This window comes from Anastrepha obliqua, chromosome 3 (genome assembly GCF_027943255.1).
Source record: "Anastrepha obliqua isolate idAnaObli1 chromosome 3, idAnaObli1_1.0, whole genome shotgun sequence".
NCBI classification, from domain to species: domain Eukaryota; kingdom Metazoa; phylum Arthropoda; class Insecta; order Diptera; family Tephritidae; genus Anastrepha; species Anastrepha obliqua.
Genome location: NC_072894.1, coordinates 34,300,725 through 34,359,707, shown reverse-complemented (window position 1 = coordinate 34,359,707; position 58,983 = coordinate 34,300,725). Strand labels below are relative to the sequence as shown.

General features: G+C 37.4%; 5 protein-coding genes, 1 non-coding gene and 1 pseudogene across 8 annotated transcripts; 3 read left to right on the top strand and 4 right to left on the bottom strand.

The window, feature by feature from the left end:
* The first annotated feature begins 8,101 nt into the window (after positions 1 to 8,101).
* LOC129242302 (uncharacterized) lies at positions 8,102 to 14,947 on the top strand. Its single transcript, XM_054878870.1, has 5 exons — positions 8,102 to 8,185; positions 11,024 to 11,165; positions 13,760 to 14,073; positions 14,139 to 14,293; positions 14,357 to 14,947. Exons 1-5 carry the CDS (start codon positions 8,174 to 8,176, stop codon positions 14,475 to 14,477), a joined length of 744 nt encoding a protein of 247 aa, XP_054734845.1. The 5' UTR covers positions 8,102 to 8,173; the 3' UTR covers positions 14,478 to 14,947.
* Positions 14,948 to 25,199: 10,252 nt separating this feature from the next.
* LOC129241915 (uncharacterized) lies at positions 25,200 to 28,751 on the top strand. Its single transcript, XM_054878466.1, has 4 exons — positions 25,200 to 25,296; positions 26,149 to 26,229; positions 28,065 to 28,342; positions 28,639 to 28,751. The coding sequence occupies exons 1-4, from the start codon at positions 25,200 to 25,202 to the stop codon at positions 28,708 to 28,710; spliced, it is 528 nt and encodes a 175-aa protein (XP_054734441.1). The 3' UTR covers positions 28,711 to 28,751.
* LOC129242301 (uncharacterized) lies at positions 28,557 to 30,400 on the bottom strand. Its single transcript, XM_054878869.1, has one exon. The coding sequence runs from the start codon at positions 30,290 to 30,292 to the stop codon at positions 28,823 to 28,825; it is 1,470 nt and encodes a 489-aa protein (XP_054734844.1). The 5' UTR covers positions 30,293 to 30,400; the 3' UTR covers positions 28,557 to 28,822.
* A 3,315-nt stretch (positions 30,401 to 33,715) lies between these two features.
* Positions 33,716 to 38,045, top strand: LOC129240969 (nuclear valosin-containing protein-like). Of its 3 annotated transcripts, none has more exons than XM_054877062.1 (11): positions 33,716 to 33,852; positions 34,003 to 34,126; positions 34,238 to 34,326; positions 34,403 to 34,574; positions 34,649 to 34,882; positions 34,937 to 35,331; positions 35,400 to 35,905; positions 35,983 to 36,877; positions 36,950 to 37,279; positions 37,378 to 37,596; positions 37,662 to 38,045. In XM_054877062.1, exons 1-11 carry the CDS (start codon positions 33,796 to 33,798, stop codon positions 37,740 to 37,742), a joined length of 3,102 nt encoding a protein of 1,033 aa, XP_054733037.1. In that variant the 5' UTR covers positions 33,716 to 33,795; the 3' UTR covers positions 37,743 to 38,045. The 3 variants fall into 3 exon arrangements, with proteins under 3 accessions (XP_054733037.1, XP_054733038.1, XP_054733036.1); XM_054877063.1 differs by having other exon boundaries at positions 34,403 to 34,577; positions 34,649 to 34,861; XM_054877061.1 differs by having other exon boundaries at positions 34,403 to 34,577.
* An 865-nt stretch (positions 38,046 to 38,910) lies between these two features.
* LOC129241090 (carboxypeptidase B) lies at positions 38,911 to 43,360 on the bottom strand. The gene is made up of 3 exons (XM_054877250.1): positions 42,272 to 43,360; positions 39,417 to 39,521; positions 38,911 to 39,325 (listed from the first exon to the last, which is right to left on the bottom strand). The coding sequence occupies exons 1-3, from the start codon at positions 43,072 to 43,074 to the stop codon at positions 38,989 to 38,991; spliced, it is 1,245 nt and encodes a 414-aa protein (XP_054733225.1). The 5' UTR covers positions 43,075 to 43,360; the 3' UTR covers positions 38,911 to 38,988.
* A 1,340-nt stretch (positions 43,361 to 44,700) lies between these two features.
* Positions 44,701 to 44,894, bottom strand: LOC129243320 (U2 spliceosomal RNA). The gene has a single exon (XR_008582295.1). It is a non-coding gene; the product is annotated as a U2 spliceosomal RNA (small nuclear RNA).
* A 230-nt stretch (positions 44,895 to 45,124) lies between these two features.
* Positions 45,125 to 45,308, bottom strand: LOC129243263 (U2 spliceosomal RNA; annotated as a pseudogene).
* Between the last annotated feature and the right edge of the window lie 13,675 nt (positions 45,309 to 58,983).

The following is a 58,983-nucleotide window of genomic DNA, read 5'->3' as shown; positions in this document are numbered from 1 at the left end:
TAGAGAAAAAATAAAAAAATTCCGAATACTTCCGTCTACAGTCTCGTCAGTTGTCATTTCAGAAAAATTGTCAATACACTGTCAAAAAGGCTTGTTTTTGTTCTTTCGAACTAAAAAAACAAATTCGAAATCGGATGGAAATTGGCGAAGTTAGGAGTGATTCTTCACATCAACCTACTGAAAAACGGTTTTATGGCCATAAAATGAGATTTTGGGGGTGTATTGGAAATTTCTCCTATACCATGTTTCTTAGTTTTACTATACCTACAAGTTGTGCTAGGTCTCCATAAAAGTATATTTTCACTGTCGCACAGTGTTATTCATATTTTAATTAAGTTTTTTTTGGAATCTATAATATTGTGTGAAATTACTTAAAATTATACTTTGAAATCGTAGGGTATGCCCAGTGTTACTGGATTTTTTTATCTATGAATTTCCATAAAACAAAAAAAAACTAATTTTCGACCAAAACACGGTTTTTAATATTATAATTTTTTAATTTTTAACATAAATAACGAAGAACGATTCATTTAGAATAAAATAAAATAAAAGAAAATATGGGTTTGTATTAAAGCACGGACAGTCTGGAAAATTTCGGCTGAGCCACATTTTTTACGTAGATGATTTGAAATTCTGCACCAGCAATTCCAAACATATAGATAAGCTCTTGAAATGTGTCGACACCTTCTCCAATGACATTAAAATGCCTATTGTACTTGATAAATGCCGAAAGATCACAATAGTTAAAAGGAAAGTGGTTTCTCGACATGTAACTGCGGAAAGTAGCGGACTCGACATAACAGAAACGCAGCCGGGAGAGGTATACAAGTACCTTGGAGTTATGCAAAGAAGCAGCATAAATACGATGCAAATGAGGAAAAATCTGATAAGAGAATTTAAAACGCACGCTGTCTGTAAAACTCAACTTAATGGGAAAAACCAAATCCACGCTAGCCTCGGAATTGTAAAATGGTCATCTACTGAAATAGAAAATCTACAACGAATAATACATACAATTATGACTAAATACAAGTCACGTCATCCAAAAAGCTCTGTCGTTCGAATGGTGCTACCTAGAAAAGCGGGCGGCAAGGAACAGATTGATGTTGGAGCACTGCATGACAAACTTATCTTAAACATAAGAGCATACTTCCAACATAAGTGCTCCCAATCCGATCTGTACATGGCTGTCCACGGCGTATATCGAAAAAACTTGTAGAGCCAACATTGCGACCAAAAATTGTCGCACTTATGGCTTAACAACAGGTCGATATTTGCCGAAACGGAGGGTATCATTTTCGCCATACAAGATGGAGTGATTCCAACAAGAAATTACATTAAATATGTAATGCGAGATCCAAATGCCACTGCAGACAGATGTCGAAGATTCTATAGTCGGAGTGACACATTAGACCACGTGCTAGCGGGACGTCTCACACTGGCAAACTCTATGTACGCAGATGTACAACTCCAATCAAAGCAAAATACCGTACTTCAGATACACCCCAGAACCTGTTCAAGAAGACTCCAACTACCTTCTATATTATGACCAAACAATTTTAACAAATGCCACAAGAGACCACAAGAGGCCAGATATTTTCCTGATTGATAAATCTCAAACGACTGGATATATAGTTGATATTGCTGTTCATCTAAATAAAAACATGCAAAAAACATATGCAGAAAAAATATTCAAATATTCTGACTTAGGCATTGATGTCAAACGCCAGTGGAAGCTAAGGAAGGTGCACATACCTACTACCAATTATCATCTCAGCCCACGGACTAGTGCATAAAAACTTAGCAGACAACGTGAAAACTCTTCGACTCCCAGAATTTTTAATTTTCGACATGCAGAAAGCAGCTTTACTCAATTCTTGTCATATAGCCCGAAACTTTTTACAGTGAACGTTTTTCTTGTTTGTAAAATTGTTAACTATTTTATATAATATTTATATACATTTATTTAATTGTAATCTTTGTACACTTTGTTATAAATCACTCCTTTCTTGGGATGCAATAAAAAAAATAAAGTAATCGAATTCAGTTGAAATCCAGCGCAAACTTAAGCTATGGAGGAAAGGATTCTCGAATTTGCTGAATACTGCCTACTGTGGCTGTTCATATTGAAAACCTACGAAATAAGTTTCTTGGCTGCTTTGAAGCTAGTAGCCTGCCAGTAGTAGTAGCTATAATTTTAGAAATGCGGATGAAGTGCTTGTCCTTGGCCGGATATGAAAACGTGAGGTTCCGATGCGATATCAACACCCGTTTATGGTGGAGACGATTTGCTTTTTGATAAATTTTAATGCTACCAAAACATTAACCTTTATTGTGCTTTACTTTCAGGTATACAAACATTTAAAGAAGTCTTGAATATTTATGATATCTTCCAAGAAATAGATAAAGATCTACTAATGTATGGTAATGATATGAGTAGGTATGCGCCTCAAAAGATGTGATATAATACTTGTAGAGTAGCTAATGGCACTGATAACCAGATTTTGTGTTTTATATGATACACTGTTGTATATTATCTCATAGGAGCAAATAATAATAATAAATAACAAAACCGCAGGATGTACAATTAATTTCAAATAAGCTTGTTTCCCATTTAATATGCACGAATATGTACAGGTTAGTTTAAAAGTATGGAAGCGAAAATAGAAGAATGTAAATTTTGAAATGGCACTCAAATTTTTTATTTAACATAATTTTTTTCCAACTTCAATACACTTATTCCAGTGATTCCCCAATAATTGTACTTGTATATGTAAAGATTTTCAGCAGTTCTGTAAAATTCACAAATTTTTGTTAAGGAATGCGGCTCTAACTTTCCGAACAGTTAACTTATGGAAGCAATTGCAAGCCTAGTCATACTAGGATCAATCAATGCACATACTAGGTTGTTCAAAAAGTTTTGCGGTTCGATATGAAAAACACAATTTTATGGTTTGATATGCACTTTTTTATTCAGTTTAGTCTCCCTGAGCATCAATACACTTGTTCCAACGAGACTTCAATTTATGAATTCCATCCCTGAAGTGAGAATTTGAAAGGGCTGTAAAATACGCTTTCACAGCTGTTATGTCCTCATTATTTGATGAAAAACGCTTTCCTCGCATGAAATTTTCTAGGTCTTAAAACAGATGGAAGTCGCTAAGGACCAAATCTGGTGAATACGCTGGATGCTAAAACAATTCGAACTTTAATTCATGGATTTTTGTTATTGTCAAATTGCTCTTGTGACACGGGCATTGCCCTGAATCTTTTTTCAAGGGGTTTTACTGGAATTTTCAGCTGGTCTAAAAGTTTAAAATAATATTCAGAATGTATTGTTTAAACAGTTTGCAAGTCACCCACAAACAAAATTCCTTTCCCATCCCAAAAAACTGATGCTAACACCTCCTTGGCCGATTTCTGGACACGAACTCGTTTGGGGGCCGAAGAACTAGGTTTACATCATTCTTTAACCTATTACTTTGATTTGGGATCATGGTGATAAGCCCGTAGTGATGAATCGTCGTACAAAATGCACTTTATCCTTTCGAAAATACTCTAAATGTTGCTGATTAGGACTACACAGTCCCCGACCTTTACGGTACGTTTTCCACCGAGATCCGAATGGGGTAAAGGGAAGGTGATTGGAAGATACGATATTGAAATCTACACTACTCTATTCGGAGCCGCTCAACTTATCTCAGTCAATTCGACTTCCTGACTATGCCAGTGTGTTCCAGGCAGAACTATTAGCGATCAGAGAAGCATGTAAATCACTAAAACTCTACAAGGAAGTTGATGCAACAGTAGCTATCAAGGTCTTAGACTCCAATTTCATTTCATCTAAACTAGTCTTACAGTGTAGAGAGGTAGAATTGCTTAGTCATTGGCTTGAAATTAATCTGATATGGGTTCCCGATCATAGAAACATTCGAGGTAATGAGATAGCGGATAAGCTAGCAAGAATCAGGGATCATGCAGCCAGACTCAACTTCTCTTTCATGCCTATCTGCAGAAGCTATCCAGCGGAAGGGGTGAAGGAAAGTCTTTTCCACTGCTTATGTGAATGCCCTTTCTTACAGCACTTTCTTGGTAGTAAAACGGTGCTGATCCGTAATTAGGATTATTTCAGTATAAATACTCAACCACTTCAACAACAACAACCCCTTAACCTTCGGGGGTATGAGTTACGCACTGGGGTGTGAGTTACGCACAAAATATTTGATGGGTTGTAGTTGGTTTATTTCTAGCATCTGGAAATATACCGATAGCTGTATTTTAGTAACGCCGATTTTACTCTTCGAATTCATGCAGTAAGTCCTCAGTAGTTGGTGCGCACCGAATTTATGCAGATCTAAAAAAGTGATCTAGCGAAATTTACTCCAGTGTGTAGTTCGTGTGCTTTTTTATGCATATACAGTCAACGTCAAGAGAAAGTGTACACTATATATTAAAAAGCCTATGGCACTATCATTGTCATCAAAATCACTTATTTCATCATCCAAATAGATAACAAAAATGTCTTCCTCATTTTCTTTTAGAGGCCAACATTTAGACCACATGGCCGTTATTGTTCTAAAAAAATCCTTATAGAAATGGAATTGAAAAACTTAAAACCTCACCTTTGACAAAACTAAGCTAAACATATATACATAGGTACATACTGTCAGCGTCAAAGGAAAGTGTGAATAGGCTCCAAGAATGATTCAAATATTAAAGGTTTGCTCACTAGTGACATTCGATTTTTGACACTCCCTTACAAAAGGTTGTATTTAAGAAGCTGAATAAAGTGGAAAATATTAAATACTTGTTGGTAAAAATGGTAGCAAAAAAGTATTTTCTTACTCAAATGGAAACTAACTGCGAACGGTTTAAAAACTAAATTTTAATTAATATTTGAATGTAAATAATAGTACAAATAGAAGTTATTAGCGGAAATTGCCTATTGCCTGCCTAATGTTAAAACAAGAAATTATTTCACTTAATCCCAGATTTTATTTTGTGAATTAGTTTTTAAATTTAAAACCGATCGCGAAGTTGCGAAGTTTCGCAAATATGAAACTATTTTGTTGCAAATAAATAAATAATTGGCACGTACAATTCTGTTAGGTGTTTGGCCGAGATCTTCTTCCTATTTGTAGCGCGGGTCTTGATGTTGTTCCACAAATGGAAGCACCTACAGTTTTTTTTATGAGAAGCCTTTTCATGCTGGTACTGTGCTTTGCTAAGCCTCCTCTGGACACTGCATCCATCCATGGGAATGTGAGCTCATTGGAAACAAGTTCCGTCAATCCCAACTTTTTTATAATGAGGTATGCAATGTTATCGATCGCGTCGGGATTATCCAATTATTCTCCCTGTCGTAACTCTTTGGTAATGCTAGCTCTTTGCAAAACATGAATTACTTCTAAATCAACACATCACTAGAAATAAAGCTTTGTGAATTATCCACTCATCGATCTTGGATTACGTCAAATACTTTGTCATGTCCTGACTTAAGCGGTATGTATTCCATGTCATACTACCATAGTCCTGAACATACCGATGAAAACTATTGAGGGATTTGTTGCTCGTAAGTATATCATTTTGAAAATGAAATGTTTTTTCTACAAATTTTACTTTTCCTCCACTTTTACTAAAAATTTCTAGAGCTAGCAACCCAGTGTCTTGCTAAGGGAGCCGATTTGTCAAGAAAGTACGAGAAAGCTGCTTACTGAGCAAACCTTTTATCATTGAATCATGGGCTCCAAGCATTCTATTATGTGACATCTTGGAATAAATTAAATTAACCAATTAATTTCATCTAGGTTAGGTTAGGTTTGGCAGCCGCTTCGCACACAGGGACAGCGATGCCACTTAGACCCCGAAATGGGTCCGTTGTGAGCTGCAGGAGCTGGGCTACATACATTTCCCCTCCCAGATTGAACCATCCTGAACTCTGGACAAAGCGTAAAAGGTTGTTGATACCCAAAGTGTATAGATTATCTATATTCGTTAAGAAGTAGGATTTTAAAAATCGGTTCCTGCTTCTGGCTAGAGCCGGGCATGTGCAAAAAAGGCGTTCAATGGTTTCCAACTCCTCTTCATTCCTACTGCTACGACAGAAATCATGCATGTAAACGCACAATCTCCTTGCGTGAAATCCTATGAGACAATGTTCTATGAGGGCCCTTACTAAGGTCCTAATTTGAAGTTAACTCAATTTTATAATATTGTTGGACAGACGTAGATTTAGCCTTGGCCATTTTTTCCTGGCAATTTTACTGGTGTTGACATTAACCCATCTTTGATTTACAGAACTGATTAGTGCATCCATAACCAGAACCAAACAAGCTGCGAGAGGTATCCCTATAAATTTATTTATGATTGGCATACAGGTACCTTTTCTTGCAAGTCGGCCAGCCCTACAATTCCCTGGTATATCTCTGTGGTCGGGAACCCAGCATAAGATAATCCGATATTGTTTAGCCATTAAGAGATTAGCCATTAAGAGATTGGCGACAATGTAAGACACTCCTTGATGTTATTTGGAATGCATCCAGAGCCCGTAGGACAGCTTGGCTGTCTGATAGAATGCAGTTATCTGTTGATGATATTCTGTTTATCTCTAACCATCTTCACCCTTCATGAATAGCGTTTATTTCCGCTTCAAAAACACTAAAGTGATCCGGTAGGTTAAAGGATTAACTGATAAAAAGCTCTTCGCAATATAAACCTGTATCCATTTTAGACCCGTTCCCAAGTAGTTGGTTTCTTCGGAAATCACAAGAGCTTCCCTCTTGAGCATAATTGGACTTAATTGAGGGTCCTAGTGAACAATATGAGTTGTGTTTTGCCTGGATTGACTCCTAGACCACACTTTCCTGCCCACCTACAAAGTATATCTAGAGTATTTCGTATTAGGTATCTTAATGTGGATACAAATAGATAGAGAGACAGAGACAGCAATAACAAAATCATCGGCGTAGCATTACCTTATGCCCCACCGATTCCAGTATTAGCAGAAGTTTATGCACAACTGCGTTCCATAAAAATGGTGAGAGGACTCCGCCTTGCGGTGTTCCTCTACTTACCAATCTCCTGAGTACCGATTCTCCTAGATTCGCTATCTATCAAGTTCGTTTCTACTCCAAGATCAGTGAGTGTTGCCTCCCCTTCAACATTATTAAAGGCTCCTTCATATCAAGAAAAGCAGCTAAAGTAAATTCCTGTTTGTGCAGGGAACTCTCTGCGCGTAAATATGGTTATGTAGAGCTGTCTCTACCGATTTTATCTAAATACTTATAAAAACAGTGTATATAAACTTTAACCCTCTTTGAGAAAAAATTAATTGGGGTAAAACTTACCCCAGAGGGTGGTTTACGTCAAAAAAAAAAATATTTATATAGGTGTGTCTTCAGAAGGTTAAATATGTGTCCAGTATGTGTCGCCATTATAATAGTGCCGGGAACAGAAATATATATTATACGTATATTATTATTTTATTTATTGCGTCAACTAGTATTTTATAAATCAGCAAACCTCACTAAAAGATATGAGTACAATTTGCCACAGTGGGGGAGTAATAAGCAATAAGAGTAATTAGAGAGAATTATTACTTCTTTTTCTTCCGCATTCGGTATAATGACAGGTAAGCTGTTGTGTTCATATATAATATATTTAAATCTGTATGTGTATGTACAAGGTGGCGCAAAATTAATGTGTGACGTGTCGTCAATCATGTTTGGACACTTGTGAACTAGACAGCTGCTGTATACCAAGCAAAGGAGCGCGTAAAGATGAAAGTAAAGATTTCCATGATACAAATCACACTTTTTTTATTTAGCAAGCAAATTATTCGAAAATGAAATTAGATGATTCATTTTACGCCACCTTGTGCATGTAAAAATTTAGTTTATCAATTGTAAATATTTTTCAGGAAAAATTGACAAAGTTGTACACAAATTTATATTCTACACATAAATGTTTATTCACCGTGGTATAAGCATAATAATTTTCTTGAATAAATACACAAACTAATAAAGATAAATGTCGAATGATGTTTTATGGATGATTTGTTAGATATAAATAGGAGGAAGTTGCCTCAATCCGCTACAGTTTCGAACAAAATAAGCGGAGCGACGATTTGCGTAAAAGCAGTTTTTAAAAAAAAAAAATATACCAATATAACAAAATGGTTGGAAAAGTGAGTCGATGAGATACTTGAGTGCATAAGTGAGAAGGGATATACTCAGCAAGAAGAGTCTGTACATATTAAGTTTGAGAGTTAGGGTAATAGTGAACCAAAAGTGAACTACTGAGCTGATTTAAAAGAACATTAAATATATTTAAATGTTTTTCTGCCTCAATTTGTGGTGTATGTTTTAATTTTTTTCGTACGAAAAAAGAGTGTTTTTGTGTGCAACTTTTTAATGACCAAAATTCAGTGCGCCAATTACAGAAGTCCCCCAAATTCACCTGATATGTATAGTAAATCTTTCCGCGCACCGCCAAGCCTACTTTTTTAATTAAAAGATCATTGCAACGCCTTGTAGGCTCAGATTGCGGCGATTCTATAGTCTGTTGAGCAACTCGAAACCGAACCTCTAAGGTTAGATTAGATTATGGTGGTAGTCGGTCCGTATGACCAGCTCACTTAAACCTTACAGGCTCGTTGCGATACCACTGTGAGAGACGGGAACCTTGTTTATTTATCTGCAAGAAACCATTTTGAGGCTCTTATGAAGCGCAGGATTGGTCTAATCCCGACGTCAGATAGTTCTGTAAGAGAATTGAAAAAGTGTTTACCTAGATAGCCTGCTCTGGTTTTTGCTAAGGCTGGACAATTGCAAAGGAAGTGCTCAACTATTTCTTCCTCTTCCTCATACCTATTACTTCTACAATATTCATGGGAGAATACTCCTAGTCTTAAGGAATGCCTGCCAAATAGCCAATGACCGGTGACACAAGCCACGACCTTCGAGATATCATCAACCGAACCTCTAGCAAGGCATGTTTTCATCTCTAGTCATAGTCAGACTGCAAGGAGAGTATCAAAACTTGCGCTGGACTGCGTACAACCTCTACAGAAATGGCTAAACAGAGCAGACTCCACCTCACTTTTGTTACAGATCATAGAATAATAGGGAGAAACAGCGAGATAAGACAAGTTGCAAGGCAAAGTACGTACAAGGTAAAACGAATTCATAGAAGTTGACTTCTGAATCGATCACAAAGCATGTATTGTTTGGGAAGCGAAGAATATATCCGCCACTGTTGGAGCACTAATAGCATTTTCATCAGCATCATTGTTGGTTGAACAACCGTAATCGGGTCTTCGCCTGATGTAGCATATGCCTCCAATTGTCTCGGTTTCGTGTCTGTATCCTCCATGCCCGAAATTCCAATAAGCCTGCGTCTTCTTCTACACCGTCAATCCATTTAAGCGGGGCTGGCTCGCAGTATGCTGATGTGATCTGCCCATCTAAATCTGTTGATCATGATTGTGATATCACATATGGGTGCGTATATAGTTTTTCGAGTTCATGATTGTAGCGTTTCCGCCAGTTGTTTTTATCGCATATCGCGCCAAAAATTTTTCGCAGAACACTGCTCTCGAAAATCTGCTGCTTCTGTTTATCTGCATCTCTGAGTCTCCACGTTGCACTAGATGCAAATTATAATTGAGCGATATAGTGAAATCTTTGTTTTTCTGTCTAGGATACGACTCTTTAGTGTTGACACAGCGAAAAATAGCAGCAGTTGGCCATAAGGATGCTGATTTGTGCAGAAATTTTGTTGTCATGATTAATGATTACTCCAAGGTACTTAAATTCCTTCACTACTTCGAAACCATAGTCACCGATTTTTAGTATTTGACCCACATTGTGCCTGACAGAGTCCGATGTAGTTGAAACTAGCGCTTTAGTTTTGGCTTCGTATATTTCTAAGCCCATACATATTGCTGCTCTCTCAATACTTGCGACAGCTTCTTTCAAACTCGGAAGCGACGTTGCGATTATGTCTATATCATCCGCGTAAGCCGCTTTGTGTTTCAGCAGAGTCCCTGATAACCTTTTTAAAGGCAATATTAAAGAGAAAACATGAGACCCCATCCCCTTGCCGAAGCCCGTTTAAGGTAGCGAACTCTCGCGACGGATTGTTCTGAACTCTTACTGCATTCCTTACATTCTGCATGGTCAAGTGTGTTAAACGTATTAATCATGTCGTATTCGTGAGACTTTTCTAAAATCTGTCTTAGTACGAAAATTTGGTCAATCGTTGATCTTCTAGCTACCAATGATGCGTTTTGCAAGCGTTTTAAGTCTAGCGCTAAGAATATCTTGCAGCAGAAAGACATGCTGATAGTCCAAGTGTGCGTTCCGCTCAAGACCCCAGTTCGGTTAAAAGTAGTCAAAGTTGGAATCAAACGTTTTCTAAAAGCCACACTTAACAAATTATTTGATATGTTATATATTTTCTCTGAAACGAAGACACTAAACAAGATATCGTGAGAAAAATCAAATGTATTCCTCGTATAATGTCTCTGTAGGCACGCCACTCCGTTAGTCACTTAGAAGACACATTACTTTTATAGAAATTAGACGATGATAAGATCGATAAGGGGCACTAATTATGCCAAAGTCTATTCGTTGATATGCAGTCGAAGGTGCTCGAATTCGAAAGACAATGTTTATGATATTCAAAGATATTCTGAAATTATCTTTCAGCTCAAGTTGACTCAAGGGTATACATTTATTCAGAATGAACGTTGGGGGTAAATTTGTATGCAATCGTTCAAGGAATTTTAATGAATAAAGTTCCACAAAAACATTTTAAGTAGAAGTCTGCGACAGCACGAAGGTTGCCGCCAAATAGGCCAGATTCGCGTCGGGACAACTATTAGTTAGTGCAGCCCATTATTACGTCATTTAAAACTATACTTCTTGTTTGTGATCATTTGGACAAATACGGAAATCAAGTTCAACAATTTTTGCAAGATTTAAAAGCTAAGGTCATATAAGCGCTTGAGTTTCTTTTGCAGGTAATCGCATTTTGTTTACTCTTTGTGGCTGTAGCTTTAGCCGCTGATCAGTGTGGGGTTTGCATGACCAACTTTGCTTTATGCATAAATGATACGAGCTACCAGCTTTGTTATGATGATACAGAATCAACAGTAACAACATGTAAGTATTGAAAACCGAAATCTAATAATTCGATGTAATTGTCGAATTATATTTATTGGGTTATCGAAAAGGTTCGCAACAAATTTTAGTATAATAACGCAAATTTATGTATTAAAAATTTTTTTCGTCAAAATACACCAAAATCGCCAAATAACGGTTAATAAAATCAAAAACAGTCAAACAGTGAAATACAATTATCTGGCAAACTAGTAGGAATTAAATGAATGAGACCCAGTTAATCGGATAACAACAATAAAAACTAAATTTTCCATTTTAGGTTAATAAAATATCTTCTTCCTCTTTTCTTTTGTCCTGTTCCTGATCTTGGGCTCAACGCTCCTAATACGCAATCGCCAAATTTTTTAATCTTGGCTCGTCTCGGTGTTTAACTAAATTTTTAATTTTCAAAATTTCGTTCCATATCCAAAATTTTTGCGATGAAACTATTTATATTTATTAAAAATATTGAAAAATTGTCTTTTAAATGAGATATTTTTTAGGATAGAGTCCCGAAGGCTTCAGAAATTGTGACTGTTAGAAGATAGGTAGAAGTGGTAGTCGGTCTCTAAATCAACTCACTTAGGCCTTTGCCGATCCACTAATATAAAAAAAATGCGAATTTAAAGAAAATAACCGCCCAAGAAAATAATAAATAATATGAGGGATTGAAAAGGATTTGTTTTCAAGTGTTAACAAAGGCACTAGATGCAAATGGCTCGAAAACCCTAAAAGGCATAGACGCTACAATTTGGATCTATTGTGCAAAGCCTGCTGAGGTACCCTATATTTTGAGGCTTTTTAAAAACTTTAGCACACTCTGGGATTTGTTGTACCATAGTTTTATGGAGGTACAGCTGTACCACCAAGGAACTCTAGGCGTTTTCTGCTTAGTGCAGGACATTTACAAAGAATGTGTAGAATTTTCAATGTCCATTTCACAGAATCGGCAGATGATGGTCTCAGAGAGACCAATTTTGTTTAAGTGATATCTCAGGCTACAGTAGCCTGTGAAGTAACCAGTTAAAAGTCTAAAGTCTACTGAGTCAAAGCGTTAGGAATTGTTTCGCTTGTCGCTGACCGATAGAGTTTCGCCAGTGTTCAACGAACTTCTTCACCTTCCACCTCCTGAGAATTTCGTTGATGTGGCCTTTTGTAAGTCCGCAGAAAGGTTCAGGACTAATTAGGGGCATGTTTGCACCTTTTTTTGCTAATTGGTCCGCTCTTTCTTTCCCTCGTGTCCAGAAACCCAACCCAATAATATTGTGTTGAAGTTCTCTAGCATTCAGGCAATCATGTACCGTTTTTGAAGTAATTGTAGTTGATAGAAGGGCTTTCAAAGCCGCGCGACTATCTGAAAGTATGTAAATGTAATATAAGTTCCTCTCATTTTTCTACGGAGACATTCCCTCACACATATCTTAATGGCATGTATTTCTGCCTGGAAGATAGTTGGGTAGAGAACTATTGGAATCGACCCATTAATTGCCGCCCGTGTTCTACCATCTTCTAATTTCGATCCATCAGTGTACCATATCTGGGAACCAGGTTTGAAGCTCATAGAAATATTTTCTCCGTACATTAATGATAATTTGGAAACCCATGAAAACCGGCCGCCGTATCCGAATGGGTTGGTGCGTGATCCCCATTCGGAATTCACTGAGAGGTCGTTGGTTCGAATCTCGGTGAAAGCAAAATTAATAAAAACTTTTTTCTAATAGCGGTCGCCCCTCGGCAGGCAATGGCAAACCTCTGAGTATATTTCTGTCATGAAAAAGCTCCTCATAAAAATATCTGCCGTTCGGAGTCGGCTTGAAACTGTAGGTCCCTCCATTTGCGGAACAACATCAAGACGCACACCATAAATAGGAGGAGGAGCTCGGCCAAACACCTAACAGAAGTGTACGCGCCAATTATTTATATTTATTTTATTATGATATTATTTGAATTTTATTGTTGAATAAATTTCGCCTTTCTTTTTGTATACTGTTTTTTTAGAATGGTTCAAAAAAGAATCTGCAATCCTGGTCCATTCCGCGTTTGTTAATTCCAAATTGATTCAAATGGATTATTGTGGGTTTAATTTTCTTGCCCAAATTTTGTTCGAAGAGCGGACAGAGATTGAGCTGCTTGCTTTATACGTACTTTGAGAGTAATGATGCGCTATAAAAATTACTCAATTTTCTCCCGTTGCAGAGTTAAGCAAATGGAAATTCGGTCCATCACATGCTTCACATACAATTATTTGTACTCCAACGGGTACCTTAGCAATTTTTTCACTTTTGATTTTCCTCAAGGATTTCATTTGTTTTTCGATTCGTTTGATTCGAAAACGTGCTTTCCGATATTTTTTTCTAGTCAGCACGTGATTTTTGTTAGACTCTTTATTTTTTATTTAAGTTAAAACGAAAAAAATACGAAATCTAAAAAATATCACTTTTCAAACACCCAATAAAGTCACCACTCACCATTGAGTTTAAGGTCATCTATTGGTAATTTGTTACCGAACTGTTTACACCACCCAATATACTCGTATATGTATGTTAGATGTAGTATATGTATATTATGTATGTATGTGTATATGTTAATATTTACAGTAAGTCCGATCGAGGACGAAGTTTATAATTGCCCGTCCGGTGAATACTGCACAAACTCTAATAATGTGTGTGAGGCCAATCCCGATGGTGTTAACATTACAGCTGTGTGTGATAGCTCAAGCGTTACGTGTGGTAGTTGTACCGGCAAGAAAAGCGGGACGCTTATTTGTGTAAGTGCGACGCAATTTGCTATATGTACAACCACCGGGGCATCTAATGCATTATCATGTAATGCAGATCAACTTTGCAGTGAGGACTTGCTTACCAAGTCCACTTTAAAGCAAGTGTGTGCGCCACAAGCAGTACTTGATTTCGTGAGTCTGAACACCGCATTATATTTTATGCTTGAAATTTAATTGATGGATTCAAATATCTATAGCTCGAGGCCAAGCAAACATGTGCTAATGATGATCTGGTAACACCAACAACAACAACTACAACACCCGTGCCACAGGATACCTTATTGACGGAATGCAGTTCAGCGAACAACACTGCCGCTTATTTTGAAATAAAAAATACCGCAAACTGCCGATCGTAAGTAATAGAACAATATGCATACGTACATATATAACAATTAAATATTATAATTACTTATAGATACATTTACTGTGAACATAGTAGCAGCGGCTACTTAGCGTTAGAGATGTTATGCAAATCGGGTCAATTTTACAGTGCAGCGCAGAAAAAATGCATTACGGCGGCAAAGTGCCCAAATTAAAGAAACCAGACGAAATAAGTCATTAAATAGCAATAAGTATGCACATTTGCATGCTTCCATAACTGTATGATTACACATTTTAACTTGGGGCGAGTTAACACCGTCGTTCAAGTAAACACATTTACTGGCCATATTTATTTCATTTCGCGCACTTTTGTTCGCTGACCACAGTCGCTCATACCAAACGGCGACGAAGCGTTCAGGAGTGGCATTTTTGAACTTTAAATAATCACGATACAATATTTGATTTGTTGTGGGGCGATGAAAGACCTAGTTATGGCTAAGGCGAATTCGATACTCGGTTAACTTCGCAATAAAAATAAGCTAACGACATGGACCTTTGTATAAACTCGCTCTTAATTGAAATAAAATATTCTTATATCCTTAATTTCAAGATTTTATTGAAGTTGTATCAGAGCATCATACTCGTATACCGATGAATCTAAAGTAAAATGCAGTTTTAAAAGAAATGATCAGAGTTTCAGTATGTCATAAAAGAACATTTTAAAGTGCCCACTTATACCATTAAGTTCAGAATAGAAACTGGTTCATCAGTTATTTCCACCAATTTATTTTAAACTAAATTTATTCAATGTAATTTTTACGATATCGTCAAAAATTAACCATTAGATGATGGTTGTAATTTCAACATTATATGCAATTCATTTAGTGTGATTTATGAAATGGGCCTAAGTTTAAAATTTAAAGAAATTATATAAACACAACTGAAAGATGGCGCGGGCGCGTTTCCGAACTACATCATAACCCGATAAATGTCAATCAAATAATAGCAGAAAGGATTTTTTATTCGTGCTAATCTAGCGATATAATTCAGTTGAGTTCTTCGGAACTACTACAATTATTGGCGACTTACTGAAGGGAAAAATCGGAGCATACAATAATGAGGAAGAGATATTCCAGCTAAGACAAAGTCATTTAAAAAATGTTGAATAAGCCGGAACTGTCGCGCAGGGGACCAGAAAAAAGCAAAAGAAAAGCATTTGATTTGCAAAAAGAACTTCCGTATCCCAAACTTTCCTTTTTGTTAGCGTATTATCCAGTTTTTCAGCAACAATTAAGAATCTTAAAAACTCGAAATGATAAAAATCGATAACCGCTTACGCGATTTTGGCCGAATTGAACAAAGCGCGGCAGTCGTTTTTTTTCTCATTCTAACTAGCGCCAATTGGACGCACTAAGTGGCACTAAGTCCTTCTCCACCTAATCTTTCCAACACAAAGGAGGCGTTTCTTTTCCTCTGCTACCACCAACTGGTACCGCATCGAATACTTTCAGAGCCGGAGGGTTTGTATCCATTCGGTCGACATGACCCAGCCAACGTAGCCGCCGGATCTTTATTCGCTGTGCGATGTCTATGTCGTCGTAAAGCTCATACAGCTCATTGTTCCAACGCATGCGATATTCGCCGTCGCCAACGTGCAAAAGTTCGAATTTCTTCCGCAGAATCTTTCTCTCAAACACTCTAAGTGACGCCTCATCGGATATGATCATCGTTCAAGCGTATGCGCCATACGTTAAGAGTGGTATGATGAGAGCCTTGTAGAGTGTTAGTTTTGTTCGTCGAGAGAGGACTTTAGTACTCAATTGTCTACTTAGTCCAAAGTATCACTTGTTGACAAGAGAATTTTCCTTCGTTTTGTCCTCGTTCACCACCAAACCCATTCGCTTTGCTTCTTTATTCAGTTTGGAAAAGGCAGAACTAAAAGCGCGGTTGTTAAGACCGATAGTTTCAATACCATCGGCTTACGCGCTCTTATAAATAACTGTGCCGGGATACCAAATTCAGACATCGCGGCATATAGGTAACTTCTTTTCGTACTGTCGCAGCTTTGAAATTGACAAAAAGATGGTGGATGCCGATTCTCCTTTCATGGCTTTTTTTCCAAGAGCCCTCTGGTCGATGATGGACTTTCCAGGTCTAAAGTCACACTGATAAGATCCAATCAGTTGGTTGATGGTGGGCTTCAGCATTTCACACAATACGCTCTCTAGAGCATTATAGGCGATATTTAGAAGACTGATCACGCGATAATTGGCCCACTTCTCATACAGGGTCACACTTCTTATGGATTAGGCAGAGCACACTCAAATTCGACAAGCATGCTTTCATTCGACCATATTTTGCATAGAAGCTGATGCATACACATTACCAGCTCCTCGCCGCCATGTTTGAATAGCTGTAGCCGCGTTATTGCTATGATCAACTCGTCATGTCATAGATTGGGGTATCGGGATCTTCACATTCTCTGTGACATGAGCAGCTCGGATGAGAACTAACACTCCAAACATGGACTACTTTTTTAATTTAATTAATAAATATTCATGAGCTATTTAAATTTAAATTAAAGTTATTGTTTCATATAAAATTTATAGGTCTATAAAGCTTTAAGTAATTCATAGGTCTTTCAGTTGAAAATGGTCTAAGTCAATTCCATCTTCAAAAACAACATTTTCACAGAAAATTTACACAAGATTGGCAAAACTCTAAATAAAGCTTCGCATCATGTAAAAATGTTTTTTTTTAAATTTATTCAAATGGAATTCATTAAATATCTCGGGACAAGAAAAATATTATAATACTTAGACCACTTTCATTAATTATCTTTAGAGTTTCCTCTAAAAATTAGATTGCAATTAGCAATTCTGTCAAGCATTTTCTGTCACGATATTTCTAGCCAAGTATAGCATCCCATTGTTAGGCCATCCGATAGACCTTTTGCCATGCGACTTCAATCTGTTTCCCATAATTAAATGTGCATTAAAAGAAATAAGATTTGACTCCGTGAAGCTGTGATAAAGAAAGCTCTATACGTTTTTTTTTTTTTTTGTTTTTTTGTCGGGACAGACTAGCAAGTACAGCACTGAGAAACAATTAAGTCTATTGTACTGTACTCGGGTTCTCTTTTTAATTTTCTTCAAATCTACTCGGCCTCCGAAGAAGTCTGGGTAGATCTTGTGATGCCAAGGAGCCAAGGTGGTCGCTTCTTAACACATCAATGCCAAAGACCTCAAGCCTGATTCGAGCGAAGGCATGGCAGGCGCAGAGAAAGTGGTCCGCCGTCTCATGGGCAGAGTGCATGTGCTTTGCTCATGAAAAGTGGCTGTCATCAGTCCAACCAGCTGCCTACAGTCCCCTCTGCTTAGTAAGAGAAGGAACTGCGACAATCGGTCGGGCATGACAGGTAACATCAGTTTTGCCCGTCTGCAGCCTCTCTCAGCCTACCAAGCTCGCTTGTGGGTTAGAGTAACCCGTTTACTAACCGTGGCTTAGCCATACCCACCATACCCGCGATACCCACGTGATCCGGGGGCCCTGTTAACATCAGAACATCTGCCGACATAGTTTAATCTGGATTTACAGTACTCTACTAACCTTGAAGTGGTTGAAGGCCATTAGCGCAGCTTTGCTGTCGCTACATACACATACAAATCTGCCTCTCCATCTGTTTTCCCCAATAAAGTTCATGGCTTCTTAAACAGCATACACCTCCGCTTGAAACACAGATGCATGCATTCCAAGAGTGAAGTGTAGTTTTGTCCCGCTTGATTTCACGTAGACACCAGAGCCGGAACCATGCTCGGTCCTGGAGCCATCCGTAAAAATGCGAAAACAGTGTTTGCCGGGCTCATTTTCTGAGTTTCACCAAAGTTGAGCCTCTGGCAGCACCACACTGTATCTCTTGTCAAGCACGACTTTAGATGGCATAGAGTCAAGGGTCATGACGAGAATCGTTGGATCGAAGTCCATGCCTACTCTGTTTTCTAATGCGGACAGGGGCCGTACCAATTTCCATTGTGTTTCAGCCTACACATGGCATTCAAGGCCTCTCCTTGGATGAAAATATCAAGTGGTGGTAAACTTACCAGAGCATCTAAAGTCGGCCCTGAAGTAGTCAGAAAGGGCGCTACACGTTCTGAAGAAGAAGACTTCCAGCATTGTTTCTAACAATAGAAGATGGAACGTTGTAGGGGTAGAGAAAGCGTGCATTTTAAATGCCTTAATATAAAATTTAACTATAAATGATAATATTAGACAATCGAGACACTAGAGGCAGAGCCTAATGGCCTCTAATTTAAATGTAATGCAATGTTTTACGGCACCAGTATCGTTATTTAATAGCTACACTTCGTATACTCGAGGACTCTAATTCACATAATATTTATTAGTAACAGCCTAACGGCGGTATAAGGGATCTTTCATAAGGGATGCCTAGAAGTCAATAGTGAATAATTTCTAGACGGTATATTTTTTTTGATGTAATCTTTGACATTTGTCAAGTAGACAGGTATAAAATTTTGCACGATAGAACAAACAAAATAGTCGATCTTCAAAACAACATATCGTCAAATTCGTGAGTTTTGTTTGAATGGGTCGACAGTTCAAAGGTTTGTGACAAAATTTCAAGAAACTGATGCTGTCGAAGATTGAAAAAGGATTGACAGACTAAAAACCGACTTCTTTGCTGCTGAGTGGCGCAAAGTGTTCGACTTTATAATACTGGCCGACTTAAAAGAAAAAAACGTTATCCCATTCGGATGACGAACTCATGTAAACCGCTTCTTAAATAAAGATGAGCTTTGCATTGAAGTTTCATCAACCAAAGATGACAAATATTCATGTCTTGTAATGGTTCGCTTGTTGAGTAGGACTGGTGGTGGCCGTAGCCGATTGATTAGTGCATGACTACCTACGTAACTATGTAGAATCGAATCTCCGTGTATGAAACACCAAAATGATAGAAAAAGTTTTTTCCAATAGCGGTCGCATCTCAGGAGCCAATGGCAAGCCTCTGCTATGAAAAGCTCCTCATAAAAAATATCTGCCGTTCGGAGTCGGCTTAAAACTGTAGGTCCCTCCATTTGTGGTACAACAGCAAGACGCGCGCCACAAATAGGAGAAGCTCGGACAAACACCCAAAAAGGGTTTAAAATATTCGAAAAATATTGTTTTCTTTTTAATGCATATCTTACCTGGTATCTTTTGCATCTGCAAAAATGTGTTTAAAAAGTAAAATTAAGAGTATTTTCAACCTAAATTCACACTTTCTGCTATTTTATATCCCACACCACCTCTGCGCTCCGCATGTCATATTGGCTAAGTGTAATCCGTTGGAATTTTTAAGCCAATAAAGAAGTGCTAAATGGAAACCAACCATGACGTTTCACTGGCACGCTTTGAAGATACATAGTTCAGACGCACGAGGGTGCCATTTTTTTTCCAAAGTTGGACAACAAAAACGGGTTTTAGCATCGAAAATTACTTTAACCATTTTCAATATCTGAGATGGAGCTATTAAGGTATAGACCTCCTCCTCATAGATATTAAGAAGTAGCTATTTACTAAAATATTTATTAATTAACAACTTTAATACTTCCATGCGTAGTTGCTTGTATTCCATCGGACGCGTCCCCAGGTGGCGGATCGGGGAATGCTTGACAGATATGCAAGGTAGATATCCAAGCTAAGGCAGGTAGGCGCAACCTACTGAACAGATTTTGACTTGCTAACGAATCGATGACTACATTGCCTCGGAAATCAAAAAGAAGCCAGCCATCGACGACCTTTGGATATCGTATTAGGGCTCCGATGTGGTACTGGAATATAGAAACCTTAAGAGATGCTGACATCATCAACAGCAACAGATCGAGATAGACGTCCTATGCTCCTAATATAAGTTAAAGAAACCTATATACAGGGTGGGCCATATAGCGTTTGCTTTTTAAACCACCTATTTTTTTGAGAATGGTAACACAAATGACATGTCAAATGTGTTCATAATTTACTTAAAGGTTTGACATTTACGAAATGGGACGCTATACGCTTGAACAAAATTGGGAAAATGGGCAGAAAATCGTTTGACCGAAGATGAGCATTTTTACCGAAAAATCATCTTTTCTGATGAAGCTCATTTTCACATCGGTGGCTACGTCAATGAGCAAAATTGTCGGATTTGGATTTTTCATATAATTGGCGCGTACACCCTTTTTTTGGGTGTTTGGCCGAGCTCCTCCTCCTATTTGTGGCGTTCTTCCACAAATGGAGGAACCTACAGTTCAAAGCCGACTCAGAACGGCAGATATTTTTTATGACTAGCTTTTTCATGGCAGAAATACACTCGGAGGTCTGCCATTGGCTGCCGAGGGGCGATCGCTATTAGGAAAAGCATTTTCTTAATGTTGGTTTTTTACCGAGATTCGAAGCTAGGTTCTCTCTGAATTCCGAATGGTAGTCACGCACCAACCTATTCGGCTACGAGGGCCGACCACCTCTCAAAATACCGCATTTAAAACTGTTAGGGAATGTCTTCAGCCTTGAAACCTTGGGCCATCGATTACGACAATTGACGAGGCATTAAGCAGGGCTAATTACTGTAGCAGATTAAGCTCGTACCTATCCAGAACCAACCCGTATATACTCAACTTATTAGATATCCGTCATATGAAGGTGTCCACACGACACTCAGCATATATTCACGTGCTTCCTTAAACCTGCTCATCTAATACCCTGTTCCCACCCCGTCCAAACAGCATGCCTCCTGAGCCTACCGATAGATGAGATTGGCTATGACGACCGATAATTTCACTGCGCTGGGCAGGGCTGGGTAAACATACAACAACAACACAGGCATAATTTTGATTTTTTCTTTGAATTAAAACAACAAAAACCCGCCCGTTATTACGTTTTAAGTGCATTAACGGTAAAATAACGGGAAACCTTGAGGATAGTGTATCAGATTTTATAATACATATTACGATTGGTTAACAAAAATAGCAGCCCTCGTATATTTTCAGTGCGTGCGTGAAAGTAAACATAAGAAATAGAAATGTCAATGGCAAAACACGCATCCAGTATATAACACATGTGCTGAAAAGTCCCGAGCCTAACACATATATGACACTAGTTTTATTGCACTCACCGATTTTTCAGTTAGCACTAACCTTAAAAAGACAGCTATTAAAATTTCATGATATTCTAATCATTAATTCGTGAGTTATTGTGCTAAGAGTGACGCTACTTTTGTTATTTTCAAAACAATAGATCCAAAAGAATTTCATGTGTTTTAATTTTACACTTTTTTTACGGAAAAAATACTGCTATTACCTGGCTTGAAAAGTGTTATGGGGACTCCACTCTATCAGAAACATCTATAAAACGATGGTTTGCTGACTTCAAACGTGGTCGCATGGTCGAAAAAGACACCGATGACGAAAATGTGGCAGTAACACCAGAAAACATTAAAATATTCAACAAAATCGTTTTGAATGATCGAAGAGTGAAGTTGTGCGAGTTAGCCGACATCGTAAAGATAACAAAAGAATGTTTTGGCTTTATATTGCATGAGCATTTGACTATGAGAAAGCTCTATTCAAAGTGAGTGCCGCGTTTGCTCACTGTTGACGAAAAACAAAAGGTATTGATGATTCTGAGCAGTGAAACTATTATACATGAATTGAACTTCGAATTGCTCCCACATCCACCGAATTTGCCAGATTTTAATCCCAGCAACTACTGGCTGTTTCTAAAAAAAGCTCGCAGGTAAGAAATTTCGCTCGAATGAAGAGGTTATCGCTGAAACTGAGGCCTATTTTGAGACGAAAGGTAAATCATTCTACAAAAGTGGTATTGAAATGTTAGAGCGGTGCTGGAATGATTGCGTTGTTTTTGATGGAAATTACGTTGAAGAATAAAGCTAATTTTTAACAAAAAAAGCGTGTTTTCTTTGTTACGCCCGGGATTTTTTCAGCCCATGTGTTATGTATAACAACTTCAAAAGAAACTTTAAGGCTTAAACAAATATTTGCTGTTGAAAGTATAATTCTTGTTGTTGTATGAGAGAAGCCGCATAAGCATGATAATATTAGATTTAAGGCTTAGTGATCTTGGAAGATAAAAGCAAATGCCATTGGCATGGCATACCCCATTGTAAAAATTATTACGAACCACGAGGGCTCGTTCTACACCATCCTTTTGTACTACACTTGAAACTAAGGCAAAATGTAAGCACCACCACAGGTTTCGGATAATGAACAATTAAAACGAAAAAAATGTCCTCTAATTGCCATGCGCCCTGTGTAAATGTTTCGTATTTTCATATGAAAATGGAACAAGAAAAATTCAATATTTCTACAAATTGTATATTTAATATTATATAATTGAAAATATGTATTAATTTATTCATTCATCTATACTATACGTTGTCCGCGCATCACTATGAAACGACAACACCAAATGACGTACAAATTTTTATACATTCATATTTTCACCCAATGAAGGTTAGAGGCAGGTTTTTATGTTCGAACATCCTTCCCATAGCCCCCAGGCCACGCCACCACTCTCATTCGTCACTAATAATCGAATATTTGCTTAAATTTAATCTAAAAAATCTTATTTTTTCCTATTTCCCACTATTTATAGCACACTCTAGACTTCATAATCCGCATAAGCTGTTCAACTGTGACCCAAATGCAAAGTTCAAAAACGGTTTGAGATAGAAAATTAATAAAAATAATTTTACTTGATATTTTTCTGATTGGTTGTTTTGATTTTATTTAACGAGGCTTGGCAACGGATGCCGGGTATTGTAATATTATGGTTATTAATAAAAAATTATTTTCTATGTAGTTATTGTTTGTAATTCTTGTATATACCTACATATCCTAAATCCCTCAAAGCTACTCCTACGCGAGTGGGGCCGCGGGTTAAAGCTAGTTTACCATAATACTCAAAAAAATGCAGTATTTCTATGGAAAACAGATTAATGCTACAATAGATATTTAGTTCAATCAAAAATAAATTAAACTTATAATTTACTAGTTTCATCGTAATGAATGAAATAAAGGGTAACATTTCTTATAGGGATAGAATATCAGATAATACTAAGAATTTAGTTCAAAATTTCAATTAGTAATAATTTGAAGTGGTACTTTGTTCAAGAAAAATCGAGGCCAATATGATTTGAAAGCGAGTTAAATTCTCTCAAAGTTCTAGAAATCGGAGCATTGGAAGCATAACTATTTCTAACCATCCCTAATCAGTAAATATCATGATTTTGATATTGCAATTAATTGTCTTAAGTAGCGATGAGCCGTCAAGTCGAAAAGAAAGTGAGGGAGAGAATAATCTCCCTAACATCTAGTGCTTTTAGACGAATAAGCAAGCATCGACTTTTATAGGATGGAATTGGATCAGTGCAATTCAAAGAATGCAAAGCATAACGCACAAAAGCTTTCTGGGCACATTCAAGCCTACTTCTCGTAATATGACAAGCACAACATAGTCTCTAAATAAAGACGGCGTATTCCAACTGAGAGTCAAATACCACACCGATATCAATAATTTCAGTTTGATGGGATACCACTTCGATTGGATCGAATTACGAATGTGGTAGGAAGTGGGTATAAGAGAACAATATTTAGAATAAGAAACATAAAAACACTTGCTAATATTTAAATCTGACTTATTTCTTTTACACCAAGCAACGAAGTTATCTAAATCCGATTGGAGTTTGCTGTCCTTGCGATCACTGAATATACCTTTAAATCATCAGCATATAGTACAAAGGAAAATTTGCGTTATTTAAACCATAGCCATATGTATGTATATTGAATATAATGAAATAGGATGGTTTGTGCTCCTTTTTAACAACTAAAGTTTTTGTACAACTAGCTACAGCTGATCTCCGGGGGTCCTCCCAAAAAAACGTTTTGCGGTGGTTAAAGTAATGTTAAATCTAGTAATTAATAGAAGGAATAAGTAAAATACATTTTTTTGACAAAATGGCGTTTTCTAAAAAAAAAAAATATCAATTTTGGACCCAAATTTCGGCCTTAAATGGTTTATAAAAAACATATTTATCGGTGAGAAAAAATCTTCGATTCATTACTAAAAAATATATTTAAGAAACTCGTATTAAAATTTGAGACTAATCGGTTTAGCCGAGAAATGTTGGTTACCGATTTTGAAAACACCATTTTGAGAAATACGCGCTGCCGCTCCGTCCTTGTACATTCAAGCACTCTGAAACGCCTTTTAAAATTTGCGTTTATTCGAAAATATTCACCGGAACGATATTAAATTTTCGGTGAGTATTCTTAAATATATAGTTAATATGTACATTAAGAATAAAAATAAAAAAATTCGATTTTTTGAAAATTCTAACTGCATATTAACCCCTTATTGCGAGAAAAAGAAACGTCATTAGTTCTGAATCACTGAAGACCTATCGTGCAGCATTGACGCCTCCGTACTTCATTTTGCACCTCACCAAATGTTATCTACTTTTGAGCTGGTGTTCGAACAACTTCCACTTATCGTACGTACCTATAATTAAACACATTAAGAAATAAAAAAACAATAAATGTACTAATACCCTACTAAACTGGAGTAGTTACTCGTTAATCTAGAGATAGTAGATTTTACTGCAGGGTATATACACCTTCAACAGGCTAGTAGGGAGTGCATGCAAGAATTCTAAACAAACAACTTATCGCGGGTTGCGCAAATTTCATAAAAGGCGACGACACAGTAGTTTTTGATGAATAGTCGTGAATAAAACTGCTCAAGAGAGACATTTGAATTTAGATTAATTATCAGCAAAATGCTAAAAAGACACCAAATTGTAGTGAGAAGACCGATTTGATAACGCTTTATGTTTTATGTTAATTTTTTATTTTTCTAAGTTAGGGATTTTCGTTCTTTTAATGGGAATTGGACATCTAGCCGGGCAAGGATGCAATGTTTGTCAGAGTAACACCGCGGCGTGCATTAATGAAACATCATTTCACTTGTGTTATGGAGGTACGTATAATTACATGCATACATACATACATACATCCATATGCACATATATACAATATATACAAGAGCATGCAAATGTATGTAGGTATGTACTTAGTCTTGCCATAAATTCTGTGACAACTTTTAGAATGCGTACGGCGAGAACGAATTCGCAGAAAAAAGTTCCGTTATTTTTACCTTTGTTCGTATGCATTGTCTACTCACAAATTATACTCAGTTTCGTGGCAAACTTCGCTGGTTAATAATGGAGTGAGGAGCTAAGGGGAGTCGCGCTGCAGTAATTGCATTACAAAGGTGTGGTAAAAGTGCAAGTTAGATTTACGAATTGCTGAAAAAACTTTATATTTCGAAAATGTTTACCGCACGATCAATCATTTTTTCTCGAATATCTGAAATGCCAGACACAAAAAAAAAAAAAGAAGTGGTCGTCCTATGTGGTTCGAACCAGTGCAGCCATAAAATACGTTCGAGAAAGAATTCGTAGAAATCTCCCTAGAAAGCAGAAGATCTTGTCCAGGTCAAGACTAATTAGAGATGATCTCCGCATGAAAGCGTTCCGTCGCCCAACTGGTCATCTTGACAGATGCAAGCAGCTATTCGACAGTCGGTTCTACGTTACCGAAACGACCCGGATTTATATCCGGCCAAGGACTGTCACTCCAGCAGCATTGACCGTATATAAGTATGTGGAATGTTTATGCTGTTACAACAACAACAACATGACACGCGGTCAACGGCCATGGAAATATTACTTTCACAAATGAGAAAATGTGCACTCTTGAAGAAGTTCGTAATAAGCAAATATATGCTAAAACTTCTAAAGACGCAAGAAATATTGTTCTAAGGGTTCAGTGTGGCCAGCAGATGAGCAGCAGTACTCTCTTCAATGGGGAGCATTGGATCTTCCAGCAAGATTCCGCTCCAACCCATTAGGTAAAGGTCAGCAGTGGCTAAAAACAATATTCCTAGGTTCATAGTCGCATAAGATTGGCCGTCTAGAAGTCCAGATCTGAATCCATTGGAGTAAATAGAGTTTGTGGTCAGAATTGGGGAACATGGCCTGCCGAAGACAGCACAGAAATTTGGAGAATCTCTAACAATCTAGTGCTCCCATAACTGAATGGCCTAATATAATATTAAAACCACAGCAGTATTTTCCAAGCGGAAGTTTTTGCTGTGGGGAAGGCCGCGGAGCTAGCCTACACTAGAACAAGAAAGAACTCAACAATTAACATATACGTGGATAGTCAAGCAGCAATAAGAGCAATAAGCTCATATTGTATTAAGTCCAAAAATGTTCGACGGAGCAGGGAGGCCATAGAAAGGCTAGCCGGAAACAGTAGGCTGCATATCTACTGGGTACCTGGTCACAAAGGCATTATAGGGAACGAAATAGTAGATGAGATAGCAAAAAGTGCTGTGAGACTACCATTTGACAAGAGAACGACATACCGAGACCGCTAAACACAATATACAATGAAATGGACGACCACATGAAAAGGCAAGTGAAAGCTAGGTGGACTAACCTGACCACATGCAAAACAGTAAAAGTCATGTGTAGAACTAACGACAAAAAACTTACTCAATTCGTACTTACGCTCTCGCGAAAGGAATGCAGAACTATCATAGGTTTGCTAACAGGTCACAATCTATTGGCTGCACATGCGTACAAGATAGGGATTGCTAACACGGACAAATGCAGAAAATGCAGAGAGGATGTTGAGGAGACTTTAGAACACCTTCTGTGCGTTTCTCCGGCATTATCAAAAACACGACTAAGATGCCTGGGAGCCCCACTGTTTGAGGGTCTGGAAGACGTCTCAAAAGCGGAGCTCCCAGCCCTACTTAGATTCGCCAAAAGCGCTGACATCCTACATGATGTCTACTTTAGGTATTCATAGAGGTCGGTCTCCATCTGGTATCGCTAGGGACCAAAAGGTCTATGCGTGGCTTACTGCCAACCAGGCTAACCTAACCTAATATAATATTAAGAAGGATGGTGTAAAAGCAAATGGTCACCTTTCGAATGGAAATTAATTTTTTTTTTTCAATATTTACATGATTAAAAAGAGTTTTCCAATAACAGGTGTTATTTTGGAATGGACTGCGCTATCGAGAGATGATTAACGATTTTTTATGACCGGAATCGGATGGTATTGATCTGGACAACGTTTATTTTCAACAAGACGGCGTTACGTGCCACACAATCAATGAAATCATTGATCTTTTACGGACCGTGCTATCTCTCGAAGAGGTGATCACAATTGGCCACCGAGATCTTGTGATTTAACACTTTGTGACTTTTTTCAAGATGGAATTCATGAGGCTATCGAGGGCATAGGGCAGCCACTTTGCAATTCCGTTAAGGAAAATTTCATGAAAAGGATATTGTCCTGTAAGCGTGGTCGTGGTGGTCATTTGCCTGATGTTATTTTCCACTATTAAGGCATACCTTCCTCTTTACCATACAATGAAATAAACATCCGATCATTTATATTAAAAAAATAGCATTTTTCTTTGAATATCACCACTTATTGGAAAACCCTATATATAAAACTAACTTCATTAAAAAGTATTTATTTTTATTTTATAACAAATTATACAATAATAAATTACAGTATAAATTAAGAAAAGCGACACTAGCTACGAGGCTTTCAGTCGTAGTATTTTAATTGCATATCTACAACGGACTTAACTTGTGACAGAACTTATAGTATATGTAAAACTTTAAGTGCATAGTAATCATTCTCTTTAAAACTCTCTCGCAGGTACTGTTCCCATAACTGATCAGACATTTCACTGCGACGATGGTCTTGTCTGCTCGGATCAACCAAATATTTGCTTCCAGAGCGGTGGGGCCACCGCCAGCTGTGGTGACACTTCCAGTTGTGGTCTATGCAATGAAAATAATGTTTTCGCATGCACCAGTCGTAACACATTTGCCTTTTGTTTTGGCGCAACAAAGCCGACTAATGTGAACGGCACCTGTCCCACAGGTCGAGTATGTGACGCATCTACGCAGGACATTTGCGTCCTACAAGCGCAGGTATGTGAAATAAAATAAATTATAGTACATGTACACATAGGTACGTATTTGCATTAGTACTTAACTCATCAATGCCAAACATAACTTGAGTTCTGCGTTATCAAAAGATAAAACGCTAAGCCTTTTTATATTTAAAAAAATACTTTTATTTAACTTAATGTATTACATACATAGCAAAAAGTTTTTCTATATAAGTTAATTATATTAAGCATTTTATATAGACATTGAAAAATTATGTTTTTTATTCCAAGTTATAAAAGAATATATACATACATACACTCTTTTCTATTCTATAGAATACATCAATTATCTGCAACTTGGATCAGCCGATAGCCACAACTGCTCTCGATGAAACATTGGCGCATTGAAGGCTAGAGAGGACCAACATATTCCTTATGAAATAGTGTAGTTCATTAATAAACCTTTATCAAATATAGTTCTAATTTAATAACTAATTCAAAAAACTTGTCTTATCAATGACTAAAGGTCTTCTTCATCATCGACAGAATTCGTAGTATCGTCAAGCCACAACCGTACTTCTGTCATTGCTGGCAAACGGAAACGCCATTCATCGCTTATATATTTATATACTTCCTCGCCAAGTTGTAGTAAGTCTATTGCTACTCGTCTTTCATCTGGTTTCCAATTACGATCAGCACTAGCGAACATCTCCATACGCAATAATGCAAGCATTGAAGATGAAATATACTTTTTAACACCATTAAAAAGTTGTGCTTTTGATAGAGCGTTATTGGCTGCAGCTGCAGGCAATCGGCGGCTGGCAGCGCCAGTTTCTATTACGACTGATGATGTTGCTTGGCTTGTAGTTACTCCATTTATTTCTTTTTGTTTGTTTTGTTTCTCATATTCTTTGCATTTTTCACGTAATTGGGCGTTCTCTTTTTGTAGACGAAGATTTTCTTCTGATGATTTGTTTTTTAATTCTAGCTCATTTTCATGAGCTTTCAATTTGGTCTTCACTTTTCTCAATTCCGTTTTGGTACTATTCAAAGTATTTGTTTTGTTTTTTAATTCTTCTCTAGATTTCTCGAGTTCCTCCTCCAGCTGTTTTATGCGTTCAGCCATTTCCTCCATTGTTTCTTCACACTTTTCATCATCTTTATCTTCCAGCTGCTTCATTAGATCTTCATAATCCTCATTAAGCAAAATATTGTCGTCTTGAATTTCAATATCCCGTTCATCTACACAAGTTTCGTGCTGAACTAAATCGTATTGTTCGTCATCAAACGCTGTTGCCTCATCTAATTCTTCTTGTAAAATATTTGCATCTGAGTTGACAGGAAGATCCAGCATAGAACAGTTATCACCGATATCTATTTTCATAATTGTATGTGGTAATGTTATTTCCCTGGTTGTAGCAGGTATACTTCTGGCCCCGGAATTTAATATCTTCATTTTTTTTGGAATTTTAGTATCCTCAACTTCTTTTACTGCATCCCAGTTTCTCTTTTTACTTTGCAGCTTAGCTTCGTCAGGATTTCCCAAAGTAATATTTTTTTTAGCGATGTACTCACTTGGAATCAAGTTGTCGTGCAGTGTAAAGGGGAAGGTATAACTCGGGGGTGGAATCAAATGTTTAATAGTGCAGGTTGGTATTTTTATTAACTCAGGCCCACCATTTTCAGCCGCTTTAGAGTAGTCTAACGCCATATCTTCATTGAGTGGCATGAGTGTGGGTTCCACCGACTTTTTGGGCATTATCCGGTCTCTTCTATAATTTTTAAAGCATTCAACTCGGAAATGTCTTGCACAAACTACTCGGTTTCTTTGAAAAGTCAGTGGCATATCAAGATATTGCATCGTGTCGGCTAAGCTCAACCATCGAATGTAGCGCTCCGGGTCGTTTATGGGGAAGTGGAAGAAATGCATGCCGGGAAATTTACAAGTCCCAACAGGACAATCACGAAATGCACAGCGACAGCCACCCATATTTAAAGATACTATTGCAATTAAGTTGTTATTTCACTTTATAGAATTAAACTCTTCTAATATTGCCTATACCAAATTGTTTGTTTACACTACACTTTGCAATGTGCAACGCTTTAAACCAAATATGCATCGATTAATAGTTTAATGTATATCGAATACCAGATATTTAAGAGGCCCTTACACGTCACAGTGCAGGCAAGATCTTTATGCTATGCTCTCACGTCACGTAATGTGTCGCTCGCTATACTTATTCGCGTAATACTTTGTTTCATAATTCACTTTAAAAGCTCTCCTTCTTGATCTTTGTTAGGCGCCTTAGGTTCGGCAATAATTAGTAAGTGACGAATAGACGATTTTCATGTTAGTCCAACGGTTGCATGAAAATTAAAAAGTTTTAATATTTGGTAGGGGGAGTTGGCAGTTGCACAGTGAATTGACACGTGTATACGCAGATTGTACAACAAACTTTATTTGCATTTTTCTTTTTAGTTATTTACACAGACAATTAAAAAAGAGAAATACGAAAAATAATATTAAAGTTTTTCTTTAATTTAAAACAAAAATTTAACAAATATAAAAATACTAAAAAAATTGTTTTTAAATAAAATTACAAAAAAAAAAAAATTAATATACAAAGTAAAACCTCATCAGTTATTATTATTGAACAAAATTTAATTGACTCCTGAAGTAACACAACGAAAACGAGAATAATAAAGTTGGCAACACGTTGTATATCATGTTAGAACCTGCATACTAAACAGCCGCCCAACTCATTGTAAGACGTGTTGATACAACGGTAAGAGCGTGTATACTCTACATTACAATCAATGTTACCCGTACATGGCCATGTTTGCAAATGTTGAAGTATCTAAAATTTTTTTATTCTACGGCATTTTGGAAACAATGCTTCTGTGTGTATGAGTATGATTAAAACAAGAAATACAACATCAGTTATTTTGTGGATGCAGAGAGTGCACATGACATCAATCGTACAAACAGAGGATTGGAGAATTTTTGTTTACACCTGGAAAGTGCTTCCAGAGCTTTAAATGGTCAAAAATTATTAATGTAAAAGAGAGGCCTTAGAAAAACATCTTAAAATGTATGACCAAATAGATTTAAACGATTTTTTAGATCAACCACGCTTAAAGCACGGCAGACATGAGGAACATTGTTTCAAATCAAGCTTACGGTATCTAGTGCGCAACCATTGACGCTACACGTTTACGTATTACGGGCGTACGTTTACGTTGGTAAATGTGAGCGCCATAACTCTTAGCCGCGGCAGAAATATGTCGAATATCATATTCGAAAAATAAATTCCATGAAATTATCTACCAGAATATAATAAAAAAATCATTCCAACAATATTTCTGTTTTGTATTATCATTCTAAGTTCTCAAGCTCTTAAAAAGACACCTATTTTATTAAATGTAATGAAATATAACGATATATTGTACTTTCCTTGATATTTTTAATTAAAGTTTTGGCGTTCGTAATTAAAGCAACATTATTGCGTTCATTAGTAATTTATGCAGCGATTGAACACAGATGTGTTACATGAATAAAACCAACTTGGCGTTATATATCGTATTCGATAACCGTATCGATTATTGCTGCCGTACTGGCATACAAGTTATGTTCGATAAGTCTACTGAAAGTGTAAAGCAGTGCAGTAGCCTGTTTCTCTGGTCGACTGACGTGTCCATTTCATTTCAGTATGAATACTCGATTTGAAATGGAAAGGGCATGTACTTGTATTACAGAGAAATATGTAGGATCAAGTTACCACGGAACTAAAAATTCAATAGCTATTTAACAATTTTAAAGTTTTTGTATACACATTTTGGTTTTTATTCTTACCTTCTAAATATTGCCCCAAAGAGTTATTCACTCGAATATATAAATATAGGGTCCGCCATATAACTTTACGGAATTAAAAATGCTATAAAAAAGAAACTACTCAATATTTTTCCAAACTGTTTTCTTTATTTTGAAGTACAATCCTTCCGGTTAATGATAGAACACAACTTCATTCATATGGCTGCCATGCACCATTCCATACGATCGATCCAATTTTTCAACACATTTTCGATTGTATGCGGGTGTATTTCAGCTATGACATCGCGTATGTTGGTCTTCAGTGCATCAATTGTTGCTGGTTTGTTGGCATAATACTGGTCGTTGACGGCACCCCAACGATAATAATCCAACGGCGTCAAATCGCAGTTTCTCTTAGTTTTTTCGCAAAGTAACGCACATACGCTTCATTCGGTGCTTTTCTTCTTCCCATTGCCGTACGTAATTTTCGTACACATTCTGCAACATTACCATGATTTTCAAAGTAATGTCGCAATATTTCCCGTTTTCGTTCAGCGGAAGAATAAAACTAATTTTAAGCCGAAGGCCCTGGCAGCCAGTGCTTATTTCGTAAGTGGAATAGTTATTAATAACTGTTACTCTTTTAAATAAAAAAAAAAAAAAAAACTAATTTTCTGTCAAATCAGATGACAGCTAAGTGTTACCATTCTTCAAATAATACCTAGTTCAAATCCGTAACGATAGATGGCGGGCCCTTTGCATATCTTGGTATTTCTCTCATTATTTCGATTAATGCTAACCGAATAGCTTTTTTTCGACCAATCGCGCAGTTTCGAATGAATCGTTGTGAGGTCATTATAATCGACAATTTTATCGATATCTTATAGTGCTGCCGTCTGGATTCGTATACTTCGAAATTTAAACTAAACTATAATAATACATAGCCATTATTATATATATCATAGCCAAAAAATTAATAATTTATATGAGTTTCATTTTAAAATTTTCTAGATCCTTGTGGCAACCTCAAAAAATGTATACAGCAATGAGTAACAAAATTAGGCACCTACTGTTTCAGTCAATTGCGTATAATAGCGTCCACATATTATATAAATTTTTTTCGATTTCTCGCATTTATTGTATTGTTAAGTAAATAGCTAAACATTTCTATTGCTTCTAAATATTTCTAGAAATACTTTCCATGCTGCAATATTCCAGCTGATTATGCAAGTAATTCACTTTGAGCTGCGATCGGCTTATTTAGATAATTAGAATCATTTGTTGCAAAACCAACATACCTATACATTTTGATGTTTCTCAAATGCTATCACTTTTAGTAAATTTGTCTTGTTCCAAAGATTACAAAGCTCAAAAGTATTCACATTTGTTATGCAGATTAAAAGACTTAGCTTGACAGCCAGGCACCAATCAGCCTTATGTGTTAGGAAGTTGGCGACACAAAAACAATTTACAGAGCCTTTGCCAACTAATGGCCATAGCAGCTCTGTCAGTGTAAGCGTAGAGTTAGGTATTAAACGATTTCATGAGTGTGGCCATTGCAGTGAGTTCTTGAAATTTTCTGGCATCTTTGTGAATTAAACGCTTTAGTAGCGGGCGTCGGGATTTTGATAAAAGTTTACTATATTTTCAGCTGCCCAATATCGTGTAGAAAAGGCATAAAAATGAAGAAAAATAAACCTGTGCTACATGATCCTTTAATAATTAATCGCGTTAAGCAGGTATTTGTTGAAAATAGCGTGTGGTTTTGTTCGTTTATATTTGAACAATTGTTTGAGGTTATGTTTCTGGGGCTTCAAACAATTGATTCCGGCTACGCAAAAGAGTACATGTTTATATGCTAATATTTCTAAATTGGTATTTTCTTACAGTATTTGGAAGAAAACGTAGATAAGAAGTTTTTGGACGTGAGCGTCATGACCAGACAGCTGATGGAACGTTATCCAGATTACACACGTCGTAAACAAGCGCCATTTCGAGCTCTAGTTGAGCAAGGTGAGTGTTTGTTAGTCGCGCTCTCAATAAGAACCTTGCATTAATATACGATAAAAGCGAACAATTTCTCACTAATCGGTGGAAAATTTTCTTTTTTTTTTAATTTTTTAGCTTATCGCGTTGTGTCGCATAGTTACGGTTTGGAAAGTCAGCCTTCAAGCGGAGAGGATTCGGATGGTTCTGATCTGGAAGTAATGGATGTAAGTGTGATACGCTGAGTCATTAAATGTTTTAGTTATTTATCGTGTTTATCCAACTTTTCTAATTTTCATTTAGGATTCTGTGTCTAGCAATTTGATGAATAATTTAATGAATAATCTCTATCAAAAACCCAAGGGAAATGCTTCAAAGTCAGCAGTGACAAAACAATCTGCCGGCGAAGCGATTGATATCAGCAGCGATGACGATAGTGCAGACGATAATTGTGCCAATGGCAAGTCAACTGACGGTAGTATGTAGAAAAAAGAAATCTGAAGATTTACACATATTTTTTAATCTTTGTATTGTTTGTCTACGAAACAGATCTAAATGCTACTAGTACAACAAAATCTTACTCCGGTGTTATACTTACGAAATCCAATGTTCCACCGGAATCGTCTTCCAAGGGATCGTCTACATCAGCCACCACAGATTCCACGGGCGGTATGTCTGTAACATCCGGTGCCCAGAAGCGTCACGAGTTTCCGGAGTCAACTGACCATCATCAGCAAGAACAACAACAACCAAATAAAAAGCGTAAGTTGGAGTTGAACGGAGGTATATCTCTTTTATATTCAAACGCCAATTTGAATTCACGTTTAATCTCATTAGAAAAGAACGAGAGGTCTTCTCAACCATACGAGAGGATGCAAAATGAGCATCAGACCCATCCATTACGCCAACAAAGTCAGCGTTTCAATCGCTTATCTAATTACAATCAACAAAACAGCGATCCAGCTTCAGTTCCCTTTCCAACTTTAGCCTCTAATCAAATAAATCAACTACGTCAGCGCAAATTCAAAAAGGAGGTTTCCCTTCGGAAATCACGGGAATCTTTCCAAGACATTGGTGGCATGGAAAAAACATTGAAAGAACTTTGTGAACTATTAATGCATATAAAATCACCGGATATTTATTTTGTATTGGGGTTAATGCCACCACGTGGCTTACTACTACATGGACCACCCGGTTGTGGTAAAACTCTGCTTGCACATGCCATTGCTGGGGTAACTATTCCAAATTCAAAGATGAATTTAATCTGTGCACAGTTATTAACGAATTGCTTTTTTTTTAGCAACTAAATTTACCTTTGATTGAGGTCGCTGCTACAGAGCTGATTGCTGGAGTGTCGGGCGAGTCGGAAGAACGTATACGCGATGTATTTGAGCAGGCGACTATTTATGCACCTAGCGTTTTGTTTATTGATGAAATTGATGCTATTTCTTCAAATCGCTCTATGGCACAAAAAGATATGGAACGGAGAATTGTATCACAATTGATAAGCAGCTTAGATAATTTGAAAATGACAGAAGATGGTCAAAGTGTTTTGGTAATAGGCGCAACCACACGACCTGATGTCCTTGATCCAGCATTACGTCGTGTTGGACGTTTCGATCATGAGGTTGCTATAGGCATTCCAACACGTAAGGATCGCAAAGATATATTGACAATAATTTGTTATGGTCTCTCAGTGGACTCTAAATGCGACTTCGATAAGATAGCAGAACTGACACCAGGTTATGTGGGTGCTGACCTCTTGGCACTAGTTTCACGTGCTGCAACTATCGCTGTTAAAAGGAAGTACGTTTTTTAATAAATGTGTTTTAAGCTCTTATTTTTTTATGAAAATAATTCTAAATTGCTTGTATATGTATCAGGTGTGCAGAATGTATTCGCGCTTTTCAGTTAGAATCACAGCGCAATATAACCATAGTTGATTTGGACGATGAAGCAGATGAAAGCACGGATGCTAGTAACAAACAAGCTGATCAAAACAAATCTGCCAAAGGTGAAGTTTCAAATGCTGCACTTTCCAAGTCAGTCGACGGGCAAACAGTAGATGAAGAGTCAAATAAGGAACCTAACGGGGCTCTAAAGGAAGCTACAGCAGATGCCGAAAAAAATACGGAAAGTAATTCTAATGGACCATCGACGGAGAAAGTATCAACTTCAGAAAAAAAGGTTACGGAAGCAATGGATGTTGACGAAGAAGGCGGAGATGTATCCAAGGCCGAAGAAAATGCAAACAAAACTACAAATGCTCAAATGGCGGACAGTAGCGAAAAAATGTCGGAAGTGGTTTCCACCACAGACAACAAAAAATTAAAGGATTCTCCAAACACATCAGCGTCTAAGGCGAACATAGCAGAAGGACAAAATATTCCAGAACCATCACTTATAGAGCTTTTGAATTGGTTAGATAATCCACCTACCGATTTATCATATGCTTCGGAATTCTGCATAACATTAGAAGATTTCTTGGAAGCTGTTAAAGTCGTGCAGCCGTCATCGAAGCGTGAAGGTTTTATAACAGTGCCTGACGTGACGTGGGCCGATATCGGCTCACTACAGGACATACGTGAGGAGCTGCAGCTGGCAGTGCTGGCACCTGTGAAATTCCCAGAAAAGTTAATTACATTAGGTTTGACAGCGCCCTCCGGTATTCTGCTTTGTGGTCCACCTGGTTGTGGAAAAACATTACTTGCCAAAGCTGTAGCCAATGAGGCAGGCATTAATTTTATATCTGTTAAGGGCCCCGAATTAATGAACATGGTAAGTATATTTTATTTTTCTTTTTCAGATTGCAGCACTTTCAACGCCATCATAATTCATATTTTCTCGTAGTATGTTGGTGAAAGCGAGCGAGCGGTGCGGGCATGCTTCCAACGTGCACGCAATTCGGCGCCGTGTGTAATCTTCTTCGACGAATTTGATTCACTATGTCCGAAGCGTTCAGATACAAATGAAGGCGGTTCGGGAACGCGTGTTGTTAACCAATTACTTACCGAAATGGATGGCGTTGAGGAGCGCAAAGGAGTCTATATTTTGGCAGCAAGTAATCGGCCAGACATTATAGATCCCGCTATTTTGCGACCCGGTCGTTTAGATACCATACTGTATGTGGGTCTGCCACAGAAAGAAGAACGCGCCGAAATACTGCAGGCTGTAACAAAGGTGAGAAAAGCTATTTTCCAATTAGCAGAGTTTTCACAAGACAACTGAACTTATGCTTCTAATTTTAAATTTACATAAATTTTTTTTATTCATTATAGAATCGTACAAGACCTGAATTGGCAGATGATGTAGATTTTACTGCATTAGCTGAAAGTACAGATGGCTACACCGGTGCCGATTTGGCAGGTCTCGTGCGGCAATCCGCCATGTTGGCTTTGAAAGAGTCTATCCACAATCCAGACTCGACCGATTTGCGCGTGCGAAAGGAGCACTTTGACCAAGCTTTGAAACTTTTGCGACCTTCAGTTAGCGCGCAGGTTTGTTAGGCGATGCACAGTTGCACTTAGAAATTAAATTTTTCATAATAACCGCCTTATTTCAGGATCGTAAAACATATGAAAAATTACGTTTGAAGTATGCGGCCCCAAGGATCCCGACAACCATGACGGAAAACGCTGAATAAATATAGGCATACATTAAAAAAAAAAGTTAAATAACGGAGTAGTTAACGATTGGCAGATGATTATTGTAGTTCCGCATTTTATGCATCTATAAAATATATGTACAACAGCATCAGATCTTTTTTGTTCTCAAGTTACAAAGGGCCGAACTTGAGTATAATTTTGTATTAACAAACTATTCCGTGAATTCAAGTTCGATGTATTTTGTAAATCGTTAAATCATTCACCATTGGGTTACAAATAAACAGATTTGTGCATGTTTAGTATTGGTAATACAGATTAAATGCAAAAGTCGTGCAAACGAATGCATTCTACATGTTTGCGATCAATACATTTTTTCTGTGTGAACCATCTAGCAAATCATTTAGCATGAAATAAAGAATTCCACAAAACAAAAGAAATGCTTATGTATGCCAATAAAACTCCAAACATACATACAGGGCTTTAATCAAAAGTGATGAGCTTTCCCGCGCGGAGCGTCTGCTAAGCGATCAACCGAATCGGCTGGTGGAGGAAAATGATCGTTGGACCTTCCCCTTCGACTAGAAACCGGTACCACTTCGCTGGCAACAGCGGTGCAGTCAACATCGCTCCGCGCGTGAAAGCTGTTTTAAAAGTTTGTTAGGGTTTTACAGTGGCGAAAATGCAGCGATCGTTGGATCAAATTTTGCGTAAAGCTAAACAGTTTGTACCTCCAGGAAGCACTGTAAACGCGGCATTTTACAAAGAAGTGCTCCTTTGGCTGAGTTCGGCCCGACCTCGTCAACATTTGGACCCTTCATCACGACAATGCGCCGGCGCACACCGCCTTCCTCTGCATTGGCCATTCCGGTGCTTCCCCACCCTCCCTACAGCCCAGACCTGTTCCCTCCGGAATTCTTGTTCCCGCGTTTCGACTCCATCGAGGCGATCCAAAAAGCTGTGACAGCCGAATTGAACGCGATTCCGGCGGATGAGTTTAAAAAAGGTTTCCTGCAGTGGGAGGACCGCTACCAGCGGTGTATTGACGCACAAGGGTCCTATTTTGAAGAATATTAGTTGTATAAGCCAAAAGGTTTAATAAAACTGCTTAAAAAAATAAGGCTCATTACTTTTCAAGCAAACCCTGTAGGTGTACATACGAAATAAAGTGCGCGTATTAGTCAATCAAAGTGCATTGTTTTTGGTACATCACAATCTACTTATTTTATTGAAAATCGAAATATGCATTGGACAATTTGTTCAACATTTAACAGCCACTTAAGTATCCTACAACGCAACCGTATCGATTGTGGGCCTAACTACGTCGTGCAGTGACTGCTTTTTAATTATTGGCGATTGCGGTTGCGGCTGTTCTTTATCGCTATTCTTTCTATTTGTAAGGTTTCCTTCTTCCATGCTAAAAAATGGTGTCGCCAAGTCGTAGGCCACTTTGCACATTTCGCGAATACCGAACCAACTTTCATGTCCAATGGGGCTGATTGATTCCGCTGCTGGTTGGAAACCCAATGCATGCGATGGCAATTCCATAACCAAAGCCAATGGTACTTTTATGACGCCGAAAGCATAGTCAACAACTGAACCAGATATACAACGTTTACTTAATCTATGAAATGCACAAAATAATGGATTAAAAACAAAAAAAAATAAAATAAATGAAATGTGTAATTTTCATTGTAAATTTCATATCGACGAACTTGGCTATGCTTCCAACGCGATAATGCCTTCCGTTGTACGCTTTAATGGCATTACGGCCGGTTAAGGCCAACTTTTCCAATTTTTGCCACGTCTCGGGAAGCTCTCTGGAAAAGTATATAAAAAAAATGTTGAATTATGAACATACAATTTCATGCATTTGCTGCGATTCGAAGGGAAACAATTGAAGAGTTATCATAATAAGTGATTTCCGAAAAACTAGTAGTTGCCTTATTGCGGCATAAGTGATCGAATTAGGCGCAAGAACCAAAATAGTAACACTCAGCCTTTGGTAGTACTGGGCCCAGGTCTGAGCAGACTGGCTTTTTCGACTTTAGACGTAAATCTTTTATTATTTCTATTATAGCTAACGCTTTGAGCTTTCAGATAGCATCCTAAAATTTAATTTTCTATCGATTTATGGATAGAACCCTTTAAAAAGGATCCTCGAACAGCAGGAAAGAAGGTCAGACCCGGGTGCCCAACCGATGGTTTTAAAAAAGGTGTCCAAAGGAGGGTTAATTCTGTCGCGTTTGACAGAAGTAGTAGTAAGGAGTGATTAATCTCGCTGACAGCTTTCCGTGAAGGGGTTGCACTTGATAAGGCATCAATGGAACATCTCCAGCTTTTTCGCTAAAATTCGACACTCGAAAAATTTGTTGATGCCTAAAAGGCCTACCACATAGATTTTTCGGGACTCTTTCGAATACGCACACCAACAACAACATTCTTGACCGCTCCCACGAGAGTAGGTTCTACGTTACCGGAGCTACCCGGATTTATATCCGGCCAAGGACGGTCGTTCCATGTAACTTATGCTGCTACAACAACAACAACAATCGAATGAATAGCGCTTGGCCGGTCCTTTTCCGCGAAATCTATGGTAGACCTTAGTTTGCACGAGACGTTCAATAGAATGCGGCATGTAAACAGTGCATGTTCACAAAAATGCGATAACTTCACCCAGCCAAAGATGGTCAAACACAAAAAATAAACAATACTTGCTTTGTTGTTGTAACGCCAACACTACTTCAGCAATTTTGCTGGGTATTGATCAGGTGTGGGAACAATCCATATCTAGTCCTTATGGACTGGCTCCATTATTAGTCTTACCAAGGAGCAATGGCGCCTCTTGTAGTCGAATTGGTTTGTGAATCACTAACATTTGGTGGAGCCCGGGTTCGAAACCCATTGTGGCCTTGAAACAGCGGCTGGAGGAAAAGGTTTTTCTATTAGCTGCCAGCCAACGGCTTGGGCAAACCTTTGAGTGTATTTGTGCCATGAAAAAAGTCCTCATAAAACCATTCGCCGCGCAGAGGTACCATAAAATTTTAGGTTTCTCCATTTGTAAGACTGAAGATCCACATTAGAAATTGGAAGAAGAGCTCGGCCAAACACCCATTTAAAAATGTAACACCAGCAACAATAGAACCATAAATAGGGACATTGGTTACGGGAATTATGCTGCTCCTGTCTGGTCGCCTGGCACTAGGGATTTGCAGTGGATACAGCTTTAGACATGTCAAAATACTGCAATCAGGATAGGCATGGGACGTCCAATGTCCACCCTATAGCACCTACACAATGAGGCATCAATGCCCCCGACATAGAGCTCAATAAAATGCTCAGCAAGCAGCTGTTACCGAAGGCTTCACCCCTGCAGACACTCGTTAGAACCTGAGCCGCCTCCCAAGCGCGGAGGTATCTCTCAAACTATTTTGACAAGATCCAGGACAAAATAAGCTTATAATTACTGGACCGTAGAGTATACAGACCTACACTAAATGACATTCATCGAGAGACACTTACCACCTTCTTAAACTCTGAATGGCGTCATCGGAGTCCAACCACCACCTATTGCAGATGAAGAGTTTCAGCTAACCCAAGAGAGCAGCGTAAGCATAATTGCGTTTTGGATACGGTAGCAGACTAAACTTCTACTTATCGACAAATCGACCCCGACATATCCAACATGTGAAGGCACACCGCACGATACTAACCACCTTTTCACATGCCCCATCAAACCTATTCACTTTACACTCCTCCCCCTCGGACCCAATCTGTTGAAACAGCATGCTCCCACGGTCTACCGTTAGATGAGTTGGACGAAAACCACCGGTAACTACATCGCACTGACAGGGTTTAGTAAGCTTCTATAACTACAACAACAACATTGGTTACGGATTGCTCGTACTCCGGGCAATCATGATGAAGAAGGCGAGTCTAAGGAATGATTGCTGACTTTTAGAGCAAGATGGGACTTATACGGTTAAATGGGTAAGGACACGAAGACAGCGGAGGTGCCTTGCACATTTCTTCAGCAATGAAATGTTTTTAATTAAATTTTAATAATCGCGCCTGAATAGTTTAGATTATAATAGCCTAGACAGTCGGTGGCGTTAATCGGGATTAACGACTTAATTCGGAATTATATTATCTCAAGGATTATGTGCAACTAATGCGGATTGACATTGACGAAAAATGGCAGTTAATATCTATCCGAAAACTTTTAAAGGGAAGAACAAGTAAAACTGGATGCAATGCTAGTTCGCATTAACTCGTTCGACTTTACATTTGATATCCCGGAGCAGTTCGAAAATTGCAATTTAAGATTTTTCTTTAATAAATACTTATTTTTTAGTATCAGTGCATTTTATACCCGTATTTGTTACCTGCAGTCCATCGTTTACTCACAAAACTATCCTATAAAAAAATCAGCTGTTCCCTAATCTGCGTATCAATCCACTGCCACACTAAAATTTTAATCAGGATTAACTGCACCAGTAATCCCGATGAAAGTCTTCGTCTGTCTAGGCTATAATACCCTTTTCTGCGGGAACTTTTTGCATTAACTCACTTGCAATATCCCCACGGATACATAATACACTCTGCATACGAGTGCAACGATAGAAAGAACAATAAACTCTGCTCATTTTGTTGCAAGATGTTGCGCATGGCGCGCGTCTCCGGTTCCGAGAACGGCTTTAGCCCCTTAAATGTATTGCGCGCAGTTTTGGATGGGCCATTTTCCCAGTGAAAATCGTAATTTCGATTACAATCGGTACCGATGTGGCGGGAATGTGTAATCGGTCGCCGATTTTTACGCCATCGACGATTTTTCGTTAAAGTATACTCGTAGCCATCCGGATTCGTGACGGGCACAATAATGAAGCGCAGCTTACGCAGCAACTCATAGTTTCGCATATGTTTCTCGGTCAGCTGATAGATGCAATTAAGCGCTACCGATATGGTTATCCATTCGCGCGCATGTGTGCCACCCTCGATGAAGATCGTATTACGACGACCCAGCAATTTATTGTGCATATTACTTATTTCGGGCGGTACCAGTGCTGTAATTTTTTCAGCACACGAGTAAGGGCGTCGCGAACGTTCACGCTCGGTTAGTTCTAAATTCCTTTCACTATTCCAATCTATTTCGATGGCTTTCAATTGGCGGCGTTCATATGTTTGGCCCAGTAGTTTCACGTGCACAAAACTGTAGCGATTTTGCAGATATTCCAGATAGAGATTGATCTCGTCATGCCGCAAATACCCATGCAAGACGTCTGGGCGTGGCACAACAAGCTTTTTGAATTTCGATAGCGAAAGGGCCCTCATGGTGCGCTTCTTAGAGCTACGTTTCTTCAGCTTACCCGGCATTTTCGTTGAATCAGTTGGTGTTCAGTTGGTTGAATTGCTATAAATTATATTCACGCCGTCGAATTTTCACTTTACACAAACACGATTACCAAAAGTTGTTTATTTTGTTTCTATTCTTTAATTTTGTATATTTAAAACTATTTTTATTTAAGTTAATTTTCATAGAACTACTTGTATGGACATAATACTTAGTTTCGAATTTTATTTGAGTGCACAAAATTGGCAAATGCCAATTTCCAAAGTTTCCAACGACAAAAAAAAAAGAAATTACGAATTTGAAATTTTAGAAGAATTTTTCTCTTGACTTTCAGCACAATTTAATAAATAGAATTTCAAATGAGAAATGTCAAATGTTCTGATGTTGTGGAACGCCAATTTTCGAAAAAAGGATTCGTTAAGTGTTTGCCAGTTCTGCTTGCGTTGTATAAACTGTGCTATCTGCTAGCCGTGCGACGAATGTTAGGCTAAATGAGCACAGCCTGCTTTTGTAGCATACGTTCGAGGCCAAACTTATGGCTATGGATGCATGCAAAGGGGTCACTCAAGTTCAAGTTTCTTTTTTAGCTTTCACAGCCTTTGTTTGTTGTTAAGCAGAAAATTTGCAATTTACTCGCGCGATTTCATTCGCGAACCGTATACAGTCCGGCATGCTTGATTAGAGGCAATATTTTTATGGAAGAAAATGTTTATTTAAGCCACCGTATTTGATTTAGTAACACAAGGATTTCTGGTAATTCAAGTGAAGACTGCACCTTGGTCGAAAACAAAAATATATCAAAATATTATACTATTTAACGGTATTTCGCAGCAGCAACATTTCAGTAGTTGTAATATTGTGCTTGATTTATTGGTTCACTTGAAATAGAGGCGCTCAGTTAGATGATTTGCGCATTAAAGCTCTGGAAAGGGATCGTATTTTTAAGCATTCAGTCTGTTTGGTCGACAAATCAATATCTTAACCTCAGAGGGACTTTCAAATCCCCAAATTACCAAACAGATTAGTCGAAGTCCAAATGTTTTGGGTCTTTATGTGCAACAAGTTGGGCCGTATGATAAAAATTACAAAGGCAGAAATGCGATGGCTTTAACACCAGAGGAAACAAGCAAAAAACTCAAGATTACATCAAATTCCGCCCTTTCAACAGCAAAAATTAAAGAAATGACAAATGTTGCAGCCAGTAAATCCACCATTCGAAGGGCTATTATAAAAGCGCCACACATCTTAAGCATAAAAACCAAAAAAAAAAAAAAATACCAGTCTAACGGTTAGACTTGATAGAAGTGAAACCTTCCGTAAAACAAACTGAGAGAGAATAAGACGAAAGCAGCATTAGGAGCGGGATAATTATAGGTTCATTATAATATTGCTATAAAGTTCATATTTTATTTTCTTCATTTTATCATTATTCATCCTCAATGTTTTCAATTTCAACAAATGATACGAGTGGCTTATGATAGATAAAATATGATACAAATGCTTTGGTTTCGATGTTGCCAAAAAAAATACCCAAACGGACCGAAGAAACAGACTTACAAATTTCTTCCATTTTCGTCTACTTGTATTCATATAAAAATTTATGTATCTTCCCACCAAAGCTAAATGTATTAGTATATTTTTTCTTGTATTTATTCAAGGTTGAAATCCCGGCGGTACTGCAATACCGGGCCAACCCGTGGCAGAGGCGGAGCAAGCCCCTAAAACACTCCGCCCATTTCCAAAAATTAGTTTAACATTTGTTGTCCTCCGATGGAGGATCTATCAGATGTTAAGCTGATAGGAACAGATACCACACTACCTAGTCAATAGATTTTCTAATAAACCTTTTGAGAATTACACTCTCACAAAAATTAATGTACGAAATGTTTATACCGATTCACTTAAACTGACTTTCAGTATCTAAACCAAAAAACTGTTTTCAATAAATAATCAGAAATGTCCTACAATGCAAATTTCAAAAAAAAAAATTCCATTTTCGTCTACATGTATTCATATAAAAATTTATGGCTCTTCCCACCAAAGCTAAATGTATTAGTATATTTTTTCTTGTATTTATTCAAAGCCGAAATTCCGGCGGTACTGCAATACCGGGTCAACCCGTGGCAGAGAAGGAGCAAGCCTCTAAAACACTCCGCCCATTTCCAAAAATCAGTTTAACATTTGTTGTCCTCCGATGGAGGATCTATCAGATGTTAAGCTGATAACCACACCACCTAGTCAATACATTTTAAATAATAAACCTAATAAACCTTTTGAGAATTACACGCTCACAAAAATTATTTATATCAACATATAATATAACGCTTCGTAACTAAATAACTTTTAGGCCAGCACCTACAGCATGACGCGGTAGCCGAGCGACTAGCAATGTGAGCTTCCGATCCAAAATCCTTGGTTCGAATCACGAGAAAAAATAAAAGTTATTTTTATTTAGTTCGTCGCTACGTTTATATCAACATATAATATAACGCTTCGTAGCCAAGTTGGTCGCTTTTTTCGTTTCACTTTTTCCCAAATCACTCCCAACGATTCTAAAGAAGTTTTCACTTCAAAAAACACCTTGAATTTCGAAAAATCTTCATCAAGAGATTGCACATCTCATCAACGTTTTATTGAGAAATGAAAAAATACCGCAGGAGAGGAAATCAAGCGTTACGATACGATTTTTAAAAAAAGAAAGAAAGATGATCCACAGAATAATCGCGGTATAACCCTGCTAAGCTCAGTTCAAAAGCTTTTCACTAAGATTTTGTTCTCGCAACTCCGTCCTTACCTACAAGAACGAGAGGAGCAGCAAAGCTTTCGTCAAAACAGGCCCCGTTTCCATGACAGTCGGTTCTACGTTACCGAAACGACCCGGATTTATATCCGGCCAAGGAGTGTCAGTCCAGCAGCATTCCCCGTATGTAAGTATGGGGAATGTTTATGCTGCTACAACAACAACAACAAAACGGGTCCTCAACGGATTGCATATTTATTTTACAACAAATTATGGAAAAGTCAATCGAGTTCGATAATCCTGCTTTTGTGTGTTTTGTTGATCTTAAAAAAGCGTTTGATAGCGTCAAACTAGAGCATGCACTGCAAATATTAAAAGAAAGAAAAGCGCCTCGACAAATCCTACAAGTCATCAGTCTCAACACATCGATCTCAATGCCACGTGCTTAACAAAAATAATGGTAAATGGTAAAAATATAAATTGCGCTACCGGAATACGGCAAGTTGATTCCTCAAGTTCACAACTTTTCAACCTTTTTATGGATAAAATTATCTCAGAGGTAAGGCAGTTAGCTGGATACAAAATGAACAATGAAAACATATCAATAATATGTTACGCAGACGACGCTGTTCTGGTAGCTGATTGCGAAGATAATCCTTAAAGGTTTTTGCATCACTTTGTTATAACTTGCAAAAAATACAACACGGAAGTTTCAACTGAAAAAACTAAATCTTTAGTAACATCAAAAGAACCTAAAAGATGCAAGTTGGAGAATGACCGCCATATGATATGTAGAATAAGTAATGCAATTTAAATATTTGGGTGTAGATGTATCTAGTAATCGAGATATAATAACAGAGGTGCGAGAGAGATGCACAACCGGTGCACGGATATCAGGGTGCCTGCGAAAAATCGTGTGTAAAAACAAGTACGCGAACATGGGAAATAAAACACGAATCTATAAAACAAAAGTAAGGCCGATATTGACTTATGGAGCAGCAGCTCGTGCAGAAAACATGAAAACGAAACAACTACTGCGGACTACTGAAATGCATGCCCTTAGGGTCATAGCTGGGAAAACTAGACTAGACCTGTACCGACATTGTAAAATTTATAAGAGCCAGAAGACGAGCATGGAATGAACATAAAAATAGCTCGAGATGGGATACCAGAAGGAAGAAGACGACTAGGAAGACCACCAAAACGATGGGCAGAAAGTAGGATATCTACCTCAGCCAAAAATCAATCACAACAATGATATGAGATTTACGCATTATATTGTACAGGAACGTACAACAATTTATGTGTAATATCCCTAAATATTAAAATGTATTTATGTATCAATGTATAAATGTAAACTTTAATGCATAAATATGTATGTATCCTAACTGTTGTGTAAAGAAAAACGGGCAAAGCCTATAATAAAAGATAAGGAAGAAGAATTTCGAAAAGAACGCCGCGTCGATTTTGCATGTCTTGGAGATCTGTTACAAATAATGATCTCGGTGAATGGAAGAAAGGTACTTGAGTCGACATCACAGTCGTGACGGAGGTGTTATGGTATGGGCGGGAATATCGTACTTATGGCGCATTCGAATTGAAATTTGTAGACTACAAATGACGGAAAACAGTAATAAAACTCTGTTGGAAACATCTTTTCCCGAGATTCGAGAAAGATTTGGATCTATCAATTTGATCTTTCACACTTTAAGTGTGGTCAAAGCATGGACTGCGCCCCAAAACATTGAAACTTTAGCATGACCACCGTATTCCTCAGATCTAGACATTATTAAAAATCTATGGGGATGGCTTGCTCCTTTATGAGAATGGGCAGCAAATCGAACAATGCTTTGCGTTGCGACTGATCGAACGTTTCTTAGCGTATCTTACTTAATCTGGGCCTTCTAAATTCAATGGCATCTGCCGTTTTTTAGTTTAAAGCTGTAATTAAACAGTGTAATTAAAATTCACGACGTAAAAAAAATCTTAAATACAGTATTTGGGCATTTAAATGTCGGCGGCAATAGGTTGAGAAACTTCTACACTCCTTTAACTCACTGTTTGGTGCGCATTGCGGTTAGTTGGTCTTATTAGGCTATTTTTTCTCGAAAACAGCTGCGAAGGCATTTACCATCAAATTGTATTGCGATATCGAGTGGTATTAATAGCGAGTCATATAAATACGGCTATGCAAAATGCCGTAGCCCAAAAAAACGCGGAGCCCCTAGAATTGGGAAAGACCTTTCAGAGCCGGTTGATACCAAACGTGGTTTCAGACATGGTGACTCGCAGTCGTGTGACTTCTTCAACCTGATGCTGTTAGTTCTGCCTTTTCCAAACTAGATAAAGAAGTAAAAATAAATCTGGCGGTGAGTGAGGATAAAACGAAGTACCTCCGGTCATCAAACAAACAGTCGGCGTACTCGCGTATCGGCACCTACGTCACTGTTGACAGTTATAATTTCGAGGTTGTAAAATACCACGTTTATTTAGGAACCAGTATTAATTAACAGGGATAATAATGTGAGCCTTGAAATCAAATGCAGAATCTCTCGCTCCAACAAATGCTACTTTGGACTATGCTGGCAATTTACGAACAAAACTAACAATCTACAAGGTTCTCATCATGCCCGTCCTAACGTATGTCGCACGTTAGAAACGCTCTAAACGCTCTGGTTCTCAAAGTATTCGATGCGATTCCAATTGATGGTAGCAGAGAAAGAGTAAGGTCTTCTCTGCATTGGAAAGATCATGTGGAGAAGGACTTGGCTTCACTTGGTGTGTCTAACTGGCGCCGGTTAGCACGAGAAAGAAACGACAGCCATATGGACACAGCGAAAGGAAAAAAAAATCAGCTGATTTACCCATACCACTTTTAATAGATTCGCCTCGCATGTCACATACCTAAAGAAATAATAAATTTATTACAGACGCAATTCCTGGGAAGAATAATTTCCCGATATTCTGCAGCAATTTCCTTGCCAACTTCCCCGACTTAACACATTTAGATTATTTGCTCTGGACCTATTTTTGTGAATGAACTAGAAACAATTGAAGCTCTAGGAGTTATGGTAGTACGAGTATCCGGTGTTAATCGGCGTAATAGAGATCTTATTATGGACTCATGTCAGTGAAAATTTCAGGAAAAGTGTCGATATCGGTGACCGGGCGACTACTACAAACAAAGACGTCTCAATAAACAGATACTGAATTTCAATTCAAAAAATGTGTTTTATTTAAATTCGGACTTGGACCTAAAGGACCCTGTGCAAAGCCATAGGTATGTATGTCTATGTGCATATGACATACATACAAAGCATATCTATACTTATGTATATATTATAGCGGACAGAGCTGCACGCAACAATTCCTGCCGACGGTATGTGACAGTAAAGAACTGTGATTGCTTGGCCCAGCCGGAAATATTTTTACCAAAGACAATGCCTAATTGTCTTAAATGAGCTAAAACTAAAATACAAGTTGATTAAAAAGAATTCGATTATACGAGTTGATCGTTATAGATTTTGATATCCCATTAAATTCGCGCAGTGTCCGAGCAAGAGGCGCATTGAACTCGAAATTCGTTTTGGAAATCTTGAGATAAAAAGGGTAAGAGCTTTGTAACGCTCTCGTCGGAAAAAGAAAGTTAATGAGATAATAAGAATTAAATTTAACATAAAGAAAACGATAGAATCGACCTCCTGCACTCAAGCGGGAACTATAAGAGGGATATGGGACAGAACATTTTAGAGATCTTAGGGCATATTTAAGAAACATATTTTCTACCCGTTCTATTCTTGTGATAGCAAATTGGTGATAAAGTCTAAAGCGTTGTAAAGTAATTTAGGTTTGTAAGGCTCTGAGAAGTTTGAACTGCTACGTCTAACAAAACCCAAGATCGAGTATGACTTTTAGATAATACCATTGATATGGCTTGTAAATGAAGAATTAGAATAAAAAATTACTTCAAGGTCATTGATCTCATCCATGGATTGGAGGGCATTATTAGTGATACAATTCGACGATTGTAGAATACCACGAGATTTAGAGTAAGAGATTTGAAAATATGTTTAAAATTTAAAGAGATACATGAATTTGCACTCCAAGAAACGAGTTCATTAAGGCCAGCCTGGTGCATAAGCAAATACTTTGGATTTCTTATAGAGGCAAATATTTTGAAGTCGTCTGCATATAATAGGTATTTCTGCAGAGAATGGTTCCGTGAGGTGACGCTGAGAGAGGCACTCCGAAATGAGATATTTTTGCCAAAAAAGATTCGTTAGATGGTGATAGAGTCGATATCTCGAATATTTTTACGCATGGTTCGCAGGGATTTTGTTGGAATCTTCACTATACACTGCAAGGAACTAAAATAATTTACCGATTTTTTCTTCATTGTTGGCTTTGCAAAAAAAAAAACTGTAAACGAGAGAGAAAAAAAAAATAAATAACCCCAGTTAAATTGCCAATTTTATTCACAAGGCTCAATGAGAGAGAGTTCAGGTTATATCATGGAACCCTTACATACTTTGGCACAAGCTGAACTAATAATACAATTCAAGGCGAAGGATCTCCAAACAAAGTGAACCTAAATTGTATTAGTACAGGTATTTTATTTTAGTCTTGATGAAAGTGATGATGCCCCAGTTGAACTCAAAAAAGAGAAAATTAAGTTTGTGGAGACGTTCAATCGGAAATTTGGGCAACAATAAATGGTATACTCTACACGAGATATGTTCCCATATATGCACTTCTCAAAAGATACAAGGGGCATCCCATAGTCGAAAGGGATAATTTTAAACTTTTTTAAAATATTTAAAGTTTACCTGTTGCATTGTTTAAAAAAGAAATTAAAAATGTGTAAAATTTATAAATGTATAAAAGTATATAAAGTTAATAGAAATTTTCGAGTAGAAATCGAAATCGAGTAGAATGGAAGAAGAATACGACAATATGAACTTGAAAGAGTAGAAAGGAAAAAAAATGAAAAAATATGAATTCGAAAGAGTAGAGAGGAAGAACAATAAGAAAATATGAATTTCGAAGGCTAAGGCGTAATTTACGTAAAAGCATTGACGCATTACAAATGTTTACTGCTTTATTTGAAAAGTAAGCTGTTCCAGCTGGGTAACCTTATCTAGAGAAATGTGTACGAGTTGTTTTAATATATTTATTTAGTTATAAATATTTTTGAAGTAAAACTTCTTAGGCGTCGACGAGCAAGAATGGTGAGTAAAATTTCAAGGCCTTGCAACGTTTTGAGCATTTTCGTTCCGCGAGAAAGAAAGAAGATATAACTTAGAGGAAAAGGAGAGAGAGAGATATACCTTATATATGTATATCTTAGATACACTTTAGGCTATTTTTGCTGAGTTTTCTAGAGAGAAATAACACTGCCTACTTTTTGGCACTTGTTTGTTGGTGTAAACTTGTAGGAAATATATTTTTGGTGACTACTTTTTGGTGTTATATTTCCTTGGTGCCTACTGTTTGGGGCGTTTTTTGGGCCTAATTTTTTGGGGTTTTTTTGGTGTCTACGTTTTGGCGCTTATATCCGTTTCTTGGCTAGTGCTTGTGCGTACTACATATAAAGTGCTATCCATTCCGGCGTCGGATCTTTTGGTATTGCCTTGCGGCAATTTGTGCTGTTGCTGCGGTCTTGGAATCGCTGCGTTTGTGCGGGTGATAAACGCTCGGAGTAGTGCGCGTTGTTGCCACGGCTTGCGTCCGGCGTTTACCTACACCGGTCGACCCTTCTCCGTTTTTTGTAAATTTTGTCTATTTGTATTCTCTGCAAATGTTGTGAATTTATTTAGATATATATTCTTTCTCTCTTTCTCTCTCTCTCTCTCTCTCTCTCTCTCTCATTCTACCTCGGGTCTCTCCCTCTTTCTTTGTCTGCCTTGAAAGTTTCACTTCTGTTATGTGTACTACGTTATATGCACGTGTTTTTTAGAAAATATAGTTCAGTTTCGCATTAAAATCATGTAATAAAAGTTTCAAACAGTGTGGAAATAAAAAAATTACAAAAAAAATATACCTACAAAAAAAAAACACAAACTAAATTTTTTTTAAAATGTTTGAAGAATTAAGTTAATTAAAAAAAACATTAAAAAGAAAAATAAAATAAATTTAAAAAAATAAAAAAAAAATAAAGTAAATAAAAATTCACAAAAATGCGCGAAATTTAATTTCCATATTTATAAAGGGTGGCGCAAAATTAACCATTCAACTTTTTACTAAAAAAAAAGTTATTTTGAATGACGGAAATCTTACGTGCTCCATTGCTTGTCTGTTTGTATGCTGCAGCTGTCTAGCTCACAAGTTTCAAATATGATTGCCGTAGGACGATATTTGCAAATATTATAAATCTTTCCATAATTGATTAATTTTGCGCCACCTAATTATTTGATAAAAAAACAAATTGTTATTGTAATAAAAACCTGTGCTGTAGTAATTTATTAGTATATTTTTGTAAGCAACAGTGTGAAGCTGTTCATATAAAATGAAAATAAATAATTGGCCGTCAACTTTTTCAATAAAAAATATGGAATGGCGCCAGGGGGAGTTTTTTTGCTCATCAGTACGCAGTGTAGGAATTTTTAAAAGCTCTTAGGATAACTAATGTTTTGTTTTTCACTATTTACAGGAGTTTTGCTAAAGCATTATAAAATACTGATTTTTGCAATAATTTGAAGAAATAATATAAAATTTAAAAATAAAAAAAATCAACTTTTATTCGTTTATAAACACGGTATTTTTTAATATATATATATATACATATATAATTGGCGCGTACACCCTTTTTGGGTGTTTGGCCGAGCTCCTCCTCCTATTTGTGGTGTGCGTCTTGATGTTGTTCCACAAATGGAGGGACCTACAGTTTCAAGCCGACTCCGAACGGCAGATATTTTTATGAGCAGCTTTTATTATATGCAGAAATACACTCGAAGGTTTGCCATTGCCTGCCGAGGGACGACCGCTATTAGAAAAACGTTTAGTTTTTAAACGTTTATAAAAACATGAGCAACTATGCTTTAGACAATTTATCTAGAAAACTGAAGTTAAAGTTTTGTAGCGAGTTAGGGCCAGTTTCTCAGTTTTACTTTAGGCTAACCAGGGTACCTGTTCAAGACAAGACTCCAAAACTCGGTGGCCCTAAGGCCTAGTGTGTTACCTGCCTTTGATTTCCATCCTAACCAAGTTACATAAATAACTTAGATCTTTTTAAGAAGGTAAGTAGACCCTCCAGTGAGACTTTCTGCAAATTTCCCAGGCCTTCGAAGAAATAATCACCATGTTATTTGGCACGGTCAGAGCACTTTAGAGACCCTGCAGTAAGTAGCCAGAGACCATCTTCTACTGGTTGCTACTTCTAGTTTAACAGTGTTATATTTCTTAACTGAATTTTAGCCTGTAAAATTGAGCAAAGTGAAACTTGCACTGAAAAACTGGCCCTTAAGCTATCCATAAAATCCAATAGTTGATTTCCAAAGCTAAACAAATTATATTCCCTAATAATAATTTCTTTTGGATCTCATTATTTAAAAGTTTTTACAACATTTAAGCAAAAAAGAATTTTTTTTCTATAGTTTAACCCTTTTAAGACTCCCAACATTGGGTTAAGTAAGGATTTTTATTCATATGGTTAAGGGATAGAAGACAAATCTCTTCTTTTAAATACACCAAATCAAATCCATAATATTTACATAGTTTTCTTACAGGGGCAAACCAACACACAACCAATCAACTTTACCTACTATTACAGCTATATACTTAAAAGTCGAAGTTTGCTGAATTTTCGTCGGCAGCTCTGCCGAAAGTTTGCATTGGCCTAAAATAGCATAACTTCTTATTAGTTGGGTATGGTCGTTGAACACGAGATCGCCCAAGTATATTTTGGTATTTTGTACATATTTGTATACTTACAGACAGTTTTCATAAATATTATGTATCTACGTACCATAACCAAATAATGGGCGCATACATAAACATATGTAAATTGTGCCTTACCCATCGATAACCTTACCAACTGTCGCGCTGTGCTTTCTTGTTGACAAAGTTTTCCTTCTTGCACGTTTTATGTATTGTCAGTATGTAAATGAGTATATATATATGTATTTACATGTACATGATAAAAAGAAATTCAAACAAGTAAGGAAGTGCCAATTCGGTCCGGATTCGCTCACATTTAAGTAAAATTTAATTTGAGCTGGTTGCTAATTTTTGAAATCGAACTAACTCATACATAGAAGGAAATTGAGAATTAATAAAACGGGGGCGTAGTTATTATTTGATCTCAATAATATTCAAGCCGAATCTAAACAAGGTGGGGAGCAACAAGAGGTGGGTGAGGTTTATTAGGTCATTATCGAAAATCAGGCACTTATCCAGAAATATTGTAGGATTAGCATCGCCAAAATTTTTCTTTCATTGCATTTCGTTTTCTGCGCCAATCATTTTTAATAAATTTGCTTTATTGGTAACAGAGATGTAACCTTTTTTACATTTTTGAAAATTACCGTTATATGGCATGGATTGGTATGACGTTTAATACCAATCCACCTGGATTTCATTGAAATTTATTAATCTTTGCTCGACTTATCGTATTCACGGATGGACAGGCACGGCTGAATCGACTCTTCTCGCTCGATACATAAGTTTTACAAGGTGAAGCCAGAAATAAACTAAACTGATCTAAAATAGAAACGTCAGGAGCTTTGTTCTGATAACTTCTAGTTTATTTATTCAAAATAGTCCCCCCTGGCCTCGATACACTGTTGCGGGATGTAAACGCTTTTCGAAAGAGTGTTTCAGGTCATTGACCGGAATTACCTTCAGGATGTCGGTACAAGCCTTTTAGATGGCCTCTACGGACGCAAAACGTTTTCCTTTCATGGCTAAATGCAAATTTCCTAATAGGTAGAAGTTACGGGGAGCCATATCAGGGGAATACGGTGAGTGACTGATGGTTAAAATGCGATTTCTAGTCAAAAAATCAGTCACAAGAGTGGGCCGATAAGATGATGCATTATCATGCAATAAGAGCCAGCTTCTTCCTTCACGGTATTCAGGGCGAATTCGACGAATGCGATGCAACAAACGCTTCAAAACGCCAAGATAGAAAATTGCATTGACGGTTTGGCCTGTTAGCACGAACTCCTTGTGGACAATTTCCTTGGAACCGTAAAAACAAATGAACATCGACTTGATATTTGACTTCTCCAAACGCAATTTTTTGGGTGGTGGTTCGTCTGGAGCCTTCCATTCGGCACTTTGACGCTTAGTTTCAGGTTAATGCTGGAAACTGCACATTTCACCACCAGTTTCAATGTTCTAAAGCAAGTTCTCGTCTTTTGTCGCCTCTTTAATGAGGTCTTTCGACCTCGAAGATTGAATTCTAAGCAATTTTCGGCCTTCAGTTAACTTGTGCAGACTGAAATGTGCACAGACCTTTCGTAAGCCCAAATGTTCAGTTAAAATGCGATAAATCGATGTTTTGGAGATATTCAACTCGGATTCCATGAATTTCAACGATGATTTCGGTTTATTTTTGGAAAATTTACGAACAATTTCTATGGAGTTTTCGGTTATTACTGATTTTTGGGCGGCCCGTATGTTTATTGTCATTTATGTCCTCACAACCATCTCTGAAACGTGTAAACCACTCATGAACTCTGGCACGAGATAGACAATCAGCGCCATAAACGACATAAAACGCCCACGGCATAAAAAAATGTTTCGTGTCGATTTCGATACTGAAAAAATGCGCTTTTTATGCATGAGTGGCATCGGCAAGTTAACGTGTAAGACCCAGCCAAAAACTTCATTTATAAAAAATTAAGATCAACAGTGGCACTCGGCGCTGGTTAAGCCATGGCGTTGGGATTCAAAAGTAAATCCCGTATAAAAAAAGTTCTTTAATGCGAGTTAAATTTTTGGCATACGGATGCAAATGGTTCAATAAGGTCGTGATTTGTTTTAGATGATTTTAAAAAATGGCGCTTAAATTTCCTTGATACTTGAGAGGAAACATTAAAGTTAACTTCCGTCAGTAGCAATACCTAGGCTAGAAATCAGGGTTCGAAAGTAATCATTATTTTCAAATCTTCAATGAAAAAAATTCGAAGGCTTCCAAATATTGTAGAACAGTTTGTAATACCTACATGCGCATATTTTTTCAGCTCTATGTATCTTTTCCGATTTAGAAATTTTAGATCAATGTCTATAAAAAATATTATCAAGAAAAATATTTCGTTTATTAATGAATCGCTCAGAACGTTTGCACGTTGGCAACAGCGAATATCGCAGGCGATGGAACGATGAGCTGTATGATCTTTACGACGACATAGACATAGTGCAGCGTATAAAGATCCAGCGGCTACGTTGGCTGGGTCATGTCGTCCGAATGAATGCAAACGCTCCGGCACTGAAAGTATTTGATGCGGTACCAGCTGGTGGTAGTAAAGGAAGAGGAAGGCCTTCTCTGCGTTGGTAAGATCAGGTGGAGATGGACTTGGCTTCACTTGGTGTGTCCAATTGGCGCCGGTTAGCACGAGAGATAGACGACAGGCGCGCTTTGTTAAACTCGACCAATTAAAAAGAAGAAGAAGGCAAAGTGGAGCGCTCTGCTCTAAAAGAAGTTATGAGTAATTTAAGGCTCAGTAGTTTCAAGAAAAATTGGAAAATTTTGGTTTTTCAAAAAAAAAAAAATTCGAAATAAAAAAAAAATAGCGCGCCTGAACTCCGCTATGGAAGTAAATCTTCTCCTAATTCATTTTTAATTGTTTCGATTTCAACTTTACATTGGGTTGGGCGGTATTTCATTAAGACTTCCATGGACTTAGGTTCCGCATAGATTTTATGAGATGAGAAAATATAACTCAAACATTACTTTTTACTTACGAAAGAAAAAATAACGCTCAACAGATAGGTTCTTTTTTTTTTTGATCGGAATAGTGGTTATTTTCGATGAAAAATGTAAACCTAAAAAAAAAATGAATGTTTATGATCAAAAAGTTAAGAATTCATAAAATAATCCTCCTTCTTTATTTGCAAATTTTTAATACAATACGACGGCCGCCGTAGCCGAATGGTTTGGTGCGTGACTACCATTCGGAATTCACAGAGAGAACGTCGGTTCGAATCTCTCAAAATTAAGAAAAACATTTTCCTCATAAAAATATCTGCCGCTCGGAGTCGACTCAAAACTGTAGGTCCCTCCATTTGTGGAACAACATCAAGACGCACACCACAAATAGGAGGGGGAGCTCGGCCAATCACCCAAAAAGGGTGTATGCGCCAATTATATATATATATATATACAATATATGATAGTAAGCGATCACAATACTAAATTGTTCATTAATTTTCTTCTTTTTGATATTTTACAAATCCATAAAATATGTAGATATAATATTATGGCAATTGCCTCTACTTTGTGCTGTTTCAACTAACTGCCGAATAGTCCATATAGTAGCCAAGACATTTGCTTCCTTCCAATTCCTCATTTGCCTTCGATTTCAGTTGCAACAACTAGCGATATTTTCATCATCTCGACCACATCCCAAACGCCTCTAATTTATTCATACTCGTAACCTTCAGCGTCCATGCCTCCATATCGTACACCAAAACAGCCCAAACGTAACATTTAAGGGGGTGGTAGGGTTTAGCGCTAAAAAAACACTTTTTTTAATTTTTTACAGAAATATGGCTTAAGATACTTTAATAAAATCAGTTGTATGTTATTGTACATCTTTTCAATAAGTTTTTAAAAAATATTAATAATAAAATATTGACAAATAAGCCCATGACAGAGTTTTTTTGGAGATATGTTTTTCGAGAGGTGCTCTGCGGTGCCAATCGGCATTCGTCGTAGAATCATCTGAAACTAAAAAAGTCGAATTTTTCAGTTAAAGTATGACGTAATGCTCAACCCCCCCCCCCCCCCCCCCCCCCATTAATAAAATTTTTTTTTTCATTTTTGTAGTTTTGGTGGCAAAAAAACGTAAAACGAGCATTTTTGGCGAAAAATTTCGCCATATTTGTAAGTGAAAAACAAACTTAAAAAAATAAAATAAAAAAAACAGTGGGGGGGGGGGGGGGAAGGTGTGTGCCAAATTTGAAAAGAATCGGTTGAATAGTTTCGGAGTTGTGATTGGCACCGACTTTTAAGAAGTCGTTTCGGGAAAGACGCGTTTGAAAAAATGATCCTGAAAAATTATCGATGCTCCGCATTCGAGGTAGAGTGCCTACAAAGGCTATAACTTTGAGAGTTCTGCTCCGATCCACTTAAAATTTTGACACAACATTCTTGAAATGATTTGCTATAAGATGGGTGAAGAAAAAATATTTCGATTTTGTGACTCTACCGCCCCCTTAAAGTAGCGAGGACTTTATTTCATGTATATTCTTTTATTGAAAGAACTTTCCTGTAATTGAAGAAAGCTTCCCCGACAGAAATTTCTGTCATTTGCCCATATTTCGCTAAGCCAATATCCTGGGTACTCAAATCGCGATACTTTTTGTATCGGATTGTCATATACATAAATGTTTTGATTGTATCGAAAACACCAAAATGAAGAAAAAGTGTTTTCTAATAGCGGTCGCCCCTTGGCAAACCCTAAAAGGGTGTACACGCCAATTATATATATTTATATATATATGTATATATATAAACTACTTTTGAGTAATGGTAATCCTTTCTGCAGGGCCAAAGAAATATATAAATACTGATTTTCAACAAATTTGCCCAAAACCACTGTCGCTTGCAACCAGTTGATTTGATTTCCTTGCCGTCCTCTTGCAACGTCTGTTACTTTTTTCTGCTATGACGAAATGACACGCCATTGGCAATTTACTTTTACCCTCCTCTATATCATTATTGGACCATTAATGTTGCTCTTACACAGGCATTTTGCGAATATTTATTTACTTTATTAATAGTTCATAGCTCCATATGGTGAACTAACGTCACGCTAAGGAATGTGTGTTTTTGTCAACCTTATCAAGCAGGGGAGGATTTGTTGACGTTTCATGACGAACGTCTGCTACAAATTGAACATATTATGTCATAAGCAATAGTGGGGTGAAAAGGTTGAAAATTATAAAGAATAATAGCATTGCGAGGTACGCGACTGCATAAATTACACACTTAAGCATACATTTAGCGAATATATTTTTAAGCGCTCAA

What these genes read in the sequence shown, in the direction of transcription:
- LOC129241915 (XM_054878466.1), top strand. Translation starts at nt 25,200, where the DNA reads ATGGGAATTGGACATCTAGCCGGGCAAGGATGCAATGTTTGTCAGAGT. An exon ending in ATTCCGCTCCAACCCATTAG is followed by an intron (nt 26,230 to 28,064) that starts GTAAAGGTCAGC and finishes ACTCTCTCGCAG; the next exon opens with GTACTGTTCCCATAACTGAT. An exon ending in TTTGCGTCCTACAAGCGCAG is followed by an intron (nt 28,343 to 28,638) that starts GTATGTGAAATA and finishes TCTATTCTATAG; the next exon opens with AATACATCAATTATCTGCAA.
- LOC129242301 (XM_054878869.1), bottom strand. Translation starts at nt 30,292, where the DNA reads ATGGGTGGCTGTCGCTGTGCATTTCGTGATTGTCCTGTTGGGACTTGT.
- LOC129242302 (XM_054878870.1), top strand. An exon ending in AGAATCAACAGTAACAACAT is followed by an intron (nt 11,166 to 13,759) that starts GTAAGTATTGAA and finishes TAATATTTACAG; the next exon opens with TAAGTCCGATCGAGGACGAA. An exon ending in CACAAGCAGTACTTGATTTC is followed by an intron (nt 14,074 to 14,138) that starts GTGAGTCTGAAC and finishes AAATATCTATAG; the next exon opens with CTCGAGGCCAAGCAAACATG.
- LOC129240969 (XM_054877061.1), top strand. Translation starts at nt 33,796, where the DNA reads ATGAAGAAAAATAAACCTGTGCTACATGATCCTTTAATAATTAATCGC. An exon ending in GCCCCGAATTAATGAACATG is followed by an intron (nt 36,878 to 36,949) that starts GTAAGTATATTT and finishes ATTTTCTCGTAG; the next exon opens with TATGTTGGTGAAAGCGAGCG. An exon ending in TACTGCAGGCTGTAACAAAG is followed by an intron (nt 37,280 to 37,377) that starts GTGAGAAAAGCT and finishes TATTCATTATAG; the next exon opens with AATCGTACAAGACCTGAATT.
- LOC129241090 (XM_054877250.1), bottom strand. Translation starts at nt 43,074, where the DNA reads ATGCCGGGTAAGCTGAAGAAACGTAGCTCTAAGAAGCGCACCATGAGG. An exon ending in TATCCGTGGGGATATTGCAA is followed by an intron (nt 39,522 to 42,271) that starts GTGAGTTAATGC and finishes ATACTTTTCCAG; the next exon opens with AGAGCTTCCCGAGACGTGGC. An exon ending in CGCGTTGGAAGCATAGCCAA is followed by an intron (nt 39,326 to 39,416) that starts GTTCGTCGATAT and finishes TGCATTTCATAG; the next exon opens with ATTAAGTAAACGTTGTATAT.